We start from the raw sequence: 72089 nt of genomic DNA, 5'->3' as shown, positions 1-72089 counted from the left end.
GAGCTCATTGGGAAAGAGGGCTGCAGTCAATTAATAAAATTTGCCATGGAAGTGCCATGGGGACAGTGGCAGCAGGCAAGCAATGTGTTTTTCATCCTTGATGCAGGTAGATGACATGTGGCTGTTCTTCAAATGTTCCTGGCAGCACTCTGTTAACAAATATAGACACAAGAGCTTAAGGTCTCATCTCAAGCCCAAGGATACTGGCCTAATTTTGAAATCATGGGTTTTTGTTGTTGTTTAGACTAAAAATACTGATAACTAAAATCTTCAAGAAAACAAAGCCACCAAAATATTAAGCCCACATTGGATTGTCATTGCCCATAGAAGGATGAACCCTGTTTTTCAAAATATACATACACTTTCTCTATTGATACTTTTTCAGTTCCTCAGCCTGAAGAAAAACTAAATAGATAATGCTTTTGAAACTCAATTGCAACATAATAAATAAAGCGACCTACTGCTTAACACCATTGTGCCGTTAATTTTTAGAAATATTAAATGCACTTTTTAGAAATGGATTTTTGTGATTGCCCTTTGACCTGTAGGAATAATCGCAAGGAATCTCAATCTTTCCTTTCTGTCTGGATAAAAGCTTCAGCCCCTCCTGCGTACTTCTTTCTAGAGCTGATCCAAAGGCTGAGGCTAATAAATATTATAAATAAGGGTTCTTTTTCCAACCTACTCCACAAGAAGCATATAAGAATTTATGGATTCTCTATGGTCAAGAGCAGATTTCTGGCATCTGAGTAGCTCAGGCAAAAGTGCTCTCTCTTTCTCTCTTTTTCTGCTGGGGAGGACAGGAATATTTAAATTTCCAGAGCAGTTACCTTAATCCTTTTCTATGTTTGCCCTAAAAACTAGTCTGCGTTTGTTAGTTTGAGAGTGACCGTGCATAGATTTTAGTTACTGCCCGGTGAGACTCAGTCTCGTCTCATTCTTTCAGGACTTCAGGGGGTCTTTTGCTATACTGCTCAAATCCCCTCTCAGCTCCCCTACATTTGTTAAACTGAGGCCCAGAGATGACATGTGGCTCTAATGCTGATCATTAGCTGCCTGTCCAGATGGTCCCAGCTCTCACTGACAGATAGTAAGTCTAAATTGTTCATCTCCAGTGTTTCTTGTAGACTGCCCAATATGTTTACTGTGGTCCATTTACAGGAGGGTGACATTAAGCAGATCTGATGCTAACATTCTGGCACTAGTCCTGATGAGCAGAGTGGCAGATCTCGGGAGGAATGTGGAAGACACAGTAAATGAGTAAGTTACACCCAAAAGCACCAGCGTTCCAGTGTAGCCAACTATTTTAGTCATCTGTAAGACAGGTAGGAATTCAAACTTAGTGCTCCGTTCACGCTGGCCTGAAGAAGATTAGCAGTGCAGCAACTGACACCTCAAACTACTTTCATTTAAGTCATGGAAGCAGCAAGCAAGCAACAACAAAAAAACATCAGCCTCACCTACCTTAAGGTCATTCTCATAAATGTCAATCATGCTGAGATCAGTGGGGTTTCTGGAGATACGTATCACAAGAGACTTACAACTCACTCACATGCTGCTTAAAACTTGCATTCTCCTTTTAAAGTTTTGTGCTAATGTCCACTTGATCTCACAGTTCTTTTAGTTTCACCCTTCTCCTAGCTCAGCTATCAGCTCAGTCAATGTCACTTTATTTCCTGGTCCTGGGAGCCATAAATGCTAATGCCAAAAGTAACTCTTCTCATTTTCTTTTTTTTTTTCTTTGAAATAATAGGCAGGGAGCACTTAAAGGTGCTGAATAACTAATTAAGAATGCATAGTCATGTTTTGAGTGGTGATATTAAATCTCTTTAAAAGACAGAGTGTCAATTATGTGCAAGGCACTTGGCTTCACGATATCATGGATCCAAGAAACTGAAATCAAACTCCTGTTATCAAGTAGGTTTACATGAAAACCACCAACCCTGTTAATCAAATACATTGTAGGTATTCTTTTGAAACCCCACCGTGGTTGCTCAGTTTCTAGAAAGCCATTAATTGCTTGGTAGTCAATTTATAACCATTAATTATAAAGATGTGCAGTTTATATAATTCTGGCTCCCTTTAAAAAGATGGGTTGGGGGCTTCCCTGGTGGCGCAGTGGTTGGGAATCTGCCTGCCAATGCAGGGGACACGGGTTCGAGCCCTGGTCTGGGAAGATCCCACATGCCGCGGAGCAACTAGGCCCGTGAGCCACAACGACTGAGCCTGCGCTCTAGAGCCTGTGCTCCGCAACAAGAGAGGCCGCCACAGTGAGAGGCCCGCGCACCGCGATGAAGAGTGGCCCCGGCTCGCAGCAACTAGAGAAAGCCCTCGCACAGAAACGAAGACCCAATACAGCCATAAATAAATAAATAAATAAATAAAATTAAAAAAAAAAAAGGGCAAATATGGGAAGGCTCCCTTAGTCTCCTGTAAAGGTAGGATTAGAATTGAAGAATACAAGAATGAAGAGACATTTTAGGACTTTTCACCCAATTTCATCTTTGTAACTTGACTCTTAGTATGGGTTGGAGGGTGCAAGAGGAGAAATAGGAAGACCATGATAACCTTGTGCAATATAGTGGGTGAGAAGCCCACAATCCAGTGCATTGGATGGGGTGGGGGGAGGATAGGAAGGATAACTGCTGGGTGATACCACTATTGTGGTCTTTTGTAACATTACCTATAACTTGTAACTTTCTAGATCTCTTGGGCTTAAAGTATACATATTTATTTTTCCTTTGGAAACAAAATGACACAAAATATTTCTGCTTCTCCAGGTATACAGAATAACAATGTTTTGTAGTTACTCATTTTTATGACTCAGATATATTTCAGGGCAATGAAAATGGGCCTTTCATATTAGGAGAGAATTCATAATTTGAGAGGAAGCAAATCTAGATATGAAAGCAGCAAGATAATTTTCCTCTAAGGTTTTCAAAGTTCCATTCAACCTTACTCTTTGATAGCAGTGGTGATGGAAAGAGTGTTTGGTGTGTGTGCTTCAAGCCCCTGAAATGATCCTCCTTTCTCTGGACTTCAAAGTGTAGAAATTGTTCCATCCTCCTTTTCTACTTCAATCCACACTGTCTGGTGGTCAGACTTTGAACTCTGGGTGAGAATAGAATTAGCCTTCAGGAACTTTGGGGGAGATTTATAAAATAAGCAATGAACATTTCTCTGCTTTCTAAAGACTTTTTGCTACCATTCCAATAACATCCCTGGTGGGCTATAATAAGCATAGTTTTAAAAAAAATCTCCCTTGGATCTCTACTGCCCCACTTTCTGGTTTTGAACAGCTACCCAGGAAACTATTATCTCTAAAACTGTTTCTATTCTTATGTGAAGAAGGCAAATATGGGAAGGCTCCCTTAGTCTCCTGTAAAGGTAGGATTAGAATTGAAGAATACAAGAATGAAGAGACATTTTAGGACTTTTCACCCAATTTCATCTTTGTAACTTGACTCTTAGTATTTAGATAATCTTTTTTCTTTAACGTGTCAACCAAAAATTAATCATTTGATCTAAGAAAGAAATGGAAAATTTTATTTGAGCCAAATTTGAGGATTATAACCCGGAACAGCATCTCAGAAAGCTCAGAACTGTTCCACTGGTTAGAAGTCAAGGCACAGTTATATGTTTTTTGAGACAGAGGGCTGTACATTAAATGATGTATTATTGACAGTTTACACAATCCAGATCTAAGCATCATTGTGGCCCCTTACAAGACCAAGAAGGAATATTACCTTTTTTTTTTTTTTTAACATCTTTATTGGAGTATAATTGCTTTACAATGGAGTGTTAGTTTCTGCTGTATAACAAAGTGAATCAGCTATACATATACATACATCCCCATATCTCCTCCCTCTTGCGTCTCCCTCCCGCCCTCCCTATCCCACCCCTCTAGGTGGACACAAAGCACCGAGCTGATCTCCCTGTGCTATGTGGCTACTTCCCACTAGCTATCTATTTTACAAGGAATGTTACCTTTTAAGGAGTTGTCTTGTTGATGCTAGGAGAGTGTTGCTCTGTTTTTTTTTTTAGTCTTTATTGGAGTTTAATTGTTTTACAATGTTGTGTTAGTTTCTGCTGTACGATAAAGTGAATCAGCTATATGCATACATATACCCCCATATCCCGTCCCTCTTAAACCTCCCTCCCACCCTCCTATCCCCCCACTCTAGGTGGTCACAGAGCACCGAGCTGATCTCCCCGTGCTATGCAGCAGCTTCCCATTAGCTATCTATTTTACATTTGGTAGTGTAGAGAATGTTGCTCTTTATGGTTGTGAAACCATGCCACTCAGACTGAGACTTGAACCCATAGGTTGGGACTTAAACCTGGCCTAAACCCAGATTGGGACGTGAACCCACGGTCTTTTAATTGAGATCACACACCTGGTCTCAGGACTTAATGAAGCTCAGGTTCTTTAAGTCTCATTGCAGAACGAATTCAGTGAGAGACAAAGTGTTAGGTAGGAAATGGATTTATTTAGAGATACACATTCCATAGACAGAATGTGGTCCGCTTCAAAAGGCGAGAACAGCCTTGGGAGAAACACAATCAACAGACAGAGTGTGGGCCATCTCAGAAGGCGAGAGGCCCCAAAATATTGGGTGGTTAGTTTTTATGGGCTGGGTAATTTAATAGGCTAATGAGTAGGAGGATTATTCCAACTATTTCGGGGATGGGGTAGAGATTTCCAGGAACTGGGCCACCGCCCACTTTTTGACCTTTTATGGTTGACCTCAGAACTGTCATAGTGCCTGAGGGTGTGTCATTTAGTATGCTAATGTATTACAGTGAGCATATAATGAGGCTAAAGGTCCAATGGAAGTCGAATCTTCTGTCATCTTGGACCTAGTTGGTTCTAACCAGTTTTTGTCATGTCCTATGGCTATGTCATTCATTTAAAAGTTGTCCCCTGCCCCCTTCTCTTCTGTTTCAATTCTACTTATATTTCTGTAATCTACTTTTCCCTTTCTATTTCTATTCCCATAAGCATTTGTTTCTTCATTTATTCAACAAATGTTTACTTATTGTGAACTTAATATGTTCCAGATACTTCCAGGTATTTACAGTGGTGCTATCTCAGTGTCAGCTGTGTGCTGAAGCTTGTACAACTGTGAGCATCTTTTACCTACTCACTGTTCAGTACATCATATTGGAGCTTAAAAATAGCCATAAATCAGAGTTTCCTTTCCCTGGAGAGTCAGATATTGAATATTTCCAACATACTATTCACATCTCTTAATCTCTCACATCTACTCTCAGAATAGCCTCCTAGTTGGAGCTCTCATTTCATGATCACCTCCTAAACACAAATGACAAGACTATGATCTTTTTCAGATACAGACTTGATACGTCTTTTGCTTCTTTCCATCATCAACAGCTTAAAATAAAAAATCTTTATTGTGGTACATGAGACCCTTCTTGACCTGGTTGCCTCTCCATATTCATTTCCTATTACCGTTATATTTTACACTCTGTCAGTGCCAGATAGTATACAGATTCTGAGTAAACCCACTTATCTCTGATCTCACTTTTATACATGCTGATCCCTGTGCTTAGAATGCTTTCTTTCTTTCTCTCTTTCTTTCTTTCTTTCTTTCTTTCCTTCCTTCCTTCCTTCTTTCTCTCTTTCTCTCTCTCTTTCTTTCTTTCCTTCCTTCCTTCTTTCTCTCTCTCTCTTTCTTTCTTCCTTTCTTTCTTCCTTCCTCTCTTTCTTTCTTTCTTTCTTTCTTTTCTCTCTCTCTGTAACCTCTAATCTTCAAATTTTAACAACTAGCTCAATATTTGGCACAAAGCAAGTGAGCATCATATTTTTTCATTAAATGGAATGAACATTTATTTAGTATTACTTCTTTCAGTAAGCTTTTCTGGACTCTCCCCTTCCCCATTATAGAGAAAGTTAAATGCTCTCTCATAGTACTCCTTTCATTATCATATGTAGACATCTATGGTCACATATAACATTGCATTATCAATCCATTTATTTATAAATCTGTTTCCTTTATTAGGCTATAGATCCTTGAGGACAAACATTGAGCTATCCATTTCTGTCGAAGTTTTAAAATTGAGTCCATTGCAGAATAACATATGATTAACTGCAATTTTGTGCAGTGCCTATCATACACTTCTATTAGTAAGGATAGGCAAGGTTATGCTGTGATAATAAACACATCCCTAAATTTAGTGGCTTTACATTATAAAATATATTTCCCACTCCATGCATGTTGGGGCAGTTTTCTGGGGCCTCTATCCTCTGCGTAGATTTCCAGAATCCAGTCTGCTTCTATACTTTGAGGAAACTCCATCTGTGGCTTCCAAGGTAGCTTATCAGGGGAGGAGAGAAGAGCAGGAAGCATAATATCCCACATATCACTTCTTGGAGTTCATTGACTGTAATCTAACTCCAAGGAAGTTTGGAAATATGGGGTTGAATGGTGATGTTTGGAGAACAGTAACAATTTCAGCCACAAAACATTAAGGACTTAGTGAAAGGAAAATGTCATTATGAGGTGGCAGACTTGGGGGAACATTTATGGTAGAAATAGGGTTCAAACTGAACTTGAAATAAGGTTAGAATTTAGATAGGAAAGAGAGAAGAGATTCCAGTCATTTCTTGACCTAAAATATAATTAAATTCTGGCTTAATTCCAGATTATTTTCTTGTTTCTATGTAACTTTCAGATCCATAATTTTACTTATGCTGCTTGATTTTTTTAAAAAAAATTAGAGTATAATGAAAACTCATTTATTTAGTTTAGTTGAGAATTCTCATTATTCTCACTATGGGTACTAATTAAAGACTGTTAGGACAGTAAGTAACATTAATACTTAGAAGTTTGGAAAAAATGTCATTTTGTGGAAGACCAGTTATATTAGTCATGGTAAGTACTGGATCTTCTACATAAATAGTTCAGTTGTACATTTTATTAGCTGTAATCTTGCATCACAGAGAAAATGTGTGTCTCCATATGGAGTCTTGACTCTCCACATCTAGTGATTAATAAGCTAATTAAGCTTTGGTTTGCCCAACTAGACCATTCTCCAAAAGGTAACAAATAATACCACCTCTTGGGTGTGTTGTGCTTTCAAATTTGCAAAACAATTTCATATTCACCATTTACTTTGATTCTTTCACTAACCTCTTGTTGTGGATAGATATCATTGAATCCCATCTTGCAGATGAAATAATTGAGGTTAATTGACTTTCCCAAAGTAATAAGACAGATTATTAATATTAGAAATAAGACTGAAATCTATATTTTGGGATCTAAGCCCAGTGTTATTTTTAAAATATCGTATACCTACTGTTGATAAAATCAAACTGTGTCTTGGTTCAAATTATTGGTGAAGCTCCACAAGGAAAACTGACTTTTTCAGGATCAAATATTACACTGAAATAAATATATCTTTGAATGCTTACCACAGTAAAAAAAAAAAAAAAAGTAACAAAACAGCTAATTGATAGAGGGAAAATAATAGCAGATTAAAATTCTCCCTCAAATTAAGTCTTTATTTCCTCTTACCCTAGAGTTTCTGAAAACAGTTTATATAATTTATATTGTACCTGAATTATAAATTTCATGACTACAACTGCTTGCTTATATCATTTTCATTATTTATTCATTAAATATATATTGATCACTTAGGTTAAGCACCACAGTAGACACTGGAGATCCAATGGGGAATAATATATAGTTTGAACCCTCACAGAGAAGTTAACAGGAATTGCAGTAACTGCCAAGATGGGATGAATACAGGAGTGGTGAAAGAATGCAGGGAGAGAGGAGAGACTCCATCGGGGGTAAGGATGCCTCCTTGCAAGTGCCCTGAGAAGTGGGCAGGATTTTAGGTATATGCCAGAGTTGCCCCTGGGGAGATAGCTTCATGAAGAAGGTGTTGTGCCAGTTCTGCCTGGAGGCCAGAGAAATGTTAAACTGTTATGTAGTTCAATTCTGACAAGTATGCAGATGTAGTTATCATCTAGATATAAGGATATTAAGAAAAAGGAGTAAAATGCTTTTAATAAGGAAAAAAGGAGTGGTTCTGAAATTCTAGTGTGCATCAGAATCACCTGGAGGCCTTGTTAAACTAGATTGCTTGACACCACCACTAGAGTTTTCCTGTTTTAGTAGGTCTGGGCTGGGTCCTCAGAATCTGCATTTCTCACAAGTTCCAGGTGATGCTGATGCTGCAGGTCTGGGGACCACACTCTGAGGAACAGAGTCATGGTGTGAAGGATTAGGATTTGTGTGTCAGTGACTTTCAGCTATACCTTTGCCCTTTGCCCTTAATATATGTTCTGAAGGCAATTAGTATTGTAAAGGTGCTTCATATGGTACTGAATAAGTTAATGAATTTAATTAATTACCCTCCATTGGTTATACCATTTATGTGGATTTATGATTATTTCAGATTCACAATGAATACAAAACCTATAAAGAGATGACATCTCAAAAACTGCAACTGGAAGAATTTACTAGATTTGCTGGCTGTGTATCTTGACTATATTTTTAGGGCAACTGATTGAAAAAAAAATTCATTTAAAAATAGAGAAGAGCTCACTTGGATATTTATAACCTGGTAGGTTAAAACTAGTGCAACATCTGAATGGGAAATTGTGAGTCTTAAAACCTACATGGGCATTTTCTAAAAACTCAATGAACTGATTCATTTGAAATTCCACTAAGAAATCTGTAGTTCTGGACAAGAATTCTTTCAGCAGAGAGATTTTCCTAAAAGGGTTAACATGCTAAATCATCTACCCCTGCCCCCCTCAATTTTTAATTCTATTAGAGGGAAGCTATATTTTCATGAGTAAAACCTGTAGAAACTCCTTCCCCTAGGTGTTTCCTGGCAACAAGTGGAAGCAGATGGAGGGAAGGAAAATTAAAAGTCTTGGCCTTTACCCAGACTCTGCTGTCTTTAAAAGTGCCTTCTACCCAGGTTCACTTGTTTAAAGGGCCTAATTGGGCTGGGAGGAGTCAGAGAGAAAGAGCCACCATCCCACTTGATTCAAAGACAAAACTGTAGGGCTTCCCCGGTGGCGCATTGGTTGAGAATCTGCCTGCCAATGCAGGGCACAGGGGTTCGAGCCCTGGTCTGGGAAGATCCCACATGCCGCAGAGCAACTAGGCCCGTGAGCCACAATTACTGAGCCTGCGCGTCTGGAGCCTGTGCTCCGCAACAAGAGAGGCCGCGATAATGAGAGGCCCGCGCACCGCGATGAAGAGTGGCCCCCGCTTGCCGCAACTAGAGAAAGCCCTCGCACAGAAACGAAGACCCAACACAGCCATAAAAAAAAAAAAAAAAAAAGACAAAAATGTAGTTCCCAGAGACTCTCATTATGCTGGGAAGGGAATGTCTGTGGTCCTAGGTCCTGATCTACTTAATTGAGCAAAACCTTATGGACTGAATGAGTGCAATTTGGAGGATTGCTTTAAATATGGGAGGGCAAGTCTTGGAAGGATATTGAAATGGTAGAAAATCTCAACTCGGAACAAGGAAAGGGGCATCAAAGAGATAAACCAGATAAGGGAGGGAAGAAAAAGTTCTGTGTCCTTTACTATAGACCAGAGAATTTATAAGCATGATCTCATTTAATCCCACCAGCAATCCTGTGAAATCGATATTAGTATCCCCAGTCTACACAGGACAGTACTGAGGCCCTAAGTCTCTACAGAGCAAGTAAGTAGCAAAGCTGGGATGGAATTTTAGGTCTTTTGACTCCAAAGCCTAGCCTCATTTCATCATACCAACCTAACTTTTCTGACAAAGTCAGAGATGACAGTTGTGTAGCTCAAAGATGATTATTGAAGAGAGAATGGGGGTAGATAAAATATTGAAAGAAATTTGAACAGTTTTCATGATAGTCAGACCCTAACTCTTATTTAAAGCAGAAAAAGAATTAATTAAACTATTTTTATCTAAGACCCTTAGTTTGCTGATCTCTTGGAAGCTTTTCCTCAGTTATTTCCTCTGCTCCAGCCCTATGTTTTGAGTAATATTCTAGATTTATTTTTTACTCCAAAGGCCTGAACTTAAGTGATCGATTCTCCGTCTGTTATTGATTTTCTAAAACACACTCATAACCGGGTCTTGTCAGCCACCAATGACTTGCCGTACTCTTGCATGGCACCTCTCCTCGGAAGGTGGCTTTTTGGCATTGCTCCTTCAGGATGACCTTTTGACATTCTCCCTGACCTTCCCACAAACTCCCATTCCCAGCACATGTCTAATATCTAGTGCAGAGTGACAAGACCACTTAAGTTGGCCAACTTTTAGGGAAAAATTATGAATGACATAGTAAAAGAGCAAGATGAGCCCTTCTTTTCTAACTGCTTCCTTCTCTTACCCTTTTTTGCCTTGGACTCCATTGGAACACAAATATTGCTCCTTTGCCCTTCATTCCTTTGCATCCCAGATGAAAGTGCCTTATGGAATAAAAATCCCTGACATGTTTCTGAGGGAGCATCTCCCTTAAAGAATTAACCTTCTAATTTGGGAGGAATCTTATTACTTAAGTTTCCGTATCACTAGTTTAAAAAAACATTTTTAAAACAATGTCACCATAATATAGAGCATGGAGCTTTGTGCATAAACATGTAAATCATTTTTGTAAATAGCTATTTACTAAGGATAAGCAGCAATTTGTGCTGGGTGGGAGGTAAAGAATGAGATTTCATCGTTTAGTAGTGAGATACACATACTTCTCAATTAGCTGTGCTAATGGGGACAATGATAATAAGGGTAATGGAATCCATAAGAAATCCATGGTGGAATTTAAATCAGTCCTTTTTGCTGCTTCTTAGTAATGATGGCAAACATTTTGCTGAAGAGAAGTTTTAGATTGTTTGTAGATTTCAATTACTCTGCTATTCCAGTTCCCATTTTTTCTCAACAACTTAAAGGTGGATACTTAAACAGATAAGGGCCTTGTTGCATTTTGAAAATAAAGTTACTTTAATCAAACTGTTTACGAATGTATAATACTCAAACAATGGCCTGTTTTTCCCTTCATTGAGTTGAATAAATGTTGGCATTTGGTGAACAAAGTAAATAAACACTTCTACAAAAATTAGCAGGGCATTTACTAGAGAAAATTCTGTGATGTTATCCAGAAATGAGATGGGTTCAATTTGTTAAGACTTCTCTTAAACTCTTGTAAAGAATTATAGCTGCAGGAAGTAGGGTATTCACCATATTCATTGGCTCTTTTCCTATTTATATCAAGAATTTAAAGTAAAAGACTCAAACTCCTCCAGATAAAACCACTCTGTGCTGCTAATTTTTTCTCTTTATATACAAAAATATGACTTTATTGGATAACATAAATATTTTAAAATATTAATAGGAAAATGTTATAGAAATTAATAATTTAAAGTGAGAACAATAAAATAAAAACCAATGTACAAATGAGTCTCCTCCCCTAATATCACATCTCCCTTCTGTTCCATTTGTATTTAACTGAACTTTAACCGGCCACATCTATAATATTTCAGAGTCAGAATCACTTTCACTTCTAAGTCCAGATGTTCAAAGAGTTTCACTTATGTAACTTGGGCAGAAGATAGCCTCCATCAACTTTAAATTTGAGAGGTCGTGATGCACCTCTTGAAAACTCCCATGTGTTCAAAGAGTCTTGCGCTAGCTCCAGTCTGTTCCCTCGGGCAGCAGATCCATAATTAGGAGCTTACCCCACACATGAGCTAACACCCTTCTGGAGAACTGTCTTCTGCTAGTTCTAGCAAGATTTCTAATTTGCTACATATTTTTGCCAGCCACATCACTAAATTTTCTTCTTCTTCCAAGTCAGAACAGAAGGATGAAGAAAAACAATACAGCCTTCTATCTCTCTTGAGCAGACCAACCCTCTCAGTGTTCTGAATGTTTTTCAACAAAATTTCTTGAGTGGTGAAAGTACCATATTAGCCTCATTTTGTACTTTGCAATTTTTCTTTTGGATTTCTCTTACTTTTTTCTTTTCCATGAATGACTTAACACTGAATCAGTTTTCTTTCCTTGAACTAGAACTCCTACAAGTGTTTAGTATTCACCCAGATTTCTTAAAAGTAACTTTTCTTAACACTTCATTCTATAAGCATGCCCTGAGTGCCTACTGATGCTAGACAAGCTTACACAGACTCTTCCCACATAGAGGCCAGCTGTCCAGTATGGTAGCCACTAGTCATATGTGGCTATTGAGCACTTGAAACATCGCTGGTCTAAATTAAGATGTGCTGTAAATGTAAATATACACTGGATTTTGAAGATTTGGAACAACAAAAAAAACCTCACTAATAATTTTCATATTGATTACATCTTGAAATGATAATATTTTTGATATATTGGGTTAAATAAAATATATCATTAAAATTAATTTCACCTGTTTCTTTTTAATTTTTAAAAATCTGGCTCCTACAGAATGTAAAATTACATATGCAGCTTGGATTTGTGGCTTGTGTTACACTTTCTACTGCTCAGCACTGTTAGGTACAGCAGCTCCAGCACTGTGCGAGCAACGTACAGGATGCTTTGACAGGAGCTGCTATTCCAGCCTGGGCCTGCATAAAACAAGGAAAGTTATCTGGAAGAGGTCCCCTTCAGATGTGTCTCAGAGGATAAACAAAAGTTATTCAGGAGGGGGAAAACATTGAACAGGTATGTTCCAAACGGGGAATAATGAACAGAAAGACAAGGGTTATGGTGGCTAGAACTTAAGGCATGCACTGGGGACCAGAAGATGATGACTGTAATAAGGGCAATTTTAGAAGAATCTGTTGGTCCAAAACACGTTTCCCTTAGGTAGTGTGTTTATATCAGAGTTTCTTTTGTAGTGTAGAAAGAACTAAAGGTACAAAAGAGGAAGGAGAAGCTCACTTTCTCCCTACCCGATTCTGAGAATTGTGGGGAGAAAAAAACCCAGAAATAAGGGGATCTCAGGCTCACAGGGCCCCACTTTCCGTCACTTATGGGGATGCTTAAACTACTTTCAAAAGTAGGAGGGAAGGGCTTCCCTGGTGGCGCAGTGGTTGAGAATCTGCCTGCCAATGCAGGGGACACGGGTTCGAGCCCTGGTCTGGGAGGATCCCACATGCCGCGGAGCAACTGGGCCCGTGAGCCACAACTACTGAGCCTGCGCGTCTGGAGCTTGTGCTCCGCAACAAGAGAGGCCGCGATAGTGAGAGGCCCGCGCACCGCGATGAAGAGTGGCCCCCACTTGCCGCAACAAGAGAAAGCCCTCGCACAGAAACGAAGACCCAATGCAGCCATAAATAAATAAATAAATAAAAAAAATTTAAAAAAAAAAAAAAAAAAAAAAAAAAAAAAAAAAGTAGGAGGGAAGGTGAGACTCTTGAAGATTGGAGAGGCCAATGACATGCTTCCTCAACAGCAGCTCCCCGCAGTTCTCCAGCATCTCAGGAAGGCTGGGTTCTGGCAGGGGACAGTGAGATAGATGAGCCTGAGATGGAAGGGCCAGGGGCCCAGCAAGACCTAGGGTAGGGCTTAAGATTCCAGAGTGTGGGCAACTTGCATGGGGCAAGCAACCAGGACTATGGATTAACGATGGCTCTGGGTACACATGTGATATTCTCTGTCCATGTGGGACCAGCCACGTTGCTGGCCACCAGTCTTGCAAGCAGACTTGACTAGTCATTCTCCATCAGGGACCAGTGAAGATCCAGTTACCACCCCCTGCCCCACCCCCATGTATTGAACAGGAACAGGTGAAAGTAAGGGAGAGGAACAGAAACCTAAAAGCCTAAGCCTTTATCCTATAGGGATTGCTTTGTGGTACTATAAATGGCAAATTAAAGTTTGTCCCCAGACCCAACTCTCCAGCAGCTTGTGGGGATGATCAAATACATTATAAGAAAGAAAGGAGTTACATTTTCTTTGAACATCTGAGTATAGTTCAAGGCTGCTATGTGAAGTAGAAATTAGGGAGAATAGCTTCTCTGAAATTATTTTACTTTTTAATTAGAGAATAATGGATAGGTACTAAGTACAAATGTATGTAATATGTATATTTTTATATAGGTATAATTATATGTGTTGTGTGAAGAGAGAAGTTAAAACACATGGAAAAGAAAATATTTAGCAGGACTAAAATTATGAAAGAGTACATTTATGGGGCATAAATAGCATATTTAATTGTCTTATTAAATTGATTTTTATTTTCTCAGTATTTGTGTTAAATTGGACAAAATTTCTCCTGATATTTAACTTCACACAATATATGGTTGGGTGGGGGAGGGGATGGGAGAGGAGGAAGGATCATTTCTGTGTCTCCTAAATTTGTGTATGTTTTAAGTTTCTGCTCCTCCAAAGTTGAGGTAACAAAGGAACGTGTCATCAGGAAGTAGTAGGACTAAGATGTGAAGAAGAGTATAGTGGGCATAGCCTGGGTGGCTTCCCACTTCACGGTGGCTTTAATGATCCTTGCCAGGATCCTAGGGAACTCTACCTGTGGCTGATGTGTTGTTCTGAGCACCTGTAAGTGAGGGCTGCCCTCCTATTGACCAGCTCTTCCTTTGATTCAGAAAGCCATTGCAGTATCCTTCCAGTAATTCCTCTTTACTTCAGTTAATTCAAACTGGCTTTCAGTTAGTTGTAACAAAATAAGTTCTGACTAATGCTTGGTGTACTTAATAACCAAAATGAATACATTTTTCAGAATTTTGGAAGCACACATTTACACATAAGCAATACAACTGACAGATCTGTGGTGGTCTACAATGCTTCAGATAGTGCTCCTATATAGGAAATGATAATGAAGCATTATCCCCAAACTTCACCCAGGAAGCATACTAGTTACATAGATCAAGTTACTAAATAAATATGAACACAAAAAAAATTTTGGTTTTATTATTCAAACTTCATACCCCAAGACTGATAATGAACTTGGATAAGAATCAGTGAGACTTTATTTAGCTCTCTTCTCTCATATCTTCATTATTTGTAGCAGCATCTCAACCTCAGTAGTTTCTGCTTCTTCTTTCCTTCTTTGTCCCTTTCTATGCAGAAGGCAGGGGTGGAGATTGAGGGTCTATGTATGGATGTCTCTGATTTAAAAAAGGTTTTGAAGAGAAATTATGATTATCAATTTCATGATTATCAATAATCGTGATCAAAATCATAATTATCAGTAATCACTAGCGCATCCCTCTGGAAACTCATCACTAGCTTGATGTGTAAGACTTCTAAGCTAGAGCATTATAAAGAATGTAAATATTTTAAAGCAGTTTTGTTTTTTCTTTCAATATTCTGCTCAGAGATCTATAGCAGCTTTCTCTTCTATTTGTGCTGCCCTTCAGTCATTAAAAAAAACAAACAAACTGTGCTACAGATGTTTGCATGGCTACCAAGGGGCAGATCGAGATAGATGTTAAATGCAACTAAATAATCAGTCTATTGTGGGAAATGTCAGCTTCTCTCAATCCTTCCTTCATATGTACAGTCTCTTCCATGCTCCTCTACCGTGTATACATTATGCTACAGGAATAATCCATGGCTTATTTTTCCACTCTTCCTTTCAGTTGGTACCATCAACGCACCAGTTCTTGATCTTCAACAAGGATAATTTTATGCATTTCAATTTTTAGGTAACTACACTATTCATATCAGGATAACAGTAGTTTTTAGAAAAATCACCCTGTCCCTTGTTGCCAAATAGGTATTATGATATACTATTTGGGTTCCCAAATTATTTACATTGCCCCCAACAAAATCCTAGATCTTATAATCCTGCTTCTCAAAGTTCCATGTGACACTGATTCAACTGTTTGAAATGGTGCTGGAAAATTCATAGCCATAGCAAACTCTTATGATCAAAATGTTCCAACATCCTCAGGAATTTAATAACCAAACACTCAGCAAATTGTTTTTTAAGCAGTGCATCCTGAAGAATTGCACATTATTAGCAGGGTTGGTCTTGGGAACTATGTTTCCATGTCAATAAAACATCTTAGTGTTCACAGCTAGTGTTTTACTGCAGTTTTCTACCAAATTATTCAGAAGTATTAGAAAATTCATTTTTACAATTGGATTAATTTAGGAATATTGGCCCTTTATCCCGTCTCATGTCTATTCTTTTTGAAAGATAAAGAATTGTCTTAAAACTGCTGGCTGCACTCATGGCAAAGTATTAATACATGCAATTAAATTAACACCTATCATTAAAGGTTTGCCAGATAGCCATCAAACGTAAATGAGATTTTCAAGAAATTGGGTAAACAAAGTTCTGATCTTCAATTATCTTTAAAAGCTTTGATGTAAACCTCAACTGACTAAAAGGGAAAATCAGCAGACGAATTCTGACCACATATCAAGTACACCATCAGTATACTAAATACTGTAAAAGTGATACATGGCATAAAAGTAATTAGGTGTGTTCTTGAGTTGAAGTCTATATGAAAAGTTTCACGTTTGTATTAGGAGATGGAATTAGTCTACCTCTACCCCAGCTTGAACAGGAGATTTAAGAAGCATAAATGTGACTCGTAAGAGTGCTTGCTGAAAAAGAAATAGTCATTGAAAATCCATGTCAACCTGATTATTTACTATGTGTACACAGCAACAAATGGTGGACTGATTGATATTTGATAGTTGATATTTCAACTCTTCAACACACTGTGGGAATAACATGAAGACATATTTATTCATTTAGATTTTTAAATGAATAAGGACATGTAATTTTAATTCTATAAGAATAGAAAAATTGTGTAACAGCAAAAAGTCCAAGGTAGGGGGAGGGCTGTTCAACCTAGAATGCTGCCCCCATTTATTTCCTAAAATCCTGAGGACAGTGTATGGGAAACTTTCTAACAAAATTTCTAAAACTGCTTTATTGTTATATTTAATGGCATTGATACTCAGTCATTCATTCAGTAAACTTAAGTACATGCCTGGTAGTATGTATACACTGCATTAGACAGTTGGGAGTCATATAGAAATGAATAAGATATAGTATCTGCTCTCAAGGAGTTCATAGCATAATAGGAGCAACAAGTAAATGAACAAAAAAATACAGTATGCTATTATGGTCTTGTTAACCATTGTCTCCGTAGAACTCCACTCAGTGTTTGGGATTCAGTAAATAGCCATGCAACAAAATTTGTGCAATAAAAGAGAGCTGCCTGAAATATTGTGGACAAACTCTGCATGGAGGATTTGGGTAAAGTTTAAAGAGTTGATCTTGAAGGATGAGTGGAAGTTTGCCAAGATTTTAAGGAAAAAGGGTACTGCAGCAACACAGAACAGAATTGCAATGATACAAACTTACACGATAATGTTTGGATACTTGGAGAAGGAACGAAGATGAATTTATGATGCTGGACCTAGGCTATATGAGTGGGAACAATCATGGATGATGCTGATAAAATACGGTATATCTAGATGGTTTGGGCCCTGTTTGGCTCCACTTGAAGGAGCTTAGGCACTATTCTTGGGAATGTGGAGATCCATAATGGGTTCTAAAAATGAGAATCACGCAAGCAGATTTGTGATCTTTGGAAACATTATGGATATGGGATGGAGGTAGAAGATTGGTGTCAGGAAAAAGGATAGAGAATTTTTCAGGAGATTAGGAGGAATATACTAAATTGATGACATGGTAAAGTTGGGAGAAATGGACAGTTTTGAGTGCCATGACTTGTTGACTGATTATATATGGGGTGCAGGAGAGGAGAGTTAAATATTCCCTTGTGGTTTTTCCAGAGTAAATTTTCATCTCTGCTACTCCTTGGAAAAATTTCTCATATAACGCAGGCCCGTTCATGCATCCTTGAGCATAACTACATAAAAGAAATTGGATTAAATGGAACCTATTTTACAATTCAACCTCATATTTGTTGGTGTTAAAAAAAAATGAATTTGACAGGGCACTTTCATCTAAGTACTGATGAGTCATAAATCATCAAGCAATAACCTTAGGAACTCAGTGAATTTCTCACCATTCTTCAGCACCTGTCAGAATCCAGGCTAACATCCAAAGCTTTTTAGGATTAAAGAAGATAGCAAGCTTCATACGCTACAAACATTACGTAAGGGCAATAGCACCTCACAAAGTAATTGTATTAGAATCTTCAAGGGCAATGATCACGTGTTTTCTTCTTTGTGGGGTAGCTAACACCTACCTCCATAATATAGCATGTAGTAGGGGTTCAACAAATATTGTTGAATGTGTGCATATTGATTATATCTTTGACAGCCGATAGCAGAAGCTCTTTTAAATTACTTAATGACATTCTCTTAACCAATCTTCTGGATTAACCGACACTCTTCATTCCTTCTTAAAGCTGCTGACTGTTGCCAAAGCACTATGAGTGCTATGGCAAGTAGGCTACTCTCTAGTCCGCCTGCTCTCGTAGGACCCTTATAAAAAGTTAGCTGGGCTTGGTGCTAAATGTGTTATTGTTACTTGAACTTTTTGTGGTGAACTAGTTTCGTGGTTCTGAAAATTAATTACCTTGTACTAATAAAATATGAATATAAAATGTAAGGGTGATGATTTCTTTGAAAATCATGTCAAACACATTTGAAAGACTCAGTAGATGTCAGTTGCTGAAAATTACTAGCCAAATGGATGTGAATAAAAAATATATATAATAAATAGTGAAATCTAGAGGATTTACTTTAAAATCTGTACTTTGTTAATGCTTTTATGTTCTTTCTCTGCTTTAAAGTAAACTAAACTAGAAATCATAGATGATGCATTATAGATGAATTTATTGATGAAAGACAATGGGGAAATTCCAGTCAGTAGACTTATACACAGTAAAAGTTGTCTTGGTCTTATATCAAAATAATAGCAAAAGATGTTCATTTATTTGTTTTTAGCTTAAATAAAATATTTATGGAAAATATGCATCATTTAAAAAATCCCTGCTTTAGCCAATTTTATTTTTGAACAGTCAACTGATAGTTTTAATGAGTTGGATGAGAGAGCCATTGCTGTTTTTCTTGAGAGCAACATATAATAAGGAAGTCTGCATCAGCACTTAAACAGAGGCATGGACATTCCTTAATAACTGCTCAAGAACACCACTGGGTTCTAGCCTTTACCATCCTGGCCCTGAATAGAGACATTAACTTTCTCATAAGGCCATTTTATTGCATGTTTACAGCTCTCTTCACATAATAAACCATTTCCATTAGAGAAAGGAAACATTAGGGAGTCATTTTGAGGATATCACAGAATATCATCAAGCAGCAGTGATTTGGAAACAATCATCACCTAGGTTCGTGCCATTGTTTGGTAATGTTATGCATTGATGAACAGCTACATTCCATTGAACACTAGAATATTTCTCATTTTGTTTTTGGGAAGTGGTCAGAACCAGAAATAAGTATTTTTGCGGAACTAATTTGGCCTTAAAATAGGATGTTGTTGCTTGCCAGGAAAAGACTCCTTGGACAAATAGGAATGCTCTCTGTAGTATGACCTTGTGGAAAATTCTTTTTGCTATTCCCACAATTAGGTTATCTATCTGTCTGTCTGTCTGTCTGTCTATCTATCTATCTATCTATCTATCTATCTATCCATCCATCCACGTGCATATATAGTTCTATTTTGTTAGCATACAGTAGAGATAGTCTTTGATAACTCTGAAAAAACAAGCTGCTATGATAAGAACTGCATATGGAGAGAGTCTGCTATAGACTGAATGTTTGTATACTCTCCAAATCCATATGTTGAAATCCTAACACCCAAGGTAATAGTATTAGGAGGTGGGGCCTTTGGGAAGTGATTAGATGGAATTAGTGCTCTTAGAAACTTCAGAGAGACCCCTTGCCTCTCCTACCATGTGAGGACATAGGGAAACAGAAATGATGGTGGCCATCTATGAACCAAGGAGCAGGTGCTCACCAGACACCAAATATTCTGGCGCCTTCACCTTGGAATTTCCGGCCTCCAGACCTGTGAGAAATATATTTCTGTTGTTTATAAGGCACCTGGTCTATAGTATTTTGTTATAGCAGCCCAAGCAGACTGAGACAGGGTCATGTGGAAGGGAAATGTTGACAGTCTCTAAAAGCTGAAGGACTTAGTCATATAGCTGAAGGGAACTGAATTCTGTCAATAACCCTTTGAGCTTGGAAGAGGCCCTGAGTTCTAGATAAGGACACCTTGATTGCAACCTTGTGGGACCCTGAGTAGAGGAATCAGTTGAGCTGTGCCTGAACTCCTGACCCACAGAAACTGTGAGATGGTAAGAGGTAATTTATTACACGCCAAGAGAAAACTAATAGAATGGGATCAGTGGCCTATTCTTTTGGTTTTATTCTTTCTGTAAAGTGACTCAGAATGAATGGATGCAAATTATGTTAGTTTGTTGAATTAAAAAAGTTTCCCAGGTTCTGTCCTTCTAAACTACCTGATAATGTATTATCTCAAGTTTCTCTATATTTATTTATAAAGATGTTTCTGAGTGTCTTCTGTTTCTTAGTTGGTTGGTAGGTTTTTTTCCCCTCATTTCTTACTATTTAGTCATACATATTTTATTTACTTTTTAAAGGAATAAAAAAAGGAAATAAATAAATATTTAGGCAAATAAAAATGCATTCTCACTGGATTTATTAGATTGAGAGAGAAAGCTTTGTAGATGTTTTAGAAAAACAGAGAAAGCATCACCATCATAAGTGACTGTATTCTGCTGGTTCCTTTGGAAATATATCCAATACCCTCCTGCTCATTTTACTCTTTCCCCTCTTATCTTTTGCTTCTTCCATTTTTTTTCCTTGTTCCCAGTCCACCATATTCCATTCCATTGCCCACAGTTAGTTGGAAGATTCATCCTATACAAGTGATGTACAGGATATTTTCTTATAGAAATACAATCTACAAAGTGAAATTTCTCCTTTATTGCTCACATCAGCATGTGTGTTGTCCATCTCTTCAGGAAGTTTCAGAACTTTTGGAGATGGAAGAAGGCAAAGGAAGACCACTTTTATTTCAGGATTTTATTGATTACAGTATAACAGTCAATCTTGAGTCTTTCCGTAGAGTTGCCACTGATCTTGTGAAGATCATTAGAATGGATAAATAGATGATATCATGCTTTTAATGCCTGTAAGTACTCTCCAAACATACAACCTGAGTTTGTGGCATTATTTTATGTTTTTATTTTTGCTCTGGAAAAAGCAACACAATACTGGTTATTGATTTGATTCTAAATGAAGCGTATTCTTATGTATGTGGATTTGCCCACATGGCCTCCTTTAATGTTAATGAGAGTGTAAAAGATTGACTCTGTGTCTTGAGCTGAAAGGTTTTCATTTTCCAGCTGCCTCAGAAAGAGCCAAGGAGAGCTCTTATGTCACTGTCATGCCAACCAAAAGTAAAATGTTTTTTACTTAATGATGAGAAATAACTCACAGCTCTACCCACCTGGAGGGGAGTGAAAAATGGCTCATCCACTTTCAATCATCAAGTTCTTTGTATGTCAAGTTCTTTGCAGATCTTTTAAACAACAACAATAACAGAAAAGTAGGATAATGTTTTGATTTCTTTATTGAGAACCCATGAAAAGTTATCTCTTGGACCAAACAAAGGAAGTGAATAAAGAGATTTAAAAAAGATATAGTGGGAGATTCTTCTGTGTAAATAAAGAGCAAGTGTCATAGGAAGACACACATTAATCAGGTAATTAACCTTTAAATGGTGTTATTTATTTTGCAGAGCAATTTTGCCACCCTGAGAATTATGGAGAGACTAAAAAAATAATACACGTTAACTCTTTAATGGCTTAGAGAGTTCATGTCATCTAAGTGGCTGACAGATTGCTGTGTAACTAGAGCTGAGGAACTGGCGTGCAGGAATAGGCTGTCAGTCAAGCAAGTGTCATCTTTGCAAAAGCCCAGAACATGTCTTTTTTGTTACTGAAGAGCATTGTCATGTTGGCAGATTCAGGGACAGAGTCTGAAATAAAAAATACTCATGCAAGTAGAAGTATCTCACTCCCCAGATCTGCTTAATGCTTTCCCTCCGAGGCTGAAGGCCTTCTAGGTCATTTCTGGTCATTAGACTCAATTAAAAATTAGGAACAGAAAATTGATCTTTATCCACCTCCAAATGCATCCACATTAGGTGGCACATGGATGTTAAACTTAGTAATTCAAAACGTGGTGTAGACGTATTTCCTTGAAACTTAATAGTTTGGAGAAAAAGAACATATCCAGGTTACCCCAGAGGAGAAAACATATTACCGTTTGCCTTTCTGACATCTTATTCTCCTTCAGTGCACCTGGCCAATCTCCACCTGGCAGTGCTCTCAATCACCCAGATGGAAAGAGAGTTTAGGTGACCCCTCCAAAAACTGATGAGGTTCAGCCTCACCACTGGTCTAATAGAATGTGCTCAGTGGAACAGTCTACATTAGATGCATCTGTCTTTCAGGGACCAATAGTCTGCATATATTCTTGTTTTGCACCATAAAGCAAAGAAATATTTTCCTGACTGTTTCCACATTTACTTACCCATAATGTTGTCAGTAGATTGCTTTTATCATCATGTCTAGTTTCATGATTAATACTTTAGGGCTATAGCTTGCTTAATACAGCATTTTAAGCAGGATTTTCTATCTTCTAATATATGTGGACCAGAAATAACATGTCTTTTAATGATGTGAGTGATTATTTTACTTCCAAGATGTTCAGTGTCTTAAGATCAAGACAATATGGGAGAGTAATATGATGGAAGTCGTTATGTGCATGCACAAAATGATAAAGTAAATCAGTAAGCTTATGTGTCTGCATTAAAAATCTTGCAACTGATTATTAAAACTTGTTTAGAACTGTTGATTCAGATTCACTAAGAGGGGGAATAGAATATTGAAACTCTGAAAATATCTCTATTTCTATACCTGCCCACCGACCAGAGAGCTGAATAATGCAAAATTTGAAGCGATTCAGTTACTAAACAGAAATCTCAAGAGAATAACCATAAAAGTTTTCATTTACATCACAGTCCTTGTGCACGTTAAGAAGGCAGGATCACAAAGTTAAGAGTCTATTTCCATTTGAATAATTTCAATATATTACCAGAGCTAATTTTCTGTAATATCCCTAAGACTGTAAGCAGAAACATTATACTCTCCAGTCTCTTGTGATCAAAAACTTCCAAATCAGACTTGCAAATCGCCTTCTCATCACATCACTGGAGCTGCCAGATAAGAAAGTCTTGTAAGAAAGGGAACGACTGGAGTGCATTCATTAGTGTCATTGTACTCTAATTGAAGAAATGACTTCTTTTGTATCCTAAGATGGAAAATAGGTAAGCTTGTGACTGGGCTCCGTATATGTAGCTCCTGGTTGAATGGTAGAACAGTACTTACACATTCAAGAATACCTATGGTGATGGAGAATACTATAAAATATGGAATCTACTCTTGGAGATTTACTTTAAAATTGTGATTGCACTTGAGATACTATTTATTGCCTGTTGCTTTAAAGGTTATTGGAAAGAGCCTCCCACAAGGGCATTTTCTATTACTCAGCTTACTGTTTTGCATGTAGCATCCTTAGTTGAGAAGACATGATAAGTCTTTAGTAAGTTCTTTATGGATCTTAAATACACATGCCAAATCCATATTGGTCTCTGCAGAAACAACTGACACTGTTCTTGTTCCAGTGGTACCAATTATATTCCCTGGCCTCTGCAGAAAGAAGGATGTGCTAATTCTGGAACCTCATCAATATCGAAATAAACAGTATTTGCCGCAAGCCAGGGGTGCATTTTGGAGGGAATGAAGGCAGATCCCCTAGGCATATATTTATCAGGTCTGTAAAACGTTGTATCACGTAACTTGAAATTTAAAAGTCAGACCATTCTATTATTTCATATTTTTGTATTTTTGAGCTTCAGTTTTCTTATATGGAAAAATGGGATTAATAATTCCTACTTGGCATTAGTGTCATAAGGATAGAATGGGATGATAGCTGTAAAAACACTTTGTAAACTACATAAAGTGCAGTAGAAGTGGAAGTTTGTTTTAATAAGAAATTACATTTTCTATTTTCTGCTGCTTAGTAATGGAGTAGGCTGTCTTGCTAGTTACTTAGCTTCCTATTTATGAGGAAATTAAAGCAGAAATTGTCAGAGGCACCATGTAATGACAGATACAGTGGAAGAAATGATTGGCAAGATAATTACATGGTATCTACCATCTGAATCTCTATGGCCCTTTGATTTCATTTACAATTACATTTAATTGTAAAGCATTTTTGGAGGGAGTGGTGATGGGTTTGCCCAATATGCGTATCAAGGAGTAGATGTCAAAACAGTGTTTCAAAAATTGTACAGATGTGGTAAAGATATTTGATTTGTGTACTATTAAGAGATGAACTGTGATAGGTAACTCATTTAAGGTCACATTTGGCCAATACATCTGTGTCTTTTAGAAATTGTTACCTATTCAGGGAGACCTAAGGACCTCAACAAATCAATCTGCAATCTCAACGGCAAAATGAAAAGTCTGTTACCTAATTTTACTGTGTTATTTTCTTCATACTGCATGAATTCACTAAATACCCTAAAAAGTCACAAATAAATATGCAGTGCTTAGGCTAGAATAAATGTTGAAGACACTAACCCTAATTTTTGCCTTTCATTTAATAAAATATTTCCCATGGCTTGGATGCGTTTGAGTTTATTCAGTGTAAGTCCCCTTTGCTCTGTTTTTCTCCTATAGTTGGCAATATCCATCAGATGATGACCTGCCAACCTAGCCTGACTTACTATGCAGAATAATCTAAGTAGGTGAATAGCAGCCTCTAGGAGAATCGTATTTCCTGCTTCTCAGCTTAATGCATGTGTGTCATAGGAACTCCCTGCAAAATTGTGCCTAGGGGCTTTAGGATCCAAGTCAAAGCGATTCATAAAATGGATGCGTTATAAATCTAGCTGTGGAAGATTGATGTTAAGGCTCCTTAAATGCTTGCTAAGTCCATTCACGAGCAGGGATGGTACAGTTATCTCCTTTTTAGTAGCCTGCCGTTTCATTGCTCTTTAAAGAAATCATTAAAGATATTTGAAGTTGTCAGAATCAGAGAGCTCGCATTTTGGAGGAATTCCAGGAAAGAAATGTGTTATACAGAAATGCTCCCAAGACGATTTAGGTATAGTAAAAGTCTATCCAGTAAAATAGACTAATTCAGGGTGTTTAAAATCACAAACATAATCGCATCGGTTTAACTCATTCATTTATCCATTCATGTATATATTTATTGTGCCTTATATAATTCAACTACAATTCTAGGTGCTTGGTTCTTTCTTTCTTTCTTTTTTTTAAATTAATTTATTTTATTTTTGGCTGCTTTGGGTCTTCGTCGCTGTGCGCAGGCCCTCTCTGGTTGCGGCGAGTGGGGGCTACTCTTCGTTGTGGTGCGCGGGCTTCTCACTGTGGTGGCCCCTCTTGTTGTGGAGCACGGGCTCCAGGCGCGCTCGCGGGCCCTAGAGCACAGGCTCAGTAGTTGTGGTGCACGGGGCTTAGTTGCTCCGCAGCAGGTGGGATCCTCCCGGACCAGGGCTCAAACCCACGTCCCCTGCATTGGCAGGTGGACTCCCAACCACTGCGCCACCAGGGAAGCCCCTAGGTGCTTGGTTCTTAAGAGGGAACAAGACATACACTGCCTGCTTTCATGAAGCTTCTGGTACAATCAATGTATATCCTGTGGAAAAAGATGGTGATAATATATCATGTCATTGGCAGCACATTAGCATGTTGCACTTTTATGCATATTAGCACTGTTAAAATACACGTCCTAAAATGGAAAGTGGTATCTCTGAAAAAATGTCATCAGAGTTAAGAGCAAATATTAGTAGTGAGAGGACTACAAAACAGTAATGTAGATTTAGTCAGAGAATTCAAGAAGTTCGTACATACCCTGACTATGCAGTAGGTCAGATTATTGCATGGAGGAATTTCTTAAGATGACTGTTAATGTTTTATTTACTGATTAAAAAACACATTTCATTCCAGTTCAGTAGAGTTGAAAAATGTATTGTCAGAATAATGGGGAATCCAGACCTCAAGGAAACTAGGGGGTATTGATGTTGGTGCCCCTCCACTTTCACTTCCACAACCCCCTAAGACCCTATTGCTGTCTGACTCCCAGGCTCCTTGGGCAAACCAAGTGGATAATTGATAGCTTTTAGGCTTTTAAGGAAAGGGGTATCCTCACCTATAAATTTTCCTGCTTAAATGCTTAAATCTCACCATTGGGCCACCATGCAAGCTTGCAAATGACACTAGAAAATCGCACAGACGTATACTGGTTGAGATCGTCCTAATGAAAATATATCGAGCTAGGCTTTGAAGGAAAAGAAAACAGATGCATTAGACAGTCTCTTACTCTTGAGATTCATATATTATGGCTCTTGAGATAAGAGAAACTATCAGGTTAAATGCTGATAAAAGATTGAAATAGCATTTTATGACTATAGATACTTTTAAGTCACAGGATAGTAGCTGATGAATTGCCAAATGAATTGCCCAGCCAGTTCTTTGGCCCATTTTATTGGACATAGGAGGATGAATTCTATCATCCTTGTTGCTCAAGAGGGCTTCTTTTCATGAGTTAAAATAGCTGAGCTTCCTCTATACCCGTTAAGAATTTGGTTTCCAGCTAACACAGCCCAGAGAAGGAAGAGCATTTTAATTATTTTCTCCATTTCTGCTTTACACTGCACATCTTTACAAAGCAAACATTCCTCTTTGGTAAAAGTTCCTTCCCACAGTTTGACAATTCATCACCCATCTCTGAGTGCTTCTCTCCTTTTTGCTTTTAAGCTGGATGTTCAGACATTTATCTTCACAGAGGTGAACAGAGAGAACATCTTTAAATATGGCATCGATATGTCCCGACCCAGATAAAAGCCTCTTAAGTCAGTTCCCCTCAATCCTGTTACTGCACATTAACTCTGAACAGGATTATCTACCAACCTGCCAGTCAAGGTGTTCAGGGGAAAGGGGAGGAAAAGGAGAGCAAGGAGCTTTTTTTGCTCATCAGTCTGCCGTGGGACCAGTGGGATGAAAATGTTTTTCTGACCTCACTTCATTCACATGGATACAAATTACAGTTACTGCTATAGATACTGCAGGAAAAAAATGATCAGAAACACATACACACTTCCTTCAGCTGACTTTCCAGAAAGTTAGACAGAAACTTAATCTTATTTATCTGCATATGTAATTCATAGCATATTTTTAATCAATAGTTTAAATACAGAAGAAATTCAGCAGTTGAGCTCTAAAGAAGTGACAATTTAGACTGGATTGGTTTGGAGTTAATGAAATAATTAGCACCATTTCAATGTGATTAATTTATAGCTGTATATTAAGTGCTCAATTAGTTTAAGAAATGTGAGCTCCCCACGTGCTGGCTGAAGAAGGGAAATGACTCAGCAGTGCCAAAGTGTGATTGAAATTTGTCTTCCAAGTCATTGGAGTCAGCTATTGCCATATTTCCACCTTAACCACATTGACTCTAGGAAATGGCTTCTGGAGGGAGCTCTATAAGCAAACCTTGGAAGACCAGAGGGGTCCACTGTATAGTAACTGGATTGTGGAGCGAGAGAACAGATGAGAAAGAGCTTTTCATGATATGATTCATGAGTATCCTATAGACAAACATAAAAGGCAAGATGTTTAGGAGATTTTTAGTTACAGGTTATGGGGATAAAATATCATTGCTGTTTCGAACGCCCTTCAAGTTTGTCTTAAATAATTGAAATAAAAATGCCCCTTTCACATCACAGAACACTCCATCTTTCCTTAATATATCCAATGATTCTGTTTTACTTTTTGCCAGATAGACTTTTTGACCACTATAACTCTGCTCCTTCTTTACACTTTATTTTTAAAGTGCTCAGATACAGTTTTAAGCTTCTCCAATTATATCTCGTTCAAAAATTTACAAGTTTGACATTTTTAGATTATAATCTCCTAGAGAATATGAACATATTTTCAACTCAGCTGTGTATAATACCTGTCAGAAACTGGGAAAGGCCTGAGATTTTCCCATACTTGCAAGCTCATTTGTTAGCTTCACAGTTTCATGGATGCTGGACCAGAGGTAAAGGACTACTAAAAGCAATAGTAGTAACCAGAATATCAGATTTTCTGGCACCTGTTTCCTAAGGCTGAGTTCCCACAAGGCAATGCAGAGAGGATCAGGTGACACCTGCACTTACAGTGGGTTGCTTTACAGGAGAAGAGCCCTAAGCTTAGGAACCCAAATCTTTTATAATGGGTAGTAGGGATGCTTGCCTTTTGTTGCAGAGAGAGACATTATTTCTACCGTCTAAGACTTTTCATTATACAACATTGTTGAAAAAATTGTCTGGAACAGTGGCAGTAAGTGCCTCTGCTCACCAGATGTGCAGAAATATTAGAGACCTCCAGAGAATTGGCTGCCAACAATACCCAGCAAAGTGTCTTGTGGAGGAAGTGAGGCTGTCTATATAGAGAAGCAAAGACTGAGGAGAACTGGATCTCTGTTTTCATGCAACCAAAAGGAAAGAGTTTCGGCTGTGCTCCTTAGAGCCCCTATGAGGTAAAACAAGGATAAATGAGTGGAAAGTAAATGAAGTCAGATTTTGAATCACTTGTTATTTACTTATTTGAGTTACAAGCTCATATTGTCATTCAGAAAAATTCAATTAATATAGAAGTGAAAGCCCTCTTTACAACTCTTCCCCATCCCACCTCCCTAGTGGTAACTACTGTTAATTTTTTGGTTAAAGGAAAGAACTTCTAGTGATTAGAGCTGTCCAATTATCATTGACTTTTCTGGGAAGTTTTTTCCTACCATAGACAAGTTGAACCACAACTTGCCAAGGTTTTTGGAGTGAACAAGATGCCCTTACAGCCCCTTCCAACGCTTAAATTCCACAACTCTAGTAAAAATTAAGATTTGATGCCATTACTCAGTTTATGAATTAGTTCTATTATTATTTTAAGGAAAAATTAATGAGTGCGATATATGCCAGCTTAGCTATAAGCAAGTAATTATCATTTCTACTGGTGCAGAAACACCTGGGCAACAGAGAAATCTCGCATGGAAAGATTTCCATATCCTTTACTTGTTACCTTTCTTGTATCAGGGCAGAGACCACATGTCTAATGGTAAAGACAAATTAAAACACTTTCTCAGTTTGTTCTATCGTGTAGACGGAATATGACGTTTCCACTTTCGTCAGTGTTCCCCACTTGACAAAGATTGGTGGCTAGTGTCATGAAACAGAGGGCATTATCATATTCTTTCCTCTGAAAGGAGATTGTATATTGATTCTTTTTCTATGGCACTCTTCCCAGAAAGGAGAATGGAAGATTTTGAATATAAGCTATGGTTGCTCATAAGTGTAAGGGACGCCAGATAAGCAAAATAGGAATGAATTTCTTAAATACCAGTTTTCCAAAATTAGTTAGTTATGGAGTTTTCTGGCAAAGTTAACTGAAATTACCGTATGTGCAAAGGAGCCTCAGCTTATTTTGAAGAATGGTACATTTTCCCACAACTTGGCATCACTGTGGAGAGGTGGGGATCTCAGGATGGGCTTGACAGCTGACTAAGACTGCAGGTGGGTGAAGGAGGTGTGGACAGCGCTGGACACTGAGTCTGACGCATGGTAATCCCACAATATGCATTCATTGAATGTTGTTGGAGGGAGTGGAGCTGGGGAGTGGTTCTGCTGTATGTGGACTTCATCTTCTTCCCACTGATGAATGGCAGCTGAGGAGTTTGTTACAGCTGACTAGTGGCTTAGTAAAGCTTTGGGTGTTAACAGTGTTTCCCAGTCTGTGAGATTGAATATACCTGATATTAAAAACAGTACCAACTCATAACCTAACGTGACCTTGTAATTTGGAATGCACAGCTTCAGGATCCTTTTTATGATCGTGTTTTTAATTTATCTTTAAAATACTGTTTGGGGGCTTTGGCTATTTTGATTGAATTTTGAAAGGGGGTCATGTTTATAAGTGAGTCTGAACATGAACTTAGTGGCATCATCAACTCCAGGAATTTCTGTGGAGTAAGCTGGATGTAACTATTTCTACTACCCTGTCCTGAATGCTATGGAGTGGGCCACTTGAAATTTGTAATTTGTTTAATCATTATATCTGAGATGCTTATGTTCCCTCTTTCTCTCTCTCTATCTGTATCTCCATATATATATGTATATAACATATTTACTTCATATTTATACATGTATATGTATTTCCTCTTACTCTCATAGGTAGATAGATAGATAGATCTTGACACTCTGTCTCCTTTTTTACTGATTCATAAAAACCCAGGTACTGAATTTTTATGTACATATAGGTTTTTCATTTCCTTTCACTATTTTTTTTCCATACCTTGAAATGTAAAGCACTTGTCTCCAACAGATGCACTCAGGATTTACTCATGAATCCATATTAACACATAATCCAGAAAAGCAGATGCAGAGGATGTGAATTTCCTTTAAGCCTACTCCTTGATTTCCTTTAGCTCTCTTGTCCTGTGCTATGGACTCTGCAGAAGAATCAGTGTTTTCTTTGCTGCTTCAACAGTGGAATTAGATGTTAAGTATGTTGACATCGGTGCCCAGTATCCTGGTGGTGAGCTCTATTTTCCTCAACTTTTTCTCATAATATAACCAAGGAAACTTGTAAAAAAATGTTTAAGGCTTGATGACTTAATTTAAATAATTAATTCAAAGAGGAAGTAATTTTGACAACACAAGGGTTAAACAGGAGATAGGAAATTAACATATCTTAAAACTCCAGTGTCTGTCCAGATTTATTTTTCTTTTTAATGTAAATTCTGGTTAATATCCTGAAATCTGTATGAAGTCTTGTTCAAGTTTAATTTGGAGCATAAATGTGCTAAGTCAGCTTTTTAACAGGTGTTATGGGTGATTTATTTTAATATCTTTTATTCGTATGATCATATATATAGGAATATATGTAATATATGTTACATATAGTCCTATTCAGAGTGTGCATGCATGACTTTTTATAACCCAGCTTAAATGGAAAATACCATTCTGGAATGTTTACCTCTCAGTAATTTGACACAAAAGTGTGGTGAGTCAAACATGACTGGTATAAATTATGCTCTGGTATTTTATTTTGTTAGTTGATTTTGGTCACAGGAGGCTGAGGGATAGATCTGTCATCACAAGCAGAGCTAAATGCAGTGGTCTCCGTTGTCTTGGGGCTGTCCTTTCTCTCACCATTCTCATAGACATTTGGCCAGCTTCTCTTTCGATCTCCTGGGCTGATACTCGCCTTCATCCAGCTTGATGTGCTTCACATTCATAGAGACATGTCCCGTGATGTCAGAGATTTAGAGCCTGCAGTGCCTTGCCATGTGTATGGATTGATTAACGGTGTTATGTGATATTTATTTGAGCAACCATAATGTGCTAGGTGGTGTAATACTGCCTGTGTGATGGGGTCCAGCTGTGAGCACAGTACAGCAAGACAAATTGACAGACTGGATTTTTTTCTAGCTTTAATTTCTCAGGCTGAGAAGGGAATATTGGCCCATTTCCCCCTCTCTCTGCAAGGAGCATTTAACTTTATTCTGTGTTGTGTTCCCTACATGCCTACTGACAATGTGAAGATAATATTACTTAGTGCTTGAAGCTAGAAATCCTTATTTGTTCTGATATTATATAATTTATGTTTGCAATTTCAGGCAGGTACAAATTTCTCAGAGTGTATGGTGTTTCTTGTATGAACATTCAGCAAATTCGTCTCAGCTTCTTTAAAACTAGAACTTAAAATCTCAAACGACTACATTTGGCTCGATAACCGCAGACAGTAATGACACCTCTAAGTAGCTAATGCAGGCGTGTAATATCCTCATAGCCCTGATTTAACTTTATTTACAGATTAAAATTGAATTGCAGTTGATTTATTGATATAATAGGCAGAAAGTGATTATCAAGCATCCGTCACTGATGGAGGAAAACCAATCAAATTATGCTCCACGGTTAGCTTTAACCTAACCTAACTCATCACCTTATAAAACTCAGAGGATTTGAGTCATACGCTCTCACTAAAGTCAATGAGCCACAACTCCCACTAAACTTATATCTGCTCCTTTCAAGGCATTCAGGAGTTATACTAATTTGCACAACTGCAAGTTATCATAAAAGAAAATGGCAATGGGCTGGAGATTTAGCGTCTGCACTTCTTCACTGTGCTTGGAGCCATGGGAATATTATTCTTTAATGTTTGTTGCAAATCCATAAAGGATTTGGTGCTGTGCTATCCGTGAAATGGTGTCAACCTGTGCTGGAAACTTGTGGGTAGTAGAGGCTGGTGGTGCCTTTGACAGTGACAAGCAGATTAGGAAAGGTGTCACTTTGAAGGGAGAACTGGGGTTAGTCTTTGTTTCAGAAAGCAATAAACACCTTGATTAGAAGCAGGTGACAATGATCACTTTGGTCTTGGACATTTATATCTCTCCTCTTTAGAAATGGAAAAGGAATGGGGTGGAGAGAATATAGTGGAGCAGATTAATCACCCCATGCCAGTGGCTGAGCAAGGTGCCCAGGGGGCGTAAGGGTTTCCTTCCCTTCTGACCACTAAAAGCTGGCAAAATTAAGTTTTTAAAAACCCAGTGCCATCGTATTTCAGAGGGTGACTAATGTCATGTGGGAGAAGACAGCTGACGGCTGCACTTACTCTCATCACTTGGAACATTCTTAAACAGAAAGCTTTAATGTTTATGCACTTGCATATCATATATCCTGAAATACATTTTTAAAAAAGCTATCATTCTGGGAAGCATCATGTGAGACTTTAAGATATAATCTTTACGTTTATCCTCATCTGTGTTGCTGCTAGTTATTTCTTATGTCTAAGATGGAAGACATTGATATTGTCAGTAAGTACTGTTTTAATAGCACCTGAGGTTTGCAGAAAGGACATACTTATTAGAAATTGAAGGCCATATGATGGCAGATTCAAGTTTGTTTTTATTACACTGTTCATTTTTACCAGTTGTGTGGTATATTGTTAATTCTTAAGACATTCATCTATACTTTAGAAAATGGAAGTCCTTTTGAGTTGTTCTCAACATCATGTCCTCCAAATCTGGTACACAGTGTTCATTGACTTCAAAGAATATTTCTTGTGTATGTAAGTGCCGAAAGGAATGGAGAAAGATGAATTACTTCCTCTAATTATATATAGGTACATATTCATTTTTATTCTCCCATCTAATATTGCTGATCCTATGTGATAATCTTTTTTTCTTAATGAGTATGTTTTTTACTCACATATAAACTTGTTCATCCTCTGTCATGTTATGCATATTTACTTTCCATGTCCAATATCCAAATATGCACAATTTAAAGAAAAGACAAGTAATGATATGATTTGAGTATTATTTTCAGGAGTTTCTGAGTTGGGAGTGGGGGTGCAGAGAAACACTGGTTTGTCTCCTTTCATTTATAGAAGAATGCTATTCATTCAGGAGAATCCATAAGAATTGTCTTGGTCAGCTCAGTTTGCTATAACAAAATACCATAGATTAGGCGGCTTAAGCAATAGACATTTATTTTTCACAGTTCTACAGGCTGGAAAATCCAAGATCAGGGTGCCAGCACGGTCAAGTTCTTGGTGAGAGGCATTTTCTTGCCTTGTAGATGGTCACCTTCTCTCTTGTGTCCCCACATAGGGAAGAGAAAGCAAGCTCTGGTTTTTTCCTCTTCTGATAAGGGCACAAATCACATCATGGGGGGCTCCATCCTCATGGCAATGACTTCCCAAAGACCCCATCTTCAAATTCTATCATATTGGAGCTTAGGGCTTCAACATATGAATTTTGATGGGACACAAACATTCAGTCCATTACAAAATTTATAAGAGAGAAAGCTGCTATTCTCAAAATAAATATTTTCATTAAAAAACGGAGCTTGTGTGTAGAGCACCCAGCCCATGCCCAGCATATAGCTGAAGCATTGTCATTCTTGGTTCCTAATCCCTCTATCCTTTTTTAATTAAATGTATTTCCCATTATGACATATGCCCCAGGAGGGATATTCTCTCCCATTATATCCTATGGGTTTCCTTTGTTTTTATGCTTGTCCTCTCACCACAAATCTCTATTTTCATTCTTTTTACTGGAAAATCTGTGCCATTTATTATTTCAGTGTCTGCCCTTATAGCTTGTCCCTGTAACCTCTCATTACACATTTCTTTGTGGCCCCTTTAAGACCTGGAATCCTCTGTGAGTTACCATGGTTCTCACTGTAACACTGTCACTAACATCTAGAGCAGTCTAAACAAACATCTGCAGCATTTAATCTTGGGAATTTAGAAAGCACAAGAAGTACTGCGGGGCATAAGATGCTCTGTGTTAATTTGCATTAAAAAGATACTGGTTCTCCCTCAGTTTTACTTTGGGATGCTATCCAATGATTTGTTTATTTAGAGGTGGCTACATTTCATAGCTTGCAGAATATTTCAGTAAGAAATCATATGAACTTTGACAAATATTCTTTTTTTACTGGGAGAATGTGGTAGTCAGGTTACTCTAAAAGAAAGGCGAAGGTCTAACTTTAAATGCCGCTATCTGTGCACGCAATAGGATTTTAACTTTGTTGCAGTGCTTTCACAGATTGCCATACCTCAGGGAACCTGGGGAGCATTAAGCACAGGCCATTGACAGGATAAACCATGCATGCTTTGTAGGCATGCACACCAAATACTCATATGAAAAAGCTCTCGCTTTATGTATTCAGTGATTGAGTTGTAAGCACCAGTACTTGAACTGCTTCGTGAGAAGCTCATTTCATAATCTGTTTCATTCAACTAATATTTTATTTAGCCCCTAGTATAATTCATTTATTGCTATAAGTCTTAGAAATATAAAGATGAATATGATAGACTTCTGGCCCTCAAGGAGTTTATGGTTTAGGGATGAGAAGAGCATCCATATAGCAGATATAGTGCAGTGAGATAAGTATTAGCCAATTAATATATATGAATGGACATTTATGCTGCACTAGGAAGAGCAAGTTAAGTTATGTTAGCAGGGAAGCTAGAAGGAAAGGGCCACCCATAAAGAGATCAGCATGATGACCAGCGTGATTCAAAGGCAGGGATGAGAGATCATGAGATTTCAGACTCATATAGCCAGGCTCCAGGGGGCCATCAGCTGGAAATATAAATTTGGGCAATTACTGGTTTTTGGTAGCTGCTGAAGCCATGGAAGGACATAACTGAAGGAAATAATGTAGAGACAGTGAGGAAACCCGCAATAATAATGGATAGTTGGAGGAAGAGAAGATAGTGAAGGGGACTAACAAAGAGAAATCAGAGAAGTTTAGAAGTGAGAACAGAGATGTTGATGTTAAGGGAAGAGCTTGAAGAAAAAATTGGTCAATATGTGTATTCTGGGGAAATATATCTAAAACAATATCTTAAAACCTTGGTTCTCCAGCACAATTTTTATTTTCATTTTTTTGTTGTTGTTAGTTCTAAGACATCACTAAAAATGTAGATGGTCTCATAAGAGATTTTGTTCCATGGAGATGCTGAATGTCAAATCAGTTTTTCCTCTTGAATGTTCAAGCCAGGGCATAATTATAACTTTTAAGAATGCTGAGATTTGAACTTTTTAAAAAAGTAGGCCTAGGGTTAGCCCTGACTGCACTGAGATGTGTATGAATCAGTTTTGGCACCCTTCCTTTATCCCCAGCCAAATTCTAGAAAAGATGGTCTGCTGGTACTTAAAAGAGAAAGTGCTAATAACTCACAGCTAAAGTGAAATTGCTCAGCATGGTCTTGCCAAATCCCTCTTTTGAATTTGATCAGGTTGTTACGCTGCAGCTCAGGAATTTCAGGGAGCTGCTTTCCCACAGAGGACAGTACAATTAGGTGAGCCTTAGGTGATTAAGAAATGAATGTTGACCAAGTGATCATTGCATATCTGGAGGGAGGCCACTGACCCTGCCCTGTTCAATAGTTTCAACAGCAATTTGGATGAAGTCCCAGGGAATAAACCAATGAAGGGAAGCCACAGGGAGGCCGATATTGGTTCTGTGAAAGGTAGCACTTTCTCACAGTCACAGTTGTCCAAAAATGGCTTGGGTCTGTCGATGACAGAGAGCTCTTCATCACTGGAAATGTTGAGTGCTATAAAATCCTGGATGTTTTCCAGTCATTCTCTGCTCATGGGAGGAATTAGATTAGGTGACCACTGCTTTCTTTTCCAATTTTCAGATTTTCTATTCTAAGGATATTCTCTATGTCTCTAAGTCGGGGTGTGCTTTCCTTACAATAAGAGTGAAACAAGAAGCTTGCTATAAGAATGGCTTTCCCTTTGACCTCTTTTCCCTAACTGAGCGTACCCCCCTTCCCTACACACACACACCCTTTTTCTCCTTTGAGCCTGACTCTCTGAAGCAATCATAAATCACAGAGCACACTCCTGAAGAATTGTGGGAGAAAGTCTATGGCATATTTAGCATTTCTTTTCACTTATTATCTGGAGCAGATTATATCTCTGTGGCTCAACCTTTATCATTGTAGGAAAAAAAACTCTCTTTTTGAAGCTCTGGAAACCAGGCACGTGTTAAGTAAATCATATATGCAGAGGGCTGAAACAGTGTCCTAGAAGTGATTCTTCTTAAGGTCAGGGACACATGCTTGTTTTATCTAACTTCTTTCCAGAATGTGTGTCTAGGGCACAGCCACTATTATGTAGCATCGGATCATAACCTACATGCTCCCATATTGTCAGGCTTTGAACTATCTGCATTAGGGCCACTAATTTACTTCACTCCACACCAATTAGTTAAATCAACTGTGGATCTAAATATATGCTTGCTCCTTGTGCAAAAAAAAAATCCCTATTTCCTGACAATCCCTATGCTTCTTGCTTGATACATTTAGGGAAATATACTCATGCCAAGCTTCTGCACAAGAACTTCACTTTAGAATTTCAGACATTCTTGGATTCAGCAAATCAGAATACACTTCTTTCCTTCTCAGTTATATATTCAAGAAACCGTATTAAGCTAAATAATCATATAATTATTGTGACAATTTAGAATTACTAAATACAGAATTTCAAACTTGCCTGATTGCCAGGGTTGTCTCTATGTCTTGTCTGACATGAATTTCTTGCAGAAGAGAATCAATGGAGAGCTAAATGAATTTTACAGGAATTCCATGGGTGTATTCTATTTCCATATTCCTTATTTTACCTCCAGGTGCATATAAAATGTCCAGTTAGTCTATTACCCCTTTAATCTACATGCTGTTTCTGGCAGCCACGTGGCATTGACATGTGTGATAGGTATTTGAAAAATTGGTGGCAAAGCAACTTTCTTGAAAGCCAGAACAAAAGAATTAGGAGGTTAGAGATCAGTCATCTTCTAATATCTTATACAACGGACAGTGATTTGTTTCTATTGTAGCTCTTCTCTGACCTGTTAGTGAAGGACAAAATTCTAAAGAAATGTTTAATTAGCATGTGCATTTTGTATAACAAAAGCTCTTGCCTTAAAGTGCAGGCTGTATGGAGAGGCAGTCCCTGAAATAAAAAAGTATTTACTTCCTCCCGTAATTGTGGTGGCTTTTTGTACTAGTATCCTTCATCTTATTAACATCACTGTAGGATGGTATCTTTGACTGGTACTTGCAGGCACCCATCTGCCCTGCTCCCCGGGAGACTTTTCAGAGAGGTTCAGGGCTTCAAATACCATTTGTTTTCTCCTGTGAACTTTGTTCCATCATTTAAAAAAAAAAAAAAGATCAAATTTACAAAACAGAAATGTTTCACTGATTGAGAGTCCTGGATTTGCTTCTTTTAAAACCACTTGGGCTTTACTATAATACATAAAGGCTTGTGTAGAAATTTTTGCGTTTATTGACACTTTATAAAAATCTTCATCAAATTTTTTGTTTCAGTTCGGACTAGAACTTAAACTCTGTCTATAACCCTCAAGTTCTCTCATAAAAATAATTTTTAAAATATGCAAATGATTTGGTTTTGTTTCTTTTGTTTGCTTTTTAACAAAACTGTGGATCTCTTTAAATTGATGTATCATCAATGTATCTGTAAATTAAATGATTCTTTAACTATTTGAATGGTGTGAAATTAAAAAAGAAATTGTTATTCTCAAAGAAGATTGACTTTTTTTGCTTTGAAATATGGTCAAAGGAGTTTAGAAATTTTCTCACTGTGAAAACTGACTTTCTAAATACAATTTTGCAGCAGCATTTTAAAATGAGGAACTGAGACAGTTATACCATAATTTAGATAAAAATCATACTGTTGAGCAAGGAGGGAGCTTGGGCCTGAGTTACGTTTGATTATTTACATTAATTAAACAACTAGAGCACTTTAAAATTCTGCAGTTTTATAGCTAAGTATGAAGTTTTTATTTCATTAAATTATTATTTTTTCTGCTTCACAGGAAGGTGTAGCCCGAGTTTTACTCACAGTTTAATTGATTTGGGATATTAACCTTGACAGGGTGGATTTCTGGCTATGAATACTTACATAGGGACTGACCAATGCGTGATTCGAGCGCAGTGAGACAGTGAATAAAAAGTGACCTATTTAAAAAAAGCTTCATTCTTTTTTCATTATAAAACATATACTTTTGAAGGGCATAGAAAAATGTCCCTTATCACACCATGAAACACCATATGCACATTTACATTTCTCCTTAAAGTTACAACTTTTCAAGAAATCGAAGAATTAAATTACTCAGTTCATTTACAATAGCCCTTTGCCTCTAGAAGGCTTTTCAATTAAAAATTTTTCTATAGACCTCTGAGTGGATAGTACAGGTGGAAGACAATGTGATAGGAGCAAAAGAATCACCCAATTTTAAGAAAGACTCAAAGCAGCTTCTTAAGATGAAAATGTTGGAGGTCCTTATAGGCACATGGAGGGCAGGTGAGCTGTAGAAAAGGTTAAGGGAGTTCTAGTGTAAGGGATTATTGCCTTCTCTGCATGCTGATGCTTTCCTTACCCTGTTTGGTAGTCAATTATCCCTTAATTTATCCTCTGCTCAGATAGCTTCTTTAGTCTTTATTTTATGATTATGTGTATTTGTTCCATTTGTCAGTCACTAAGGAGATGGAGAAACAACTAGGTCATGAGATCCAATATTGTTACCAGCAGTAGTTAATTGAACCTGACAGAACAGAATGGAGAATGCAGACATTTGAAGACAAACTCATTAGCTGTAAAAAGGTGAGAGATGTTGGGAAAAATGATACATACAAATACAGCAGCTATGTAGCAAATTCTACAGTAATTAAGGGTGAGCAAACCTGGTTATGTAGAGGGGTGAGAGGAAAAGCATAAGCAGGATTAGGAAGACTTTATCTCACAAAGCATGGCAGGGTGCAAGTGTATCGCTGAATTCTTAATTCCATCCTTAATTAATTTTTCTCATATAACACCTTATAAGCACGTGTATAGGAGATACTGAGCTGGAGTTAGTTGAAAAATTTAGAAAATGTTGCACTGTCATTGAAGATATTTTACATTTCAACATTTTTTATTCATATTGTGTAATACATTCTTATTTTGATAATTAGATTGTAATAGTAGGAAGATTATATCGTAGTGCTATGTATTGATATCCCCAAATATAGCATAGTTCGATGTACAGGTGATCAGTATATGTCAAGTGAGTTAAACTTCAAAATTTTAGAGAGTTTCTGCAGCGTCATTATTTAATCAATTAGCAGTGTACAGTGTTACAGAAAGCACTTGATTTTCTTGTTTTTTTTTTGGAATCTTGTTAAATTATAGTTATAAGTTCAAAAAGCTTCAAGTTATAATTTTAACGCAATCTTGGAATAAACATGCAAGTAATATTAGAGCTTTATTTCTCCTTTGGTACAACAAAGTATGAATACTAAGTTTAGTTTTACATTAATTAAATGATATTCTTGGAATGTACTTTTGGTTTATTTTCATAGTTTAGTGCACATTCATAGCTGCCATTATGCTTGATGCTGTTTGTTATGATACGGATTCTACAGTGAGCTATGCAGTAATTGAGTTGTTGGTTGGAGTTTGAATTTGTTTATTTCTATAGTCTAACAGTTGTTCCACCCAGAGGGGATAATGTGTTTTGGTGCATGCTGGGAACAAAGGGAGTTCAAGCTTAGGGAGAGGGAGTTGTCAGGAAACAGAAAGATGCCAAAAACTTCAGTCCCTTGGGAAAGGGGTTATAGCCCGGTGATGCAGAATCAGTTCAATTGTAAGCTAGGCATTAAGACCTCAGGAATAAAAGAGGGTATAGGCTCTACTTCAGACTGCTAGAGTAAAGATGACTCTTGTGCTGGATAAAGCAGTAGATTCTTTCAGGAATTTTGTCTGAAATGAAGCAATGACACAGCTCAAGTCCCATAGATAGTAAAACAAATTACAAACATGGCTTCAAATATCTGATTATGACATAGAATAAGTAAGTTTCAATCAGTCCCTGGATGTGTCAGAAAAACTTTGTGCTCGGAAGTTCCAGATAGAATAGAACCATAGAGAGGATTTAGACATCTTGGAATTATTTAAGAGGAGGTCACTGCTTGGTACCAGCATGGTGGCTTCAATATGATGGTTTCTACAGAGTAGCCTAAATTCATAGCTATTTAAAAATTCTTTAGTATAACCAATTTGGTTCCTTTTTCCAATCTAATTCACTTATGCATAATCTGGGTTGCCAGATTAAATGTGGGATACTCAGTCAAATTTGAATTTCAGATAAACAGTGAATTTACTTTAGCATAAGTATGTCCCAAATATTGTATAGAACATAGTTATACTAAAAAATTATGCTTTCTCCAGGAAAATAATTGGGTGATAAATATCCTGAATCTTTCAGATTTCAGAATGTCTTCCAGTTGCCTTTTTGAGGTAAGGGGCAGTTTAACTAGCATAAAATTAATCAGTAGAATACTCATTTTGAAATTGAAGGTTTTGTACGTATAATTACATTCTGGAACTTATTTTTGCAGAGGAGAAGACTGAGGCTAGCAATATTTTAATTATTTTCCTTCAAGGATGCTTCTTGAATTACTTACTTATCCTTGAAATTTAAATTTTCATTGGGTATTTCTCGTTGTTGACTTCTGTTTTTAAATTCGCCTAGGCAAAAATTCAGTTTCTTTATTTTGTTCTAATCTGGAATGTTTCTATCTATGTCTTTGGCTATCACATCTGAATTATTTACTCTTGTAACTTCTCTAAGGAAGTGTATTATTTGCAGTTTGCATATCTGTTTTCTCTCCTCTCCATGCTGGGTATCTTCCTTCTCATTTTTTGACACCATTTAGTTTTCTCCTCCTAAGTCTTGGTTTGTTTTTCTCATACTGTTGATTTAATATTTTTTTGTCATTTTATATCTAATTTTATTGTTCCTATAAGTGATTTCTTGTGTTTATTTTTATATTATTGAACACTATATTTTTTTATGTAATGAAAGTTTTTTTGTGTGTGTTGGGAGCTACTGCCTTCTATTATTTTAAATATTGTGAAATAAATTCATTTCAGGGAAAAATGATCTTCCTTTTAAGTTCCTTTATTTTTCTGTGTTTATTTTTTATTTGCGAATGCTTTTCTACTTGGTTACTATGACTCATAAAGAAGATATTTCAAAGAATGGTGATATTACATTGACTTAATTTACATTTTGGCTAAACACTTTTTGTGTGAACACTGCTTCAGACAGTTCAGGCAGTTATTTAAAGCAATTTTGATTTTAGTTCTATTGACTAACATATTAAAGACATATGGGAGGGGGATTAAAGTCATAGTTCTCTGCTCAAATGAAACCTGAAGAACAAAGACACTGTTTGAGTTCCTCCTCAATGCTTATTTCTATCATAAACCAGTGGTTGAAAATAAAACAAAAAAACTGGTGGATGGTTAAAAATTATACTTTCTTCATCAGATCATAGGTGCATGAGAGAAAATTTTTGTTTTAAGACTTAATTTTCTATGATGTTATCTTCATATTTGCCATATTCTTTCTTACACAGATTTCCTGAATTAAATCCATCATTATACTTCTATTGTGTCTTTACTTTTGGAGTTTTCAATAAGGGCAAACTAGATAAAATAGCTTTATTGCCATTATTCTCTTTTTCTTCATGGTTTGAATTCTGCTAGATTTCATAAAATCTCCCCTTGGCTTCAGAAGTTGAACTAATAGACTTGCTAAGCGGGAAAGGGTCTCTGACCCTCTTAGCTTTTCCTCCAGTGAATCCGTGGCTTCCTATTCTCCACGCTGATCTTTGTCTCTATTGCAACCACTGCATTATTTATTTACTTATTAGAGCCCTGTTCTCCAAAAATCTCATTGCAGAAAGTAAAAACTGAAACAAGGATGATCGAGTGTGAAATTTAAAACAGGTTCTAGAGAGGAAAGCAGGTGTACCAGGCATCACAAGCCATATTCTAATCCTCACCCCATTTCTCTGTGAGCTCTCTTCTTTGAACTGCCTTTCAGATGCCCACTGTTTATCCAAATAATTTCTTTTGCTCAGAATCTTAGTAAGCTCCCTTTTTCTGTCTGTAACTGAACAACTTATTTGGACTCTGGTAATATCTCATTTATATCAGAATCTTACTTTATCTTAAATACTTGTTGTCACCTATCAACTAGCAGCTCTGCCAGTGACAATGCCACTTTAATGTTCCCAAAGAAGGACTTGTCTTTTATCTGCTGCTCTTATATCTAGTTCTTTAAGAACTACATTCTTAGTCTATGGTTCTATAGTCTTTTGGGGATGTATTTTTTTAAAACCTGGTAATGACATTACGATGGGTTCACTGATCTATTTATGGCCATTAACATCCTTTGGAAAGTGGGTTATACCACAAAAAATAGAATGTGGGCAGCCATTCCATGAACAAAAGCAAAGGAATCGGACTTTTAAGATGTAATCATTCAATATGGCACATGTCTACCAACTTGATCATGACCCTTTACAGGAAAAAAAAAAAAAGCTACCCAAACTAAAATCTAAAACATGACTTCATAAGAAATATAGTGGGGGAAAAAATCTTCCTTTTCAAAGCTAATCTACCTCTTTCTTAGAAGCTCTTAGTTACTTTGAATCTCTTTTCCCATATCAATTAATATATATTTTTAATCTTTGTAAATTAAGGGGGTGTAGTGTGATATCATAGAAAAGCGTATCAACCAAAACTGAATTTTAATCTCAGTTCTGCAACTAAATAAAAGAGCTATGTGACATTAAGTGACACTTCTTAATCTCTCTGGTCCTCAGTTTTCCTCATGTGTGAAACAAAGAGGATAAATTCTAAGACATCATCTGGAATCATTTTTAATTGTGGATGTATATGCTACTTGGACTATCTGCTGTTATTGAATTTTCCCCTCTCCCTTACCACGTGAAAGTTCATCTAAAATAAATTATAGTAGTTGTTGGGTAGAAAAAATAATTCTAACTACTGACCAGAACGCTTTAAAGTAATTTGACCTATATCATTGGAAGCATAATTTCTATTTTACCATATTAAAAGAAACAGCTCTATCATTTTAACCATACACATGGCATGGAACAAGCTGAAAAAATACAAAGAAAATTATACTATCATGGTGAAGTTTAGACCAATGCAAATCTAAACTTATTCTAAAGCAATCTTCCAAAAATGGCAAATTTTATGTAATTGGTCTTTCTGAGATGTATACACAGTTAAAAATGTATAATTATGGTTGAATTATCATTTCAGTACTAGATTAGAATGGGTTTTCTGAAAATCTTGAATCTCTTAGAAACTTCTGTATTTCAGGCATGGGAGGGGTCATCATTTTCATCACTGAAGAATTCATCTCTTCCTGATGAAACATGGTATTGAAGAAGCAGGGCGAGTTACTTTTTAGTTATTGTTCTTCTTTTTTCTCTTTAATAAGGGTTCAGATATATCAAAGAGAAGACTTTAAAAATTTTTCCATTGGCTAGCCTCCAATTTTGTTCAGGTCATTTTCTGTTTATCCTATTTTCACAGAGCACATGTTGACCCAGAGAAAAGACTAATTTTGTCATTTCCTCTCCCCTCTGAAACAACAGATACAAATTATTTATTTGCTTAAATACATCAGAATTTTCTGGGAACGTGATCAAAGAAAGATGAAAGTATGGCTTCAGCAATTTAAACAAAAAATGAGATCAAACTGTTTTGGGAAGAAGGTGCTGAGAAGTACTGTTTGCTTCATTCGCTACCAGTCATGGTATCTCTTGTCGGAGATCACATGCTGACCAGACTCTGTACTCATTATTAAGGAATACTCCCTATTAAAAAAGTAGGATGGCACTTCCCTGGTGGTGCAGTGGTTAAGAATCCACCTGCCAATGCAGGGGACACGGGTTCGATCCCTGGTTCAGGAAGATCCCACATGCCGAGGAGCAACTAAGCCCATGTGCCACAACTACTGAGCCTGTGCTCTAGAGCCCGCAAGCCATAACTACTGAAGCCTGCATGCCACAACTACTGAAGCTGCATGCCACAACTACTGAGACCGTGTGCTGCAACTACTGAAGCCCATGCGCCTAGAGCCCGTGCTCCACAACAAGAGAAACCACTGCAATGAGAAGCCAGCGCACTGCAACAAAGAGTAACCCCCGCTTGCTGCAACTAGAGAAAGCCCGCGTGCAGCAATGAAGACCCAACACAGCCAAAAATTAAAAAAAAAAAGTAGAATGCTATGCTTTTTGACTCAAAACAAAGCACAACAAGACACCCTGTCACATACACAACTCTGAGGTGTTCTAAATTTTAAAAAAAATTCTGAATTCACAGACACTTGACACTTGACAGGCCCAATTCCCATTGATATAATAGAAGACATTAACTTTCTTATGTTAACAGCTTGGTATTTGTCATTTCACTGATTTACAATACCTCAGTGAATGACAGTCTTCTTAAGAATTTTGCAGATTTTTAGCCTATTAATTTATTATTTAAGCTGTGTATTCTTTCACATATGTTATATTAGTCCATTCATTAGAAACTATAACACTAAATTGTATTATGTGGATAATGTTCAAATTAATATAAACTCTGGACCTAAAGTATAAATATACTGGGGTTTTTTTTAAGGAAATATATTCAAGTAAGATGAGATCAAAATGGTTCATAGTACTAAATACAGAATTGAGGATTCAAATTTATGTTTCTAATGCTGATTCACTGTAAGATGTGAGAAAAATTTTTTTCCTGATCTGTTGTGAGTAATTATAGTAATGAGGTACCTTGAAAATGTAAGCTGTTAATTAATAAGTCTATGTCTAATTGTAACTGCTTTATACCAGTCTGGCATTTTGAGCAGTAATCAGATATTAATGTACCCTCACATATACAGAGTTTTAATCACTATTTCTCCATAATTTATTCTTTTTTTTCCCAAAATTTATTCTTAACCCACCTCTCTGTTTAGCTCTCTATATCTAGAGTCAATCAAATGTCTTCCATTTCTTGCAATAATTACTTTATTCTAATATTTTTATTCTCAATAAAGATGATATTTTTCCCCCAAGTAAGTTTAACCTATGTCACTGTCTTTTGTTGGCCACATTCCATCTTTGCCTGTTTCAAAAAATGAGACATTTTAGTTGTTTTTTGAGTTTGTCTATACTTCCTTTTCTTCTAGTTTTATTGAGATTTAATTGACATGCAGCACTGTGTAAGTTTAAGGTGTACAACATAATGATTTGACTTACATACATCATAAAATGATTACCACAATAAGTTTGGTGAACATCTGTAATCTCACGTAGGTACAAAATTAAAGAAATAGAAAGACAATTCTTTTTCTTGTGATGAGAACTCTTAGGATTTACTCTCCTTAACAACTTTCGGGTATAATGTGCAACAGTGTTAATTATATTTACCATGTTGTACATTACATTTCTAGAACTTCTTTATCATATAACTGGAAGTTTGTACCTTTTGACGTCCTTCATCCAATTCTCCCTCCCCCATCCCCCCCCAAGTAACCTCAAATCTGATCTCTTTTTCTATGAGTTTGTTTGTTTTTGAAATATATTTGACCTACAATACTGTGTTAGTTCTTGTTACACAACACATTCAATATTTCTATACATTTCAAAATGATCACCACAATAGGTCTAGTTATAATCTGTGACGATACAAATATATTACATAGTTATTGACTATATTACCCACACTGTACATTTCATACCTGTGACTCATTTATTTTACAACTAGAAGTTTGTACCTCTTCATCTCCCTCACCCATCTCTTTCCCTTCCATATCCCCCTCCCCTCTGGCAACCACCTATTTGTTCTCTGTATCTATGACTCTGTTTCTATTTTATGTTTGTTCATCTGTTTTGTTTTTTAGATTCTACATATAAGTGAAATCATACAGTATTTATCTTCTGCTGTCTGACTTATTTCACTCAGCATAATATGCTCTAGGTCCATCCATGTTGCGGCAAATGACAAAATCTCATTCTTTTTTTATGGCTGAGTAGTATTCATATATATCTATACCTATATATATATCCCACATTTTCTTTATTCATTCATCTATTCTTAGGCACTTAGGTTGCTTTCATATCTTGGCTTTTGTAAATAATGCTGCAATGAACACAGGGGTGGATATATCTTTTCAAATTAGTGTTTTTGTTTTCTTCGGATAAATACCCAGGAGTGGAATTGCTGGATCATATGGTAGTTCTATTTTTATTTTTTTAGGAATCTTCATGGTGTTTTCCATAATGGCTGCACCAATTTATATTCCCACCAACAGTGCACAGGGGTTCCCTTTTCTCCACATTCTCACCAACACTTGTTATTTGTTGTATTTTTGATGATGGGTATTCTGACAGGTGTGAGGTGATAGCTCATTGTGGTTTTGATTTGCATTTCCCTGATGATTAGTGATGTTGAGTACCTTTTCATGTGCCTGTTGGCCATATGTAGGTCTTCTTTGGAAGAATGTCTGTTACAGCCTTCTGTCCATTTCTTAATCAGGTTGGTTTTTTCATGCTGAGTTGTATGAGTTCTTTGTATAACTTGGTTATTAACCCATTGTTGGATATGTCATTTGCAAATATCTTCTCCCATTCAGTAGGTGGCCTTTTCATTTTGTTGATGGTTTTCTTCGCTGTGCAACCTTTCAAGCTTTTTTTTTCAACATAATAAATTAAATCTAATATTTCAAGCACAGTCATAACTAGATCTCATTCCCTGTCTGAAACAGAAAATTTTGATAGGGATTTTGTGGCAACTATGAAACTCAAATGTGAAAGGGGCACTGATTTAAGTCCAGGTGTTATGCCAATTAACATTAAAACTAATCAAGTAGTTGGAGGTTCAAGACCATAACTTGAGCATGTCAGTCCATCTTCCTTCCTGCCAAAGATCTCATTGCAGTGATAGAAATTATATTTTTGAAAGAATGAAATCAAAATTGATTAGAAAACAAAACCTCATTTTGAGGAATTCCATGAAGATAGTGGATAAAATTGGAGTGATTCTATCACTGTGTAAGTGTATGATTTCATAATGATAACAATGATGAAAAAGAACTCATTTTATAAAGAAAAAAAATCCATGTTCTTTGTCATAGGGTCAAAGAAAGCACTCTGCCTAACACAGGGTAAGTATTCAATAGGATTAGCTATTACTATTCTGGTTAAAGGCTCAGGGACAGATGTCAGTAGCCTAGGTTCAAACCCAGGCATTGGCATTTACCAGGGCATGGCTTAGTTACTTTAATTAATAGTAGCCACCTCACAGGTTTACTCATGGATTTATATATTTATAAATAAATCTATGTATCTATCTATATAAATAAAAAGAGTTATCTCTTTTAAAAATTTTATAGATATTTCAGATTTTTCATAAACAATTGAAAGGGATCAAGGCAAATGATAAAAAGATGCATTATTAGGGAATGGAAATGGATAAGTGCAAGGGGGGTTGGAGATTGAAATAATTACTCTAGATTAGAAGGAGTTAGAAACAAAATGGATTATGATCAGGCATCTGGCTCCTGCACCAAGGAGAATGTGACAAGCAGGCTGGGTTTTATAGCATAGGACCAGTGCAGTTGCTCAGGGCCCCACACTCAGGAGCATCTTGTGCTTGGGGTTTAATGCTCCATGGCTGCAGTTTTAAAATGCTTAATCATTTTATTTTTGAATTTGTATTTTGTAAATGAAGTTCAATGCAATGATAGAGTGGGCCAGGAGCTCTGGGCCTTGGAGCCTTGGATTCTTGACTCAAGTGTGATCCCCTTTCTCTGCCTCCTCACCCCCTGGAATAGGTACTTGGCCTCCTGATCCTGGCCAGTAGGTGCTCTGGGCTACATTTGGCCTTCCCATTTCCTACCTCACCAAGACTGCTGCCCTCTGGGTCTTGTTGGTGGGAGATGTCTGCATTCTTCTGTTGCCCTCTGCTTCTGTGGGGGACTTGGGCATTGGTATGGGGAAGGTAGGGGTTCGGCAAATGCTTCCTGGTGTCTTAGAGTGGGCTAAAGGTATGACCACCTGTGTCCCAGGCTGGCAGTGCCTTGCTGTATTCTGCAGGCAACTTGGCAGGGGGGCTGCAATGGACTGAATGTTTGTGTTACTCAAAATTCTTATGTTGAAGCCCTAAGGTGATGGCATTTTAAGGTGGGGCCTTTGGGAGGTAATTAGGTCATGAGGGTGGAGTCCTCATGAATGGAATTAGTACCCTTATAAGAAGCGACCAGGAGCTACCTAGTTCTCTTTCTACCATCTGAGGATGCAGCAGGAAGACAGCCTTCTGTAAACTAGGAAGAGGGCACTCACCAAGAACTTGACCTTGCTGGCTTCCTGATCTCAGACTTCCATCCTCCAGAATTGTAAAAAATAAATATTTGTTGTTGTTGTTATTTTTAGTATGTACTTTATGTTTTATTAAAACTTTTATTTTATTTTTATTTATTTTTATTTTTGGCTGCTTTGGGTCTTCATTGCTGCGCTTGGGCTTTCTCTAGTTGTGGTGAGCGGGGGCTACTCTTCGTTGTGGTGCATGGACCTCTCATTGTGGTGGCTTCTCTTGTTGTGGACCACGGTCTCCAGGCATGCAGGCTTCGGTAGTTGCAGCACACGGGCTCAGTAGTTGTGGCGTGTGGGTTTCAGTAGTTGTGGCTCGCGGGCTCTAGAGCTCAGGCTCAGTAGTTGTGGCACATGGGCTTAGTTGCTCTGTGGCCTGTGGGATCTTCCCGGACCAGGGATCGAACCCGTGCATTGGCAGGTGGATTCTTAACCACTGCGCCACCAGGGAATCCCATATTTGTTGTTTAAACCACTTAGTCTGTGGTAATTTGTCATAGCAGCCCTTGACTAGAACAGAGCCTTTCCCATTCCCCATCCAGGTACCAAGTGCAGCACAGAATGAAAATTGCAATATGTTGGGGTACACCAATCTGCTGTGGCCTGGGGATGCAGGCCCAGGGGAAGGAAAAATCAACTTCCCTGTTCCCAGCACCACAAATTTTCATTTTGTACTAGGCCCTGCAAATTATGTAGCCATCCCTAGAAGTCAACTTCATGTAAAACAGTGACCAACATTTCCTTGGATACTCTCCTATTTCTTTTGAGGTCATGATTCTGTTTCCCTATTGCCAGGAGATGATGGAATGTCAGGAATTCTTGTTAATCTTCAGACTGGTACCCCTGGCACAACCGTAGTAACTTCCTGAGATTAATGTCTCCTTCTAATTCTCAATAATAGTTTCTTCTCTCAGAATAGTGACCATACTGCTGTAAGCTTCAAAAAGTCTTCCACTTATGTTTGTTGCCAGCCCCAATTCCAGATTACCCAGTGGATTCTTTCCTACCTAACTCATCTTTTTTGACATTTTTATTTCCATACATTTTGCCTTCTGTTATAGGCTGCCCTTGCTTGTACTTTTCTGTCTCCCAGTTCCATTCTTTTATTCTTTGTACTTGCATAGTCTTTTCTTCCTCATTCCTACTCCAGTGGTAAGATTTAACCTTATCTTCTACAAGACCTAAAACTTGGTGGAATTTTAGTATTTATTCTTTCCCAAGCCATTTTTCATTTTGGCATTTTTCAACATGTAATTATTTGTTCATTGAGCTTATGTTAGATGCTTTGCCTAAATCAAAATATAGGTCCCCTGAAATTTGGGAGTACATCTATTTTAATTAACTTTATTCCTGCTGATCTCAATTTTGGTTTCATTTGAAATAATTTCTGATTACCTACAGTCTATGAGGCCCAGCACTGGGGACTGGCAACATACATACAAAATTGTCTCTTTAGAATTTTTCAGAAGGGTCACCATAGAAGAAAAATATATAAGCTAGAAATACTTTCATTCAGTTTATGTTTCATTTTGATGTTCAGCTGACTACTAGGCATATTTCTTGAGAAATTAATATCAATGTTTCAAATATTATCACTAACGTTTCTTTTTTCTTCCATACTTTTCTTACCAGCCGCTAGAATGACCCAGTTCTCCTACTCTAGAAAACTACAATAGCAAATAGGAAAGACAGAAACAGTGAGGAAGGTGGAGTGGGAAGAAGAAAGTGTATTTATTAGAAGTCTTTGTCACGTCACTCTGACCTCCTAAGGCAGAGTTTGGAGAACACCTTGACAAACTTAAAGGGGTGTCTTGCTTTCATATTTTTCAATAAATATTAGTTGATAACAGACAATGCTATAAATAGATTCATAGTAAAGGGAGGAGAGGAGAAATAAAAATATAGTATTTACTGTATCTTCTATGTGCCAGGTGTTATACTAGACACTACATATGTTGTATTATTTTATCTTCATGATCTCTCTGAGAGGTGGATGTTATCCACTGAGGGAACAGAGGCTCAAAAATGTTAATTTACCATTGTCTGACAATTGAAGAGTGATTGAGCTCAGCTTCATACGTAAGTCTGTCTGATTTTGTGATACTCCACTGTACTACTCTAAGAATTCTCTTCTTCCTTATTTATATTTGCTTCGTTTTTCTTAAAAACTCAGTGGACTAATATTCAACTTTAATTTTAACGAGGCAGCCTGCTGCCTGACCTGTAAAAACCTCAGCTTTTCTCTTAGGAGTCATCTTAATTTAAAGAGCTGCCAGTCTGTGAAGGGTCAGTAATCTCCTTCCTGTTGAATTATCATGCCTCATGCAGTTTGTTTTATGGCTTCAGATTAGAGCTAAAGTTCTCCCTTGTTATTCATTGCCTTGTTTCAATAAGGACAGAGTTGGTTAATGTTTTACTAGGAAGATCCCCAGTGGTCACATTCTGGCATGCGAGAAAAATTGGATTTATTTATCAAAATATAACCAGCTGTGTGGGAGATGTCTTCCTCACCCCCTTTCTTCCTTATTAGTTGATTTGGGAGGAATGCGAATAATGAGAAAGGAGACTCAAATTTTGAGTTTTTGGTTCTTCAAAGAGAAGAGTCATTCTGGGGCCCACTTCCCCAGTCCTTCCCTTTATAACCTCAATTTTTAAACTCCTAATTCAAAAGATCATGGATAAAAGCTAAGCCCAAATCAAGGTAAGAGAGAAAATTGGGAACCATACCAACTGCTGGGACAGTTATTCTTTGCAGTATTCCATTGACCTCTTAAATTAATAAACGACATGGCCCTAGATGTAGGGTAGATTCTGAAGTAGCAAAGATGAGAATAATGATAACCTAACACTGCCAGCTACAACTGTACTGACAGTGTCTGGGGCATGGTACTTGAAAGGCCTACTCAGAAATTACATTTCTATACTTTTTCTTTGAAACTTATTGTAGTTCTCTGTCGCAGGGCTTTTGTTTCCACTCATTTTCTTCCCTTGGTTTTAAAATTTTACTCAAAAACACTTGTTGTGTTTATTTTATGGAAAACTTTAATCCCATAAACAAAATACATCAGATCAAGAAAATAATCACAACAGAGTCTTTGCTATTATTTTGTACGTTTAGACAGTATGCTGCATCTCTGCAGTATAATCACTGTTTAAGTTAAATAATTTTAACTAAAGGAAATGATGGAAAGAAAACCATATTCTCAATTCAAATTTACTCTTTCAGTTTTAGAACACCTAGACAGTTTCACTTTTCTGTCCCTTCACTGGGTTGCTCCCTGAATTAGTTTAGGGCTGCCATAACCAAGTACCACTGACTAGATGGCTTAAACAAAAGAAATTTATTTTCTCACATTCTGGAGGCTAGACATCTAAGATCAAGATGTCTGCAGGGTTGATTTCTTCTGAGGCCTTTTTCCTTGGCCTTTAGATGGCCAGTTTTCTCCCTCTGTCTTTGCATGGGCTTTCCTCTGCGCGTGTTCTTCTGTGAGTGTTCTTCTGTGAGTGTTGGTGTCTAATCTCTCCTTATAAGGACACTAGTCATATTGGAGCAGGGTCCACCAATATGACCTCATTTACCTTACTTAACTCATTCATTACCCCGTCATCAAATACAGTCATATTCTGAGGTACCGGGGTGCAGGAGAGGAAAAATAATTTTCCCTCTACCCTTCTAGGTCTTGGCTGAAACCCCCTCCCACCTTAATAAAAGATAAACTGGAGAAAAACAAACAAGTTTAATAACATGTATACCTCCTGTTTACATGGGAGATACCCAGGAAAACTGAGCAACTCCCCCAAATGGCCCAAACCATTACCTTAAATACCATCTTCAGTAATGACAAAAGAAAGATGGTGGGGGGAATGGGGAAAGACCACTTATGGGAGGAAATGCACAGTAACAAGTAACAAGGCTGTTATGCAGGTCTAAGTCCTTGCCTTCTCCACTGAGATAAGAGTTTGTAGAGATATAGTCATCCTTCTCCTGGTACAGAGAGGGAGACATCCTTATTATTTATTTTTTTCTAATTCAGATTCCTAATTTATCCTTCCCCTTTGGTAACCATAAATTTGTCTTCTATGTCTGTGAGTCTGTTTCTGTTTTGTAAATAAATTCATTTGTATCATTTTTTTAGATTCTGCATATAAATGATATCATATGATATTTGTCTTTCTCTGTCTGACTTACTTCACTCAGTATGATAATCTCTAGGTCCAAGCATGTTGCTGCAAATGGCATTATTTCATTCTTTTTTTGTTTAGTTGATTCAGTTATACATGTACATGTGTCTATTCTTTTTCAAATTCTTTTCCCCATTAGGTTTTTACATAATATTGAGCAGAGTTCCCTGTGCTATACAGTAGGTCCTTGTTGGTTATCCATTTTATTTTATTTTTAATTAATTAATTAATTAATTAATTAATTAATTTTTGGCTGTGTTGGGTCTTCATTGCTGCGCATGGGCTTTCTCTAGTTGCGGCCAGTGGGGGCTACTCTTTGTTGGGGTGTGTGGACTTCTCATTGGGGTGGCTTCTCTTGTTGCAGAGCACGGGCTCTAGGTGCGTGGGCTTCAGTAGTTGTGGCTCGTGGGCTCAGTAGTTGTGGCTCATGGGCTCTAGAGCACAGGCTCAGTAGTTGTGGCGCATGGGCTTAGTTGCTCCGCGGCATGTGGGATCTTTCTGGACCAGGGCTCGACCCTGTGTCCCCTGCCCTGGTAGGCGGATTCTTAACCACTGCACCACCAGGGAAGCCCAGTTATCCATTTTAAATATAGCAGTGTGTACATGCCAATCCCAGACTCCCTAACTCCCACCCTTACCCCTTGGTAACCATAAGTTTGTTCTCTAGGTCTGTGAGTCTGTTTCTGTTTTTGGTAATAAGTTCATTTGTATCATTTTTTTTTTTTAGATTCCACATATAAGCAATATCATATGATATTTCTCTTTGACTTACTTCACTCAGTATGACAGTCTCTAGGTCCATCCGTGTTGCTGCAGATGGCATTATTTCATTCTTTTTTATGGCTGAGTAATATTCACATATATATGAATTTCATATATTATATATGATATTCATATATATATTCATATAGAAAATTCATATATATATATACCATATCTTCTTTATCCCTTCATCTGTCAATGGACATTTAGGTTGCTTCCATGTCTTGGCTATTGTAAATAGTGCTGCAATGAACATTGGGGTGCATGTATCTTTTCAAATTAGAGTTTTCTTCAGATATATGCCCAGGAGTGGGATTGCTGGATTATATGGCAACTCTATTTTTAGTTTTTTTTTGTTTTTTTTTTTAATTTTATTTATTTATTTATTTATTTATTTATTTTTGGCTGTGCTGGGTCTTCGGTTCGTGCGAGGGCTTTCTCTAGTTGCGGCAAGTGGGGGCCACTCTTCATCGCGGTGCGGGGACCGCTCTTCATCGCGGTGCGCGGGCCTTTCACTATCGCGGCCCCTCCCATTGCGGGGCACAGGCTCCAGACGCGCAGGATCAGCAGCTGTGGCTCACGGGCCCAGCTGCTCCGTGGCATGTGGGATCTTCCCAGACCAGGGCTCGAACCCGTGTCTCCTGCATTAGCAGGCAGATTCTCAACCACTGCGCCACCAGGGAAGCCCTATTTTTAGTTTTTTAAGGAACCTCCATACTGTTTTCCATAGTGGCTGCACCAATTTACATTCCCACCAACAATTTAAGAGGATTCCCTTTCCTCCATACCCTTTCCTGCATTTATTAGTTGTAGAGTTTTTGATGATGGGTATTCTGACAGGTGTGAGGTGATACCTCATTATAGTTTTGATTTGCATTGCTCTAATAATCAGTGGTGTTAAGCATCTTATCATGTGCCTATTGGCCGTCTGTATGTCTTATTTGGAGAAATGTCTATATAGGTCTTCTGCCCATTTTTTGATTGAGTTTTTTTTTTTGGTTATTGAGTTGTATGAGCTATTTGTATATTTTGGAAATTAAGTCCTCGTTAGTCACATTGTTTGCAAACATTTTCTCCCATTCTGTAGGTTGTCTTTTCATTTTGTTAATGGTTTTCTTTGCTGTGAAAAAGCAAATAAGTTTGATTAGGTTCCATTTGTTTATTTTTGCTTTTATTTCTATTTCCTTAGGAGACTGACCTAAGAAAATATTGCTACGATTTATGTCAGAGAATGTTTTGCCTATGTTCTCTTCCAGGAGTTTTATGGTGTCATTCCTTATATTTAAGTCCTTACGCCGTTTTGAGTTTATTTCTGTGCATGGTGTGAGGGAATGTTCTAACTTCATTGATTTACATGCAGCTGTCCAGCTTCCCCAACACCACTTGCTGAAGAGACTGTCTTTTCCCCCGTTGTGTATTCTTGTCTCCTTTCTTGAGATTAATTGACCGTAGGTGTATGGGTTTATTTCTGGGCTCTCTATTCTGTTCTGTTGATCCATGTGTCTGTTTTTATGCCAGTACCATGCTACTTTGATTACTGTAGCTTTGTAGTACTGTCTGAAGTCTGGGAAGGTTATGCCTCCAGCTTATTTTTTTTTCCTCAGGATTGCTTTGGCAATTCTGGGTCTTTTATCGTTCCATATAAACTTTAGGATTATTTGTTCTAGTTCTGTGAAAAATGTCATGGGTAATTTGATAGGGATTGAATTAATCCCTTATAAACAGAGATTTCCCATATAAATATAAATTTCTCTTGCAAAAGGGTAACTTCTACTCAGAGCTCCTGTGTCTGCTATTTCTTAAAATAATCAGCACAAAATAACGTGCCAAAGAAGAATATTTTGGGGTGGCAAATTCTTCTTCCCTTTAGGGAATTAGGATTGCAACATATGGATTTCAGGGGGATGCAGTTTAGCTCACATTACCCCCTAAAACCTATTCACAAGCCAGTAATCAGAGTGATCCATGCTGAAACACAAGTCAGATTGAATCACTTCTCAGCTCACAGTTGTCTTCTTGCACGTTCCCATCTGGTGCCTGGCATAGAGGAAGCACTCAATTCATATTTCTTGAATGAATGTATGTTTTAAGTGTGGTTTCAAAATTTCAAATTGTTGTACCATCTGTTTAATAAAATGTAGCTCTGTCCACTTTTTCCATCTAATGTAGTAACCATGTGTTTTGGTATTCCAGGGCTCTTGGTTTACCTTGATGCAGGTATATTCTGTGTGTTTAATGCGTCCTAAATAGAATTTGAATGGCACATAAAGATCAAAGATCAAGAAATTCACAATTATGTCCATTAGTCCAGTACAAGTAATCCTACATATTGTGGGCAGCATATTTCTCAAAACCACATGTAATTGATGCAACATTCAATTCTAAATACCCATAAAAAGTAGAGCAGGCTTTCTATTTGATGTAATTCTTTTGCTATCAGAAGAAATGTACATCAAACTTTATATTCATAGTATAACTTGGTGCTTTTAACAGCAGGCTCAGTAATTAGTTGAGCAATTAAGGGACTGTAAATTGTAATTTTAACTCAGAGAGACATCCTCTCTAACACCTTGGGAAGTCCATTTGCCATTACTTCCTCTATTTTTCCAACTATAAAATAAGCCTAAAAATAGATTTTCCATAAACTTGCTGACGAACTAAAGAAGATAGGTTTAGAAATGGAAGAAACCTTGCAAGGTTATCTGGTTAAGTCTCCAGCTTTCAGGCACATTAATTTCATAAGGATAGAAAGTCACCTTCTCTATTTTATTCTTGAAAATCTAAAAATGTTTTATGCGTTTTAATGTTATTTTTATAGAATTTTATACGAAAAACAGTATAAAGTGATTTCCATGTATTATATGTGCATCATATGGGAAGAATGCAACACTAGCTAACGTCTGTCACAGAGGTGAATGTATTTAGTGGTGCAGCTTGGTTGCATCTTAAATTTCAAAGTCAATCGTTAATATATTTAACGTTGGGTAATCCACTTTCATTAAAGCTGTTAGTACCTGTATGTCCTGATTCATGAATCTGTCACCTGGCTTCCTCTCCACAGATCATATTCTGGATTTAGAACTGAGCTTTAATATTCCTTTCCCTTTCTGAAATTGTATTCTCTTAAAAGTGCTGGCTTGTATTTCTTTTTCTTATTTTGTTGCCTCTTTTTTTTCTCTCTCTTTAATACATACCTTGTTACTAAAAAAACCATCAATCAAACCATTTATACATTTTTAAAGTTCTGCATTTCTGTTATCCCAAAGTGATTTTATTTCTACAATATTTACTGCTGAGCCACATGTATTCAGCTTATCTTTTTTGAGGAGAAAATCACATATCCTTTCTTTATATACACAGTTTTCTACTGCACTCTTCCCTTGGGACCTGAAGCTGAAGTTCATAATACTCGAGTAGTAGCCCATTTTAGAGTGGTGTCACCTCAGTGGTCTCCTGGAGTGGTTCCCAATTTGGGCGCAGGAGGAGGAAGCCCTCGAATGTCATGTGTTAAAGAAAAAGACATTCTGACACTTGCTGAAGTGGCAAGGAAACTTTATTCGACTGTCTTGATAGGTGTCAAGACTATTGCAATAGGGAAGAGAGAGATGAAACTCAACTTCAAATACAAGAACAAGTGGGGATTTTTTTAGCCAAAGAGTAGATTAGTTTGGGGAATTGGTGGATAGAAAATTACTAAGAGGAGACATCAAATATAGGGGAACTTCTTGCTAAACTGACCTGTCGATTCTTACTGAAGGCAGGCGGGGGTGATCAGAGAGCAAAGGTGATCAGATATTGAACATGGGCAGATTCTCTGAACTGGCTTAACAGGATTCCTGATAAAATTGGGCTATGCAGGCCCAGCAGAGGCCAAGGTCAAGGCCTAGTCAAGAAGAGGGCTCAAAAAGAAAAAAAAAAAAAAAAATGAGGGCTCAGAGTTAGCCTGACTGATGTTTAGTCAAAGAGAGAGTCTTTGTCAAAATGTTATGTTATGGTCTTAGATGAGAGGTGTGGGAAAGTGGGCCTGTCCTGTGTATTTCAGAACTGCTCTTCAGATTAATTTGAGGCTAGTGGATGACCTGGGTTTAAGAAAACTGGTCTAAAATATCTTCCTTAATTCCCTAAAAATATCAGCTGGTTTCAACTCTGTAAATATTCTCTAATTCATTGGTTCTCAACCTTATCTACACATTGGAAACATCTAGAGAGATTTTAAAAACTATAGATGCCTGAGCACTTCTCATTTTCACAGAATTATGGTAAGTCTATGGGAATGGGCTTTAGGGCAGGGGTGTTTTAAATCTCCCTGGCAGTCTGATGTGCTGCCAGGGTTGAGAAGCATGCCTCTAATTTAATACTATGAAGTTAATAAAAATTAGTCAGCAATGCCCCTTCCCTCTCCCAGAAATTAGAATGACTTCTATGCTTAAATTTGGCAAATTCTTAACATTTTCTTCTCTCAGCTGAACACCAAAGTTCTCTTAAATTTTTCCCACAGGAAGTATTTTTTGCATTTTAGCCATTCATCTGTGGACCAATGAGACCTTTCTCATATCATTTTTAGTCTGAACACTCTACTTCAACAAAGGTCTGACTTACTTCTGATATGGTAAAAAATAAGTATTTCCTGGTCCTTGCATGACTTATTCAAATAAATGAGTTTCTGAAGTTCAGATTGCTATTTCTAAGTCATCCTTGTATCAGATAGCCTTTTTTTCCCCAAAAGGAATTGTATGAGTAAGGGGTGAAGGGGATAGTAAGGCATTAGGAGGTAAGGACCTGTGGTAATCTGCAGTTGTTTGTTGGGTGAGGCAGAAACTTTGTCTGGTGAACTTGTACTATGGGAAATTATGTAGTCTGCTCTGAAGAAGCTGTCACCCTTGGCTGTGAGTTACCAATGCGGTTCTTTGGTCATAAGAACAATTATAAGGGCTGTCCTTTTGTTCTTGTTGTGAATATTTAACATCATCAGTGAGTCACCTTCTCAGGAAATTTTATAGCTTTTCACAGATCCGTTCCTTTTCCCTTTTTTCTGTAAATAGTTATGAAACAAATCTTTATTAATAAATTATATTTCTATAACCCCTTTTATTCTGCTACGGCTCCCAGGTGGCAGCATATACAGAAATAAAAACATAAATAAAATTATTTCTTATGCCTTTTTAACTCTGCCTGTTGTGTGAAGCTATCATTGTTAATCCCAAGCATTTCACAAGTATTTTGAATAAAGTTCTTAAAATCCTCCAGTCTTGGAGGATGGCAACCTATTACGATGAACTGTTTCTAAGATAAAGAGCTTTAAACTTTAAAAACAACTAAGAGATGTATAAAATCTGACTTTTTGGACAGAATAGAACCTTGGAAGAAAGTGAAAAATCATGTGTTATATATTTTGGGGAAAATTTTTATAAAAAGTTAGCCATATCTTATCCTAGAAGATTACTAACTTGGTATAAGTAACCAGTCACTTTAAAATTTAAAGTGTTTTAAAAGACTAGGTTAGAATCTTAGCCAAAGAGTATGACTAATTGTAAGTTTTTGGTAAAGTTTGCATGACTGTGTTGAAAATGGCTAGGGTTTGTACTTGTAGCAATTAGTTTAAAAATTTGTCTTAATCCTCAACACAAAAAGCTAAGAACGGGAAATCAGATGAAAACAAAATACACAGCATATAGCACAAAAGTGTCATGTGAGAAAGTATCATGAATATATGGGATTATTTCAAAGACAGATGCATATTGGATATGGAAGAATGGTAAAGTTCTCATAGAGTGCACTTGAACTTTTAGAATTCCATAGACATAAAACGTGCTTTTTTTTTTTTTTTAGTCTTATACCTCAGTACATTTAAAATAAGCTTCATTTTCTTTTTTTGCTTACACACCGACATCAGAAACTGTCATGTCTGCATTACTTAGATTATAAACAAGAGTCATTGTCTGAGGTCAGGCACTTCGTATACTCTTTAGAAGAAATTTATGTCACCGGAGACTACCCAAGAGTTTAGGCACTTCCCTGATTTGGATCACTCTGGGAATTAGACTGTAGCTCACAGTAACAGTCCTCGGAGGTCACTTGTTAGACCTGATAACTTTTTCAAAAAATCAGTAATCAGGACCGCAGCTTGCCTGAAACCAATTGATGATATGTTAGTCTGTTTGTTTTCAGAGAATCCTGCATACTGACATGGTTCTCAAAATCAGTGGGGCAATGATGAAGTGGTTAATCATTTGTTCTCTAGCCTTACACATATCTGAACTTATCATTAATCACCAGTGTCTGTGGGTGTGCTTGTATTTTTTTGGACTGGTGAGTTATAAAAATATATATATAACTGGTGAATAATGATTAACAGAAAGTGTGTAGAGAAATATCAGCTTTGTCAGTTCATTGCTTTGTGCTTAACTTGTGCCAGTATTCATTACTACAGAAGAACATTTGAATGACTTCATGTCAGCACTGTGACAAGCAGTTCAAATCTTTAGAAATCTTCATAAAATACTTTGAAGCCGTGAACATTTTTTTAAATGTTTATTTATTTATTTATTTATTTTCTTCTTAGTCATCCATTTTATACACATCACTGTATACATGTCAATCCCAATCTCCCAATTCATCCCACCACCACCACTGCCCCCCGCCGCTTTCCCCCCTTGGTGTCCATACGTTTGTTCTCTACATCTGTGTCTCAATTTCTGCTCTGCAAACCGATTCATCTGTACCATTTTCTAGGTTCCACATAATATGCATTAATATAGGATTTTTGTTTTTCTCTTTCTGACTTACTTCACTCCATATGACAGTCTCTAGATGCATCCATGTCTCTACAAATGACCCAATTTCTTTCCTTGTTATGGCTCAGTAATATTCCATTGTATATATGTACCACAATTTCTTTATATATTCGTCGGTCGATGGCCATTTAGGTTGCTTCCATGACCTGGCTATTGTAAATAGGGCTGCAATGAACATTGGGGTGTATGTGTCTATTTGAATTATGGTTTTCTCTGGGTATATGCCCAGTAGTGGGATTGCTGGGTCATATGGTAATTCTATTTTTAGTTTTTAAGGAACCTCCATACTGTTCTCCATAGTGGCTGTACCAATTTACATTCCCACCAGCAGTGCAAGAGGGATCCCTTTACTCCACACCCTCTCCAGCAATTGTTTGTAGATTTTCTGATGATGCCCATTCTAACTGGTGTGAGGTGATACCTCATTGTAGTTTTGATTTGCATTCCTCTAATAATTAGTGATGTTGAGCAGCTTTTCATGTGCTTCTTGGCCATCTGTGTTTCTTCTATGGAGAAATGTCTATTTAGGTCTTCTGCCCATTTTTGTATTGGGTTGTTTATTTTGTTAATATTGAGCTGAATGAGCTGTTTATATATTTTGGAGATTAATCCTTTGTCCGATGATTCATTTACAAATATTTTCTCCCATTCTGAGGGTTGTCTTTTCGTCTTGTTTATGGTTTCTTTGCTGTGAAAAATCTTTTAAGTTTCATTAGGTCCCATTTGTTTATTTTTGTTTTTATTTCCATTACTCTAGGAGGTGGATCAAAAAAGATCTTGCTGTGATTTATGTCAAAGAATGTTCTTCCTATGTTTTCCTCTAAGAGTTTTATAGTGTCTGGTCTTACATTTAGGTCTCGAATCCATTTTGAGTTTCTTTTTGTGTATGGTGTTAGGGAGTGTTCTAATTTCATTCTTTTACATGTAGCTGTCCAGTTTCCTCAGCACCACTTACTGAAAAGACTGTCTTTTCTCCATTGTATATCCTTGTCTCCTTTGTCATAGATTAGTTGACCATAGGTGCGTGGGTTTATCTCTGTGCTTTCTATCCTGTTCCATTGATCTATATTTCTGTTTCTGTGCCAGTACCATATTGTCTTGATGACTGTAGCTTTGTAGTATAGTTTGAAATCAGGGAGTCTGATTCCTTCAGCTCCGATTTTTTCCTTCAAGACTGCTTTGGCTATTCAGGGTCTTTTATGTCTCCATACAAATTTTAAGATTTTTTGTTCTACTTCCGTAAAAAATGCCATTGGTAATTTGTTAGGGATTGCATTGAATCTGTAGATTGCTTTGAGTAGTATAGTCATTTTTGCAGTATCGATTCTTCCAATCTAAGAACATGGTATATCTCTCCATCTGTTTGTATCATCTTTAACTTCTTTCATCAGTGTCTTATAGTTTTCTGCATACAGGTCTTCTGTCTTCCTAGGTAGGTTTATTCCTAGGTATTCTTTTTGTTGCAGTGGTAAATGGGAGTGTTTCCTTAATTTCTCTTTCAGATTTTTCATCATTAGTGTATAGGAATGCAAGAGATTTCTGTGCATTAATTTTGTATCCTGCAACTTTACCAAATTCATTGATTAGCTCTAGTAGTTTTCTGGTGGCATCTTTAGGATTCTCTATGTATAGTATCATGTCATCTGCAAACAGTGACAGTTTTACTTCTTCTTTTCCAATTTGTATTCCTTTTATTTCTTTTTCTTCTCTGATTGCCGTGGCTAGGACTTCCAAAACTATGTTGAATAATAGTGGTGAGAGTGGACATCCTTGTGTTGTTCCTGATCTTAGAGGAAATGCTTTCAGTTTTTCACTGTTGAGAATGATGTTTGCTGTGGGTTTGTCATGTATGGCCTTTATTATGTTGAGGCAGGTTCCCTCTAGGCCCACTTTCTGGAGAGTTTTTATCATAAATGGGTGTTGAATTTTGTCCAAAGCTTTTGCTGCATCTATTGAGATGATCATATGGTTTTTATTCTTCAATTTGTTAATATGGTGTATCACATTGATTGATTTGTGTATACTGAAGAATCCTTGCATCTCTGGGATAAATCCCACATGATCATGGTGTATGATCCTTTTCAGGTGTTGTTAGATTCTGTTTGCTAGTATTTTGTTGAGGATTTTTGTATCTATATTCATCAGTGATATTGGTCTGTAATTTCCTTTTTTTAATAGTATCTTTGTCTGGTTTTGGTATCAGGGTGATAGTGGCCTTGTAGAATGAGTTGGGGAGTGTTCCTCCCTCTGCAATTTTTTGGAAGAGTTTGAGAAGGATGAGTGTTAGCTCTTCTCTAAATGTTTGATAGAATTCACCTGTGAAACTATCTGGTCCTGGATTTTTGTTTGTTGGAAGATTTTTAATCACAGTTTCAATTTCATTACTTGTGATTGGTCTGTTCATATTTTCTGTTTCTTCCTGGTTCAGTCTTGGAAGGTTATACCTTTCTAAGAATTTCCCCATTTCTTCCAGGTTGTCCATTTTATTGGCATAGAGTTGCATGTAGTAGTCTCTTAGGATGCTTTGTACTTCTGCGGTGTCTGTTGTAACTTCTCCTTTTTCATTTCTGATTTTATTGATTTGAGTCCTCTCCCTCTTTTTCTTGATGAGTCTGCCTAATGGTTTATCAATTTTGTTTATCTTCTCAAAGAACCAGCTTTTAGTTTGATTGATCTTTGCTATTGTTTTCTTTGTTTCTATTTCATTTATTTCTGCTCTGATCTTTATGATTTCTTTCCTTCTGCTAACTTTGGGTTTTGTTTGTTCTTCTTTCTCTAGTTCCTTTAGGTGTAAGGTTAGATTGTTTACTTGAGATTTTTCTTGTTTCTTTAGGTAGGCTTGTATAGCTATAAACTTCCTTCTTAGAACTGCTTTTGCTGCATCATAGGTTTTGGATCGTCGTGTTTTCATTGTCATTTGTCTCTAGGTAGTTTTTGATTTCCTCTTTGATTTCTTCAGTGATCTCTTGGTTATTTAGTAACGTACTGTTTAGCCTCCATGTGTTTGTGCTTTCCACGTTTTTTTCCCTGTAATTGATTTCTAATCTCATAGTGTTGTGGTCAGAAAAGATGCTTGATATGATTTCAATTTTCTTAAATTTACTGAGGCTTGATTTGTGACCCAAGATGTGATCTATCCTGGAGAATGTTCCGTGCGCACTTGAGAAGAACGTGTAATCTGCTGTTTTTGGATGGAATGTCCTATATATATCAATTAAATCTATCTGGTCTATTGTGTCATTTAAAGCTTCTGTTTCCTTATTTATTTTCATTTTGGATGATCTGTCCATTGGTGTAAGTGAGGTGTTAAAGTCCCCCACTGTTATTGTGTTACTGTCGATTTCCTCATTTAGAGCTGTTAGCAGTTGCCTTATGTATTGAGGTGCTCCTATGTTGGGTGAATATATGTTTATAATTGTTATATCTTCTTCTTGGATTGATCCCTTGATCATTATGTAGTGTCCTTCCTTGTCTCTTGTAACATTCTTTATTTTAAAGTCTATTTTATCTGATACGAGTATTGCTACTCCAGCTTTCTTTTGATTTCCATTTGCATGGAATATCTTTTTCCATCCCCTCACTTTCAGTCTGTATGTGTCCCTAGGTCTGAAGTGGGTTTCTTGTAGACAGCATATATATAGGTCTTGTTTTTGTATTCATTCAGCAAGCCTGTGTCTTTTAGTTGGAGCATTTAATCCATTCTCATTTAAGGTAATTATCGATATATATGTTCCTATGACCATTTTCTTAATTGTTTTGGGTTTGTTTTTTGAACACGTGTCCCCTGACTTGGCAGGTGGATTTTTTTTTTTTTTTTAAGATTTATTGATTGATTGATTGATTGATTATTATGTTGGGTCTTCGTTTCTGTGCTAGGGCTCTCTCCAGTTGCGGCAAGCAGGGGCCACTCCTCATCGCGGTGCGCAGGCCCCTCACTATCGTGGCCTCTCTTGCTGCGGAGCACAGGCTCCAGACGCACAGGCTCAGCAGTTGTGGCTCACGGGCCCAGTCGCTCCGCGGCACGTGGGATCCTCCCAGCCCAGGGCTCGAACCCGTGTCCCCCGCATTAGCAGGCAGACTCCCAACCACTGCGCCACCAGGGAAGCCCCTGGGTTTGTTTTTGTAGGTCCTTTTCTTCTCTTGTGTTTCCCACTTAGAGAAGTTCCTTTAGCATTTGTTGTAGAGCTGGTTTGGTGGTGCTGAATTCTCTTAGCTTTTGCTTGTCTGTAAAGCTTTTGACTTCTCCATCGAATCTGAATGAGATCCTTGCTGGGTAGAGTAATCCTGGTTGTAGGTTCTTCCCTTTCATCACTTTAAGTATATCATGCCACTCCCTTCTGGCTTGTAGAGTTTCTGCTGAGAAATCAGCTGTTAACCTTATGGGAGTTCCCTTGTATGTTATTTGTTGTTTTTCCCTTGCTGCTTTCAATAATTTTTCTTTGTCTCTAATTTTTGCCAATTTGATTACTATGTATCTCGGTGTGTTTCTCCTTGGGTTTATCCTGTATGGGACTCTTTGCGCTTCCTGGACTTGGGTGGCTATTTCCTTTCCCATGTTAGGGAAGTTTTCGACTCTAATCTCTTCAAATATTTTCTTGGGTCCTTGCTCTCTCTCTTCTCCTTCTGGGACCCCTATAATGCGAATGTTGTTGCATTTAATGTTGTCCCAGAGGTCTCTTAGGCTGTGTTCATTTCTTTTCATTCTTTTTTCTTTATCCTGTTCCACAGCAGTGAATTCCACCATTCTGTCTTCCAGGTCACTTATCCGTTCTTCTGTCTCAGTTATTCTGCTACTGATTTCTTCTAGTGTATTTTTCATTTCAGTTATTGTATTGTTCATCTGTGTTTGTTTGTTCTTTAATTCTTCTAGATCTTTGTGAAACATTTCTTGCATCTTCTCGATCTTTGCCTCCATTCTTATTCCGAGGTCCTGGATCATCTGCACTATCATTATTCTGAATTCATTTTCTGGAAGATTGCCTATTCCTATCTCCATTTCATTTAATTGTTTTTCTGGGGTTTTATCTTGTTCCTTCATCTGGTACATAGCCCTCTGCCTTTTCATCTTTTCTATCTTTCTGTGAATGTGGTTTTTGTTCCATAGGCTGCAGGATTGTAGTTCTTCTTGCTTCTGATGTCTTCTTGCTTCTGTAGTTCTTCTTGCTTCTGTTCTTCTTGCTTCTGCTGTCTGCCCTCTGGTGGATGAGGCTATTTAAGAGGCTTGTGCAAGTTTCCTGATGGGAGTGACTGGTGGTGGCTAGAGCCGGCTGTTGCTCTGGTGGGCAGAGGTCAGTAAAACTTTAATCTGCTTGTCTGCTGATGGGTGGGGCTGGGTTCCCTCCCTGTTGGTTGTTTCGCCTGAGGCGACCCAACACCGGAGCCTACCCGGCTCTTTGGTGGGGCTAGTGGCGGACTCTGGGAGGGCTCATACCAAGGAGTACTTCCCAGAACTTCTGCTGCCAGTGTCCTTGTCCTCACGGTGAACCACAGCCACCCCTGCCTCTGCAGGAGACCCTCCAACACTAGCAGGTAGGTCTGGTTCAGTCTCCTATGAGGTCACTGCTCCTTCTCCTGGGTCTTGTTGCACACTCTACTTTGTGTGTGCCCTCCAAGAGTGGAGTCTCTGTTTCCCCCAGTCCTGCCGAAGTCCTGCAATCAAATCCAGCTAGCCTTCAAAGTCTGATTCTCTAGGAATTCCTCCTCCCGTTGACAGGCCCCCAGGTTGGGATGCCTGACGTGGGGCTCAGAACCTTCACTCCAGTGGGTGGACTTCTGTGTTATATGTATTCTCCTGTTTGTCAGTCATCCACCCAGCAGTTATGGGATTTGATTTTATTGTGATAGTGCTGCTCGTAACGTCTCATTGCAGCTTCTCCTTTGTCTTTGCATGTGGGGTATCTTTTCTGGTGAGTTCCAGTGTCTTCCTGTCAATGATTGTTTAGCAGTTAGTTGTGATTCCAGTGTTCTCGAAAGAGGGAGTGAGAGTATGTCCTTCTACTCCACCATCTTGAACCCTGAAGCCATGAACATTTTCACTGTGGCATATAATGACATAATTTTTATCTTTCTCTGTGTATTGCCTAGGTTCAGACTTGGGAGAGGATGTCCCACAACTGAAGAATATTTTATGTGCGGGTTTTTTAAGGGTCTTGGTTAGGTTTTTACTCCCTCGCTGTTTATATCCACATAGTTTAAAAATTATTTATATTCTTTCTCTAAGCCCAAATGTATTCTTACAAATTTAGATTTATCTCAGTTTTATTTCAGGAAAATTGTTAGACCTGAAAGGAGTGAATTCTCCCTGTACTCTCTGGCACCAGACATTAAACCATTTGGGGTTTGCTCTTGCCTTGAGGCCAGACAACCACCCACATAGTAGTCTCAGTAGGTAGAGTTGCTCAATTATGTTTTGGTTTGGTGAATCTGAGGTTTATTCTCTTCTGTGAATTTATCATTCTTGATTGGTCTTTTCAAGGACAATTCTTTGTTAGCTTTTAGAATGTGAGGCATATAAGCCATGGCTCCTCGAAATCCCTATTATGTCTCTGGTCAATTATCTAGTTGCACTTCTAGTACTTAGCATTGGCCAATCAGAGGCATACATGAATAAAGTTCCGAATTGGTCAGATATGGCTATCAGAACCAAAGCAATGGCCATGTGAGTTTGTGAGTGCACACACATAATCACTGAGAATCTCAGGCAGATTTCTTTGACAAACATAGTCTTTGTTGTCCTTGTGTCATGTATTTGCTTCTTGAATCTCCAGTGCCTTACTAACTCCTTTGTTTTTGAGTGCACTATATTTACTCCCTGCTGTTTCCACTTCTGCTAAATCCCAGTCTTTTAGAGTGTTTTCAAGAAATACCTATAGCATTTCTTTTTGGATAGAGAAATTAGAATGCAGAGGATTGACTTGACTTTCACGATTTGAAATAGAGGTATTTCAGGCATTTGGCTCATGAGCTACCTTTTTAAACCTTGTCTGGTATGTAGGAGACACTCAATAAATATTTCTTAAGTGAATGATTGAACATTGAGTTAATCTTCAATTGTGCCAGCCAACCTCACACCTTATCATATGTCTTCTCTTTGCTGGTCAAATATTTTAGAGGTTTTTCACTGTGATACAGTCTCAAATTCAAACTCCTTATCTTGTCAGTCAAGTTTCAAAATGATTTGCATCATATGTATTTTCAATCTTATCTTGCATTTTGTCCTTGCAAGAGAGAAAATTAAATCATTAATGCTAATACTAAGTCACATACTTATTACACAGGAATAATATACATATAACACACTCTTTGTGGGGTTCTTTTGAATGATGGTGTAGGTATTTGAACATAATATATTAAATATCTGAACGTTATAAAAGATCTATATGCTGAAAACTATAAAACATTGATGAAGGAACTTGAAAATGATACAAAGAAATGGAAAGATATCCTGTGTTCTTGGATTAGAAGAATTAATATTGTTAAAATGTCCATACTACCCAAAGCAATCTACTGATTTAATGTAATCCCTATCAAAATACCCATGACAGTTTTCACAGAACTAGAACAAATAATCCTAAAATTTATATGGAACAACAAAAGACCCCAAATAACCAAAGCAGTCTTGATAAAGAAGAACAAAGCTGGGGTCATCATACTCCCTGACTTCAGACTATTCTACAAAGCTACAGTGATCAACACATTATGGTACTGGCACAAAAATGGACACATAGATCAATGGAACAGAATAGAGAGACCAGAAATAAACCCAGGCACTCATGGTTAATTAATCTATGACAAAGGAGGCAAGATATACAATGGGTAAAAGACAGTCTCTTCAATAAGTGGTGCTGGGAAGACTGAACAGCTACATGTAAAAGAGTGAAATTAGAACATTCTCTAACACCACATACAAAAATAAGCTCAAAATGGATTGAAGACCTAAATGTAAGACCTTAAAACATAAAACTCCTAGAGGAAAACATAGGCAAAGCACATTTGACATAAATTACAGCAATATGTTTTTGGATCTGCCTTCTGAAGTAAAGGAAATAAAAGCAAAAATAAACAAATGAGACCTATTTAAATTAAAAGGTTTTTCACAGCAAAGGAAACCGTCAACAAAACGAAAACACATCCTCCTGAATGGGAGAAAACATTTGCAAATGATATGACCAATAAGGGATTAATATCCAACATATATAAATAACCCATACAACTCAATATCAAAAGAGCAAACAACTTGATTTAAAAATGGGCAGAAAAATTGAATAGATATTTTTCCTCCAAAGAGGAAATGCAGATGACCAATAGGCATATGAAAAGATGCTGAACATTGCTAATCATCAGAGAAATGCAAATGAAAACCACAGTGAGATAGCACCTCACACCTGTCAGAATGGCTATCATCAAAAAGACCACAAACAACAAATGTGGATTTGGAGAAAAGGGATCCCTTGTACACTGTTGGTGGGAATGTAAATTGGTGCAGCCACTATGGAAAACTATATGGAGGCTTCTAAAAAAATTGAAAATAAAACTACTATATTATTCAGCAATTTTACTCCTGTGTATATATTCAAAAATGAAAACAGTAATTCAAAATGAACATGCACCCCAATGTTCATAGCAGCATTATTTACAATAGCCAAGATATGGAAGCAACCTGAGTCTCCATCAGCAGATGAATGGTTAATGAAGATGTTTCATACACACACACACACACACACACACACACACACACACACACACACACGTATATTTCATTAGTCATGAGAAAGAATGAAAATCTGCCATTTGCAACAACGTGGATGGACCTAAACAGTATTATTCTTTTTAATTTTTTTATTTTTTTAAATTTTAAAATTTTTGGCTGTGTTGGGTCTTCATTGCTGCATGTGGGCTTTCTCTAGCTGCGGCGAGTGGGGGCTACTCTTCGTTGCGGTGTGCGGGCTTCTCTTAACAGTATTATTCTTAGTGAAGCATGTGAAGCCAGAGAAAGACAAATACTCTGTTATCACTGATATGTGAAATATAAAAAAATAGAATAAATGAATGTATGTAACAAAACAGAAACACTCACAGATATAGAAAACAAACTACTGGTTACTAGTGGGTGCAGGGAAGTGGGGAGGGAAAAGATAGGGGTATGGGATTAAGAGAGACAAACTACTATGTATAAAACAGGTAAGCAACAGGATATATTGTACAACACAGAGAAACGTAGCAATTATTTTGCAATAACTTTAAATGAAGTTTATCTATAAAAATATTGAATCATTATGCTGTATATCTAAAACTAATATAATATTGTAAATCAACTATACTTCAATAAAAAATTACCAATTTTCCTCATAGCAATTAACATATTTTTGTAAAAGTATCCTGCTACTATTCAGAAATAAAGCATTTTAAAAACAAAATAAATAAATAAATAAATATTTGAATATTATCTCTTTTCAGAATACATTTAATGCTGAGAACCAACTAAATGAGATTTTCTTTCTCATTGATTTTGCTATTCATTTTTAGTCATATTAACCAAAAATCCATTATGAAGATGTAGTGACTATATCTATGAACTGATATAGTTTTTAGTTCAAATTTCTTTGGTGAAAACTGCTGGCTGAAATATATTTAGAATTTTTTCCCTTTTTTTTTTCTGTAATTTTCAGTGGTTTAAAAGGAAAGAAAAAGTCAAAATGAATGCAATTTTAAATAAAATTTCACCATATTAAATGAATACATAATGTTAAATATTATGAAGAAATTACTAAAGAAAAGGAGAATCTAGGAAGTAGAAACTATACATATATAATAATTATGTATGTATAATTATAGTACATATTGAATGTGAACATTTTTCACTTATTTTGTGAGAATATTTTGAAAAGATGAAGAAAATTAAATCACGACAATGATGAAAACAAATAGGAATTTGTGATATATGAAATATGGTTTTGTCTAGATTTTGTGTATACTTAGTATAAACAATTGCTAAAGTTATTAGACAATGACAAGACTGAAAAAAATAAATATATACTCGATATCAGTAAAAGACCTTTGCCTTAATTTCTCTAGTCATATATTCTGATGCTTCTTCTCAGCATTTAAACATGCTTAAATATCTTCCTCTTCAAAGCCATAATAAAGCACCAAACAGAACCAACCCAAAAACACTGTCTCAGAATCAATTTCTCTTGTAGCTTCTACCTTTTTCAATTTTATCCTCAGATCCAAAATTCTCACAAGACTTGTTGACCCAAGTGGCAACATTTCGTCACTTCCCATTCACTCCTTAGTCCATTCTAATCTGGCCTTTTCTCTCTTTGCTTCAGCAAATTAGTTCTCCTTTAAGACCACTGGTAAAATCCTTATCCCTAAATCTATTTATGTACTTCACTTCTTAGTAGCAGCTGACACTTTTGACTGCTCTCCTTGAAATACTTCCTTGACTTCAGCTGTGTGGATCTCCCTTTTACCTTTTGGGCCACACCTTTCCTTTACAGGCTCATTTTCCTCTACCTGGGCATTAAATGCTTAAATTCCTCAAGACTATCCTTTGCTCCCTTCCGTTTTCTGTGTATAGGGTATATAATTCACACCCACAGTTTAATTTACCATCTGTATGATAAGGGCTCTGAAATTGGTATTTTGATCTCAGACTTCTCTTAGCTCCAGTTTTGCATATACATACTGTGCCTACTTAAAATCTCTTTTTAGATGTTTCAAAGGTGCCTTAAACTCAACATGTCTAAAATTTCATCCATTGCCTTCTGTTCTAAACTCATTATCCTCCTGTATTTCCTATCACAGTGAATTCTACCACATTTCATCCAACCTTCTTCTGTGCTGTGCTCCAACTACACTGGCCTGCCTGCCATTCTTTGAAAAAACCAAGATAATTTCTATCAGAGGACCTCTGCATTTGCTTTTCCTTCTGCCTGGAATGTCCTGCCTCTAGAGCTTTCCGTGACTCTATCTTACTCTTTATTTATTTATTTTAATAAAGGCACCTTATTATTTTTAAAAAATATTTATTTATTTATTTGGCTGCGCTGCGTCTTAGTTGCGGCACGCAGGATCTTCATTGCTGCGTGCGGGGTCTTTGCTACGGCATGCGGGATCTTTTAGCTGCGGCAGGATCTTTCATTGGGGCATGTGGGCTCTTAATTGCGGCATGTGGGATCTAGTTCCCTGACTAGGGATCAAACACGGGCCCCTTGCTTTGGGAGCACAGAGTCTTAACCACTGGGCCACCAGGTAAGTCCCTATCTTATTCTTTATTCACTTCTCATTTTAATAGTACCTCCTCAAAGAAGCTCTCTCTTGAGCATCCTATCTAAAGGAGTGGCTCACCTACTCCTGTTGTTCTCTATGTATTTCTGTTTTTCTTTTTTGTGCTTATAAGTATCTATTATGACGTTATATTTTATATGTGTATTGCATTTTCTCCAAACTAGAATCTAAGCTCTTTAAGGGAAGTTAACTTTGTTGTGTTGTTCATAAGTGT

Source organism: Balaenoptera acutorostrata, chromosome 2, assembly GCF_949987535.1.
Source record: "Balaenoptera acutorostrata chromosome 2, mBalAcu1.1, whole genome shotgun sequence".
Taxonomy (NCBI): domain Eukaryota; kingdom Metazoa; phylum Chordata; class Mammalia; order Artiodactyla; family Balaenopteridae; genus Balaenoptera; species Balaenoptera acutorostrata.
This window is presented reverse-complemented; position numbering follows the sequence as displayed.